We start from the raw sequence: 72,089 nt of genomic DNA, 5'->3' as shown, positions 1-72,089 counted from the left end.
TAGCTGCCTGCTGTGTTAATCCAAAACGTATATGTTCATCATTCAATCATTGTTTTGTGAATACCATTCATAGAAAAAAATTCTGTAATTAAACAAAATTTTGCTAAAATATGTAGGATATGAAAAACATTCATATCTCTTGCTCTTTAAAAGTAATTAGTCATCTATAAAATTACTTCTTACTTTTGAAATATGAAATAAAATAGTTCACATCAGATCACCAAGTAATGGGTTTTCCTCTAGGATATATATGACACCCTTCACATTTCTTGGAGTTTAAAGATGATATAGATACATTTAAATTCAATTATTACAGGCTGCTTCAGCAAAACTTACATTAATTTCCACTTCAAAATGAGGGAATCTGATAAAAGTGTTTTAAAGTTTAGGGGATTTCTAAATCACATTATACTTAACCATTCATACCAGAAATATTCTCACTTCATTTGAAATATTTCTTGAAATAAGCTGTTACACAACTTTCAGATATAATGAAAAAGGCAAGCCAAAATGTGCCCTGTAAGCTTCTAATATAGTTTTGAATCTATGGTAGATATTGTAAGCTACTTAATATATTATTTTAAAATATTTCTTATTTCACTAGTTTCTGAAATATGAACATTTTTCATTTCCACTGAAGTAAGTAGCACTGTTTGGGTACTGGAACTGGATCACCAGAGAAGTGGCCAAGATATCAAGCCTGCTGGAGTTCAGAAAGCATTTGCACAAATGGTTTATTTTTATAGAGTTCAGTATGGAGACAAGAGTTGGACTTCGTGGGGTCTCTTCCAACTCTGAGTCTACAAAAAGCTATTTATTTCCTTACTCAACCTGTTTTTAATCTATTCTGTCTTTTATTGAGAAAGAAATATTGGAAAATATATTCTAGGTTGCCATGAAATTATATGTATGTACCTCATATTTTCAACTCTTCAGTAAAAGCAATTGATAGGAAAACAGTAAGTTCTCCTCAGCTGGGGGCTTGATGTTGTGTGTCTCAAATACAAACATAAAAAGTATCCTGTGAGATAATTTTGTTCATTTTCTGTTTCAGATACTGGTAATCACAAAGCCAAAAAAAAAAAAAAAAAAAAAAAAAAAAGATCTGGAACAAGATTTCTAATTTCCTTGACATTCATTATAAGGCATTAGTGTATTTTTAATTAATGATTCTATTACCATATCTTTCGGTATTATTTCTAACTTATTCTTCTTATGCATGATGACTTTAGCATACCATGAGTGTATTCACAAGCTTGGTCTTCAATTTCTAATTTGAGAAGTAAATTCTGATCTCACCAAAACAATGTTGAATCCAAAGTGATGTAATGATACCATCTAGGGTACAGCAAGAAAGCTTACTGGAGTGCAGATTGGGTCATCTAGATACCATCTGTGTTTAAATCTGGATATCATTTTTCACTCTGCTCTTAGCGCTCTGAAATTAGTATTTCTCATAGACATCTACATTTAATGCAATTTAACACTTGCAAATACTTCTAATGACAATTTTGAAGAAGATTCTTTAAATATTAATCAGGTGACACAAGAAGCAATTACAATTGCTATTAAATTGAAAAGTCAAAAGGGAGGAATTTCTATACAGATTTCTGTAAACAGTTTGCCAGATTATTAATTTACCTGATTTTTCTGAAGTTGAATTTATTGCATTTTTAATTGGCTTAAAGAAACTGAAAATTGACCTATAGGAACCAATTGCAACAGTGAGATCTGGATTGGCTAATTTGATCTTGAGGAGCCCCTTTAATCAATCTTTTCATTTCTTGGTTTGAAAGTACATTAGAAAGTAATGTAAGAGATAAAAAGATTTTGTGAGATTCAGTTTGATACCAGTCCCCACACCCCTTTCACATTTTAGACACTATCTGAAAATCTACCTTCCAAAAAAAATTTAATAATGTTTTATTGCCGTCTTCTAAAGCACACTCTTTACAGAAGTCATCTAAGTACTCTGAGAGATAAGCTTGCGTTTCTATCAAATCAGAGTTGCAGCAAGCTGTTTCACAATAATGAAAACTGTACTGAACAAATTATTTCAATATTTCAAGATGACTTAATTGCCATTTCCCCGTTTGATTTTCTTCACATCAGGAGTCTAGGAAACACAGGATATATTCAGGCTGAGAAAAAAGAAAATAGCAATAACCTCAATATACACTACTTGCAGACTTTTCAAAAGAGTTTCGCTTGTTGTGGTAAGAGAAAAATTGAAGAGCTGTAGTATTACAGAATGATTTCATATCCATCACAGACTAAGTATTCTTTTAGTGAAAGCGGATCCAGACTAAAGTAAAACTCAATGATGTTGGACAAATAAAAGAAAAGGAAACCAACAGAACGTCTTTAAAAGATGAAAACTTGTGGTTATGGCAGCAGGTTTTTCACTTTTCCTTCTACTTAATTCTATAATAAATAGAATAATTAGTTTAAAGCTGTTTCTGAGGTGATACTCCAGGTGATCTTCATTCTTAAGATGATTTTGGTACAAAGGCAATCATGCCAATCTTATGTAATGATTTAATCTTTTATTATATTTTCAACATTACTTGTTTGCTCCGACTATTTTTCATCTTCTTTTCCATCTTTTGATCCTATACTACCTTTTAGGTTCTCATATTTGATAGCATTCTTTGACTCTTTTTCTTTCAGTTGGGACTCTTGACAGAAAATAGTTGTGCTCCAAACTTGAGAATAACAAAAATAAAACAAATACTTGAAAACATTTAGAAATGTGCATCTTACCCTAAGACTGTAATTCAGATATCATAGCTACATCATTTTCTTTCCTCCAGCACTATCCCAGAACATCTTAATTCTGTGTCAGTCCTTGCAGTTTTCTTTTGCAATCATAAGCTTAATAATGTGAATAATCTTTAGTGTAATAATAGTCAAACAGAGACTAATCTTTTAACAGAAAGCAATCAGTTTCTGAAAATACATGGACAGCTGTTTTACCAAGACATTCCAGAAATGGAGTTAAACTTTATCTCAGAGTTCTTAGACAAAAACATAATTGTTAAATATTAGTCCATTAAATATCCACTGAGTATATATCTACAAAAACATACACATCTGAGATTTTTTTACAAGCTTCTGGGATACTGATTTTTTAGAAGTAAGACTTAAAAACTGTTGATTTGGTTTTTTATTACTGGCTTAGAACTGGCTTGTTTCTTTTTGTCTTGTTTCTTTAATTTTATTTTTTGTATTACTTCTTCCCTGTCTCTATACCTTAAGCTCATATAACTAACATTGGTTAGTTATCTAACATCTTAAATTTGCACTTGTAATTAAAAATAACTTTATTTTATTAATCACAAACAGCTTTTGTTTAGTCCATGTACCCTTAGTATAATAAACACATTCTGTTAGGAAACTAAATTTTGAAATAAGGGTCTTTCTAAATCTTGTGATAGATAGATCTGAGGTGTGGGGGGCAGAGTGGTGAGGCCAGTCTCTTTTCAGTGGTGAGTGGAGACAGGACAAGGGGAAACGGCTGGAAACTGCAGCATAGGAAGTTCCGCACAAATGTGCGCAAGAACTTCTTTACAGTGAGGTGACGGAGCACTGGAACAGGCTGCCCAGGGAGGTGGTGGAGTCTCCTTCTCTGGAGATGTTCAAGACCTGCCTGGATGCCTACCTGTGCGACCTGGTGTAGGGAACCTGCTTTGGCAGGGGGGTTGGACTCGATGATCTCTGGAGGTCCCTTCCAACCCCTGCAGTTCTGTGATTCTGTGATTGTGTGAAGTGTAAAGTAGATAAAAGAAACAACAAACATACAAGTAGAGAACTCACAAAGTTAGGTCTTATATAAATTATGTTATCCATTCTATTAATCAATGCAGAATAATTTACAAAGAACAAAATGGGTGAGAATTTATTATGAATTTATTGCATTGTTTTCATTTGGAATGTCCTTGGAATAAGGTGTTATTTTCATAAGAAATTTTTGATCAAAAAGAGATCTTCTTCTCTTAAAGGAACAACCTTAAGTGTTCAGAATCACTTTTACCTAAACAGTATATCTGCAAGCCGAAACAACTTCCTGTCTGAGTATTTTAAGTCTATGTTTTCCTTTCTCATGGCAACTACATTTTCTCAGAAATCTTCTGGTGTTCTTTTGAGACTTAAAAAAAAAAAAAAAAAAAAAAAAGCAATATAAAAATAAAATATTAGTATATTGGTAACATATACATACAGACTTCTCCAAAGGTGATGTGAATATTTTTTGCTTTTACCTTGAAGGCACAAGTATAAATAAATAAAAAATTTTAACAGGAAAAGTGGGTGTGGATTTTTTTCTTTTTATTTTTTACACTTTAATGAATCACTAAGGCTGCAAGAGATGTCTTGTAGAATAGAAATTCAGAAAATATTTTAAAAACAGTGAATGTTTGTAATTTTCTTCCAACAGTAAAAAAAAAAAAAAAAAAAAAAAAGAGTATTTATTTTCCTATTTGTGTTTTTGCCAGCAACAAACAAAAGCCCACATGCCATGCTCAGAAAAAGCTGCTCCAGCAGAGGTGACACATAGTCTCTGCTGTCATTGTCAACGGTACGTCCTGCACTTTGGCCACAATAACCCCATGAAATGCTACAGGCTTGGAGCAGAGTGGCTGGAAGACTGTGTAGAGAAAACAGACTTGAGAGTATTGGTTGATGGTTGGCTGAACATGAGCCAGCAGTGTGCCAGGTGGACAAGAAGGCCAATAGCATCCTGGCTTGTATAGAAGTGAGGAAAATAAGATAGGTTAAAAGTTATGTGCCTTCAGGAAATGCTGAATCAGCAGCTACAGATCTGGCCCTACTAAGCCAGGTTCTTGCTACTGATAACAGATGCTTTTCTATAGACAGTTATTTTACAGACAGCAAGTCTCCTGCTTCTCCAAATGACATTATTAGCTATCCTATCTTCAGAATGCAAGGCAGCAGGCTAGGACAGTGTCACGGAGTTGACTAGATCAATCTACGTCCGTGACAGGGAGCAACAGGCCTCTGCCCTCCCCCTCCACCCCAGTCCCACAAAAATGGGAAGGAAGGGAGGAAAAGAACAGCGGCAAAAATCTATGGAGGAAAACTTATTTCACTGTAATACTGGAATACAAGATAACACAGTATAATACAATTTAATTGAAACTGAGATGAATAAATCAGACAAGATGAGAGAGAGAGTTCCCGGGACTGAGTCAAACCTGACAAGCTTGGAACAGCTAGGAAAGCACCTCCAGTACCCACTGCAAGGCAGCAGGAGAGTGCCCCCCCCCCACCCGGAAGGGCCAGATCCCGTGACTTTTGTAATGCACAGCGATAGGTACCTGGAATTGGGGCATTAACACTTTAATGCCCCGTACACTACATGATGTTTTGATATGGAATACTGAAACCCAAAAAACAAAAAACATAGAACCATGACAGACTAAAACAGAAATTAACAAAGTAGCAGCAGATTGGTGGATGGAATTGTAGCCTATAAGCCAACTGACCAGAGCATGTCAAGTGTCCTCCAACTTGACCCAGGTCAAAGAGTACACAGTGAGAAAGACATATGGCCTTCATCAAAAAGACCACCAGATGACCACAAATTGATGCCATGCATGCGTAAAAGAACTGAGACTCAGGGTGGGGGGAAATGTCAGTCATTCTGGGGACTCGTAATAGTCCAACCTTTTCTTGGAGATCTAAGGCGTCTGTAAGTGGCTTATTTTTTAAATATGCACCTTTCTTGACCTCTGGTATGCTGGCTTGGAGGGGATACCCCCTTGCATCCAGTGTGCTTTTGCAGCACTGAGAAACATACCAGCTTTATGACTACTCTGTAGTTATAGTGTTTGATTCCATACATCAGTACTGGAATTAGTGTTGCCAGCAGGAGCAGGGAAGTGATTGTACCTTTGTACTCAGCACTGGTGAGGCCATACCTCAAATACTGTGCTCAGTTTTGGGTCCCTCACAGCAAGAAAAACATGGATTCCCTGAAGCTTGTCCAGAGAAGGGCAACAAATCTGTTAGGGGTTTGGTTCACAGGCCTTATGAGAGTTGGCTGAAGGAGCCGAGATTGAGCCCTCTATAACTGCCTGAACTGAGGTTGTATCTAATCTGAATTATGTCCTTAGCCTCCTAATGGCATCCTCAGTTGGTATAGAGAGGTTTTTCTGAATAATATTAGATTTTTAATATATGTGGATTAATCATTTACTGATGGTTAGTCTCCAGGAGATCTCTTATCTTGAAGAATCTTCTATGATTATAAAATTCAAAATGCTGGTGATGGCACTAGTCTTGGAACCAGGCATGACATCTTCTTTTTTTTTCCATGTCTCTCTCCATTACTGGGAAGGTTGAGGAAAGCATTACATATTCTCCACTTTGCTCAAGGAAATCCAGAAAATATGACAGAAATAGATTTGTACATGAAACAGAAATAATTAGTTCAACTTTACCAGCAGAAAAAAAAAATCAGGTATTTCTTGGCCTTATTTATGTTAATAAAGAAAGAAAGAAAGAAAAGCTCATATTTTTTCTTCTTTAGTTTGAGCATCACTTATTTACATTCAAATTAATTTGCAGGTTCCCTACTAGCAGATGAAACTAGTTTAAAAATGCAGAAGGAAAATCAGGTTTATAAGTTAAAAGATGGACATATTAAAGGTATTCTCTGTTTTTTTTTTCATTCTTTGTTGTTATATTCCTTTCCTCAAATCAGTTTTCTTTTTGACTTTTTTTTTTTTCTTTTTAGCACAGATATATTAATGTTCACATAACACAATATAAAATTTTGAATTTTCTTCACAATAGGTCTCATGATTCAAACTCTAATGAATTAAATTAGAAAATTCAAAAGGCTTTTTCATCCCCTTAACTCTTTTTGCCAGATATTATTTCAGGAAAATTGTACCATTCACAGCATACTAATCAACAGAAGTCATACTCCTTTAGTTGAATGCCACACCATATTTCAAGATTTCCGCATTTAGCTGTATTCAGAAACTACAAATCTGAGCTAAGAAAAATATATAAATACCCTCCTCATACCCCCCCTTCCAAACACAACACACAAAAAAACCTTAAGAAACACATTGTCTGTTAAACTTTCCATCCTATGACATTTCTCATCCTGTCTTATAATTCTTGTAATTATACTGAATTATTGCTTAATTACAGAATAGATGTTAATTTTCCAGTTAAATGCAACTACTTGATTGCATAGTTCACTTATTTTTGCCAAAAACTTTTTCAAGTTTCTGTCTTATAAATTAAAATATGAGAAAGCCTCACTTTTTTTCCCTTGACTCTTGTTTATATGAGAAATATAAATATAAAATAAAATCTTCCCCTGCCCTCTAATTTTGTGCATTCTACTAAGAATTTGGTAAATATCTCAATGCCTTGTTTTTAAATTACTGAGTATAATGGGAGTGCATACATTAACAAACATTAGACATTTTCTGAAGAATGAATGTTTCAGTTGTAGAAAACTCTTCAGTAAGAGACTACAGACTCCCATCATCACCTGAAAGTCCAACCATGAGTTAACCAGAAAAAGCATAGGTCTGAGAAATAGAAGTTCACTAAATTTCTGTTTACATAGTCTAATTTGCTTCAAATAATAGACATAATTTTGGTAATTTCTCATGAAAATAATTTTTTGTTTGTTTTGTTTTGTTTTTAATTCCTGCAAAGTACTTGAGTTCTGAATATTTACATTCATATAGAAATATTATCTTATTCTATTTTCAGTTTTCTACATACCTTTTAAAACCACACCTAAATGCTTCTTTTAACTTAATTGCTTTCCACGCCCTCCAAAAAAAACCCACTTCTTCTCTAGCAAGTATTATATACTCACAACTGCATTTTCACTGACTACTTATCACCTGTTCTCCGTATCTAAACTTTTACAAACTAATTCTCAATCAAGTCTTTAAGATAAAAATAATAACAATTAAAAGAATAATCACCATTTATCAGTGGGTACCCAAAAATATTTTTTTAACCAAAGTAGAAAAGATATCCCAGAAAAATAATAATAATTTTTAAAAATCTTAAAAGCTGTAGACTGCAGAGATTAATGTAATTCTGTTATTTAATTTGTCATCCAAACATCAACTTCAACTTTTGAAACTGTTTCATTTATTTTTCATAGAATCATGGAATTATAGAAAAACTTGTGTGGAACAGACCTTAAAATCACCTATTCCAACCATTCTGCCTTGGCCAAGGACACTTCCCCACTAGATCAGATTGCACGAATTCCCATCCAGTCTGGCCTTGAACATTTCTAAGGATGGGGTATACACAGCTTCTCTGAGCAACCTGCTCCAGTACCTCAGCACCCTCACATTGGAGAATTTCTTCCCAATATCTGATTTAAGCATATATTCTTTTGGTTTAAAACCATTACTCCTTTCTTTGTCACTGCAATCCTTGATGAAGAGTTTCTCCCCATCTTTCCTTTAGATCCATTTTAAGTACTGGACAGCTATAAGGTCTCCCTGAATCCTTCTCTCTTCTAGGCTAATAACTCCAACTCTTTCAGCCTTTCTTAACAGGAGAGGTGCTCCAGCTCTCTGATTATCTTCATGGCTTTCCTGCAGATGTGCTCTAGTAAGAACATATCTTTCTTTTCTTGGGGTTTCCAGAACTAAATGCAGCATACTAGATGAGGTTTCACAAGGGCAGAGTAGAAAAACACTGTCTTTGACAACTAGCTTCTCTACAGGGCTGCTCCCTATATACTTGTTTCCCAGCTTGTATTCATTTGGGATTTCCATCACCTGTGTACAAGAATTTGCACTTGGCCTCTTGAATTTCATAATGTTTGCACAGGCCCACCTCTCAAGCTTGTCAAGGTACCTCTGGATGGCATCTTTTCTATTCAGCATGTTGACTACACCATTCAGCTTGGTGTCACTCTGTCTTGCTCCAATTTATAGGAAAGAGAGGATAATCTTTTAACATATGTATACCCAACAGTGAGACTAAGACACAATAGGTCAAATTTTATCTTATTGCAAATCCTGGTCATTTAGGGAGATAAGGAAGGCGGGTGATAGAAAAAGATAGGAAATTAAAGCAAGGAGTCTTTGTAGGAAGAGAGAGATAGTCACCATCATGGATTCCAGCTGTTGCTTGTAGTTTAGAAATCGATCTTCAGTAGCAATGGGTCATGAGGCAGTTGTTGTTCCGTTGATAATGACCACTTCCAACAACAGTACAAACTTATCGTTATAAGTCCAGGTGGTCGAGTCAGCTCTCTGTGGAATGACAGCTCAAATCCAAAGTGGTTGAATCATCTCTCCTTAGAGTGGCAGTTCAGGCTTTGGGATCTCAGCAGTCACTCCTTTGTTTCCATCTTTTCTGCCTTGTCAGCGGATAAGAGGGAGCAGGGAGGTGCGCACCTGCATCCTAATTTTCACAGGACATGATGGTATCATTCCCCAGTCTCCCATACCAAGCTGGAATTATTTGATCACAGGCTAGATCTTCCTCCAGTAAACACTCCTGAGCACTCTCTTCTGGAAGTAAACAGCCCTGAAGGAAATGCTTTCAAATGTCCACAAAGTGATGTTGATAGTCACACAGCGACACCCACTTCTCATCTCCTACCTAAGTCAGAGTCTTATCGCAATAAATTCCTTGAAAAGCAAGCTTTGAGATTGTTTGAGAAAAACAAAGAAGGGTTCAGACACATCTGTAAATGTGTTAGGAGAACATTCAATCTCCCTGTCCTTGTCACCAATAAAGATGTTAAGTAATACTGGTCTGAATGCAGACTCTTTAGAAGCACCGTTCATCACCAGCCTCTCCATAAACACTGAGGTGTCACCTACAAATCTTGAGTATAACCATTAAGATAATTCCAGTGGTCCATCTGTCAAATCTGTGCCTCTTTAGCTTGTAGAGAAGAATGTCATGATAGACACTGTCAAATGCTTTGCACAATTTCAGTTGCTGTTCCCTCATCCACAAATGTAACCTCACTGCAGAAGGCCACTAAATTTGTCAGGCCAGCGCCAAGAGGTAACAGGCCCTTCAGATGGTTACACTTGAAAGCTCTAACCTCTGTGGTAAGAATGCAGTTGTTACACCACTGCCCAGAAGAAATCATAATTCCAGATTAAACCTGCCAGCATTCAGCCTAGTCAAGGCGTGCACTTGGAGAGATCTGTGGTGCTGGGTTGTAACCTGCTACTTGAGCCATGCTGATGAAAATACAGCCATTTTCTTCACAGATGGTCTGCAATCTTTTATTTAAAATTGAAACTGTAATGATTGGCTCTTGAACTTTTCAAGTTCACTCCTAAGTGTTATTGCATTTACATGACAAGGTTTTGGTAGCAAGGGGGCAGTAAAAGTGGCTTCTGTGAGAGCTGTCCAGCATCTGTCCCATGTTAGATAAGAGCCAGCTCCAGCTGACTCCAAAAGTAACTTAGAACCTGCCAAAACTGAGCAAGTGATTGACATTTATTATGCTGTATGAGACCAAATTTATAAAGGAAATACTTGCTGTGCAGTAGTAGCTGGGAGAAAGGAGTGAGAAAATGTAGAGCAGAAGAACCTTGCAGACACCAAGGTCAGTGAAGGAGGAGAGGAGGTCCAAGCACTGGAGCAGAAGTTCCCATGAGCCCATGGAAAGGACCATAGTGGAGTAGACTTTTTCCATGGGGTACCATGGTAGAGCAGATTTACACATGTAGCCTATGGAAGATCCCACAGTGAATTCCATGGATGTGTCCTGAAGTAGCTCATGGAAAGCCCCCCCAGGAAATGATTCTGAATGGACATAGAATGGAGACCAGCCCACAGGTGAGCAAGAGATCTAATGGGAGTTGCCATCCATTGGGGACCCATGATAGAGCAGTCCATTTCTGAAAGATGGACTCCATGATATGGACCCACATTCAAGTAGTTCTATGATTCTACAATTTTATAATTCTAAGATTCTTGAAGGACTGCAGTCTGTCAGAAACTCATTCTGAATCAGTTTAGGAAGGACTATATCATGTGGACAGAGTCCTACACTGGGGCAGGATAAGAGCGTGAAGAAGAAGAAGTATCAGATGACTGTTATGAACTGACTACAACTCCCATTCTCTGTTCCCTTTTGGAGAGAAGGATGTAAAAGTTAGTGGATGGAGAGTTGATCTAGTTTGGTCTTAGTTGTTTACTGGTCTTGTCTGTTAGTTTTAGGCAATACATTATATTAATCTCCCCATGCTACATATGTTCTTCCTCTAATGGTAACTGGTGGATGATCTTTCTATTCTTCATCAGCACTCTGCCCTTTATCACCTTGTTTTCTTCCCTATTCCTTTGAGGTAGGGAAATGACAGAGTGGTGTGGTGGAGTTCAACTGCTTGTCTGTGTGTATTACACTGTACCATGTGATTATCTTGTGGACCAGATGTTTTAATGCCACATTTAAAAGAACGGTGGCTAAACATTTATTTTACTCCATAAGGTTCAGTTGAGTTACACATGTGGGAAATACTTCATGTTTCTTTTCTGAGTAAATCTAATTCACCTCGTAAGTAGAAACACAGTTGTAGAAGTAGTTTGAATAGTCTTAATTGCCCTGTAAGTTGTCAATTACCACAAGTAGATTTTAAATGCTGAAATTGTCTTCCTGAGGCATTGCATATTGATTCTTCATTGCTCCTAAATCCTTACTTGCAGGAAAAATCACTGTACTACTCAAATATAACTGCTGCTTCTTTACATGACTATGCTACTTTCTGAGACAGAAAGTAAATCTTTCCACATAAAGTGGAGATAAATTTCCTTACCTCATTTTAAAATTGAATTCAAAACAATAATTTTTGGACAAGTAAACCATTGAATTCACTTTAATATTGAGTCAATTAAAGCATTTAACCTTCTGTAATATATTACTTCCTTACTTTTATTACCATTGCTCTATATCTTGCTCTTTCTTTCTCTATTTAAAATTAAGTAGTCCAAGGTTTTTCTAAGACTGATGGCCCACGTTCTAAATCAGAATTGAAATTTTTATCGTTTAGGTTTCTTTTTAGAAAACAGAACTTTCCATCAGTTGTCCAATCTTTGCTGTTAGTCTTGATGTTTACCTGTGTTTCCATTGATTTAATTCTTTCCTCTGTCAGTGTTTTTTCTCAGACTGATAGTACCTTAACTCAGCATCTTTAACATTGCATTCCTTCAGTACTCACTGAGTTGTCAGATAGGATCATCTTAAGTATTTAGTGTACAAATATTGTGTGCATTTTGCTATGAACTGTGCATATGTATGAAGTAGACCAGAGAAATATGCTTCTGCTGCATGAAAAAGGAGGAGAAATTTGGCAGAAAATAAACACCTTGTGTTCTACCTTGTCCTCAGATTTCAGAGGGACAAGGTATGCTGAGCCTTGAATGATGCTCAATTTAGCGCTGTAAGTACACTCATGCTTACTTTATAAATCATTGTGATTACGGACTTACAAATAACACACCAATAGCTGCATTCGAATGGACATTGATCAGATCTACCCTGAGCTTTCTCTTCTCTAGGCTGAACAGTTTCAGATATCTTGGACTTTCCTCATAAGAGAAATAATTCACCTTAATAATTTTTCTGGCCCTTCATGGCCCTCTTCCTTGATTTTTAACAAATCTTTCCTCATTGGCTGCAGCATTTGATTTATATTCAGTTTCACTTCTGAAGCAGCTTTTCCAGAGATACTATGTACTCTTAACCCATATCATGTGTTTATATTTATATTTTTATTTATATTATGCTATTTGTATATTGCTCTACGTATATATTTTCCTATTCTATTTTTATCATGTTCATTTTTGTTTACTTTCATCATCTCCCACTGCTGTAACTTTCACCATCTACTAAGCTTTATGATTCGGAAGGTAAAGGTTCTGTTGTTCAGAGTGTGTTCCCAAAGCTGCTGTGAAAAACATCACATCATTCAGAAGTTAGAATTACCCCTGAAGGATATTTGTAGTTGTTTTTTTGTTTGTTCTTTTTTTTTTTTTTTTTTTTTTTTTTTTTTTCCAAAACCAGCACAGATGCTTGCAATTGTTTAAGTGTTTTCATTCAGCATCTAGAAGACTCAAGACTATTCAAAGCTATTCTTGAAAGGACAAAAAAGTGAAGGAATAATAATGCAACATAAACATACTGGAGTAGTTTCTACTCTCTGAGTGAAGAAATTACTGCTTTAAGGATGACACTATTCAAATCACTTTCATTCATCTTGAGGAGTTGAGTGCTAGGAAATATTTATATACAGTCATGATAGTTCATCTTTACCTAAATTACCTTGTCTCTACTGTCCCTTTATAGTTCCATATCTCAGATGAATATTCCAGCTCCTACACTGATCAAACTACTGAAACAAGGTGTTTTCTACTGAATCTGAGATTTTTCAAAATCTAAATTTTTTCCTACTTAAAGTCATGGATACAATCTCAAATGAACATTTATTTCAAGTAAGCACTCATATCTGTTGTCATGTATTTCCACTGAAATTTTTGTTGCCAAATCTGGTATGTAGAGATTAGACCCTTGAGCTTTCTTTTCCATTTGACTTGCATGTCCATGTTACATCTGCACACATCTCTATGTTGTTTGTATATTTTAGTAATAAATGGTCTAATTTCTCATATTAATGTATTTTAGTTAAGAGAACCTTCTAACAAGAATTGTGATAAATAAATATATTTTTCAGCTCTGGAATTCTTTATGTTTTATTATCTACGTATTCTGTACTACTGTAGTTTTGGAAGCTTTAAATACTATGGTGCTGGGTTTTTTGTTGTTGTTGTTTGTTTGTTTTGTAACTACTCGCACTTGTAGTTCACTTGAGATATTAAAATCAAATTATTTCTCTTTTTTCCAAGATATTTCATCTACCAATTGACAGTACTCTTATCAATCATATTTAATCTGCAGTACAAGTGTTATTCCACACTATTATGCCAAAACCTATACTTCCTATACTTTTCTGGACAGTTTTTCATTTGATTAATAACATAATGAAATCACTACACTTGGAACTTTGTGTCCAAACAAATCTAGCATAATTTTACCACCTTGTCTAACTTGCTTATAATAATATCTGCCTTCCCTACAGTGAATAATTTATTTATTAAGGGAAAAGAGATCTGGCTCTTAAGTTCAGGCAAATGATTTGTAGTTATACTGTACATCAAATAAAAATAAATTGGTAAATTTGAGTGTTTATTTGGTAAATTTTTATAATGGAGGAATCTACGCTAGAACTGCTTTAATCTGCTTACCTTAGCTTTTTTTTATAATATGAAGAAATACATAATCATTTCTAAATTTCTGACATATTCTACATTCACAACATTTTCCTGCTTTTGCTCTCCCTCTTCATGTCTTAAGTTCCTGTCTTTATTTTTCCCTGTTGATCTTATCTTAGTAGTTTCACTACTAGTATGTTTTCTTTGCCACTTTCTGATTGCTGACACATTAATATTAACTTCTCCAGCTGCCAGTGTTGTGGCCTAGAATATGATTTTGAAACTGTTTTCTATGTTTATGTCCAAAATGATCTTGTTTTTCAGGGGTGAGGTATTTAAAATTCCAAATGTAATAGTTTCCTCTTTAAAATTTTAAACTCACACATTTTATGTCCTTTACTTTTTTACAACTGCATGTATTGGCTCCAAGTGTTGCAAGGACATGGTGAATATTAAGTATTTTTACAATTTCTTTACTGCTTTTACATTTATTTATTTTCTAGTGTACTAAAAGATGCATTGTGTCTGACAAATATATTATACTTTTATTACCTCTTCCCCTACTATTTCATTTTCACTATTATTCACACAGCTTTCCATGTAGATTCTCCTTACTGCAAAAGTTATACAGTTGTATTCATTTTGTCATTATTCAGGTCAACTTAGACTGTGTAGTCTACATGCTTTTTACACAGAATCACAGAATCATAGAATAGTTAAGATTGGAAGGGACCTCTGATGATCCTCTGCTCCAGTCTTCCTGCTCAAGCAGGATAGTTGCCCAGGACTCCATCCAGGAAGTTCTCCAAGGATCCACAAGTACTCTGGGCAGTCCTTGCCAGAGCTCAGTCACCCTTATATTAGTTTTTCCTGATACATAAAGGTATCTTGTGTTCCACTTTGTGCCCATTCTCTCTTGCCCTGTCAATTGGGCACCATTGAAAATAGTCTGGCTTCATCCTCTTTGCACCCTCCCTTAGGGTATTTAAAGACATTGAGGAGGTCTTCCCCTTGTGCTTTCTCAACAGTTGCATCTCTTGCAGATTTTTTTTGTTGCTGTTTGCTTGTTTGTTTTTACAAGAAAGATAATATAGTATCTTACAATGCAGTGGCGAAGATAGTAAACACGATAAGACGCAGTACTGAGAGGAGTTAAAAGGAAAATGTTAGGTTAATACTTGATGAAGATTGCCACCTAACAAGTATGGATGAGAAAAAAGAAAGAGGAATTAAATGTCTTTTCTGCTTCAGTTTTTAATATTAAGGATAGAATTTGGGGTGGCCAGTCCACAGAGTTGGAGGACCATGACTAAAAGAGCAAGTGACTTTCCACTTATAATCACTGAAATGGCAAGAGACATAAGTCCTTGGCGATCAATGGATTCATTCAAGAGTGAACAGATGTTATAAATGGACTGCTCTCAAAAATTTACCGCAGAGTGTAGGAGTATGGGAAGATTCCTGCTGACTGGAAGTTAGCCAGTGTTATACTACTAGTCAGTAAGAGCATGAGATTAGATTTAGTATGCTACTGACCTGTTAGTCTAACCTTAGAACCTGGAAAAGTTATGGTGATTACGGTGCTACTGATAATTGCTACTGAAAGGAATTTAGGGATCAAAGCTATTTTAGTCAACATGATGGGAAAACTGTTTTAATGATCTGATATTCTTCTATGATAAAGTCACAGTGGTGGAAGAAGAGAAGGAAATTGATTTTAGTAAGATCTTTGACAATATCTAATGGCATTCTTCTGGACAAATTATCCAGCTGTGAGATGAGTGAGTTTACACTACCCTCAGTGAAGAACAGACTCAATTATAGAGCTCAAAGTAGTGTAGTGAGTCTGGCTGTTGGCCAATCACTTAAGTGGTGTTCAGTGGTGTTCCTCTCCTGAGGTTTATTTCTAGGGTCAGTTCTGTTCAACATTTCTATCAATGATTTAGAATAGGAGTTGAGTTCATCCTTAACAAGTTTACTGATGACACTGTGCTGGGAAGTTGTGTTCATTCCCTGGAGTGATGAGAGCCCTTGCAAATGGGTTTAGACTGGAACATGATAAAATGCGGGGGAATAGCAAAAAGTTGCACCAAGGAAGACTCAGATTAGACATTAGGAAACAATTGTTTACTGTGGGTGTGGTTAAACACTGGAACACATTTCCTACTGAGGTGGTTGATGCCCCATGTCTTTCTGTGTTTCAGAGACATCTGGATAATGCCCTAAATAATACACATCTTTTCTTTAGATCTGGACTGGTGAGGCAACGACTTGATGGTCTTTGTAGATCTCTTCACACTTAAACTGTTATATTATATATATTATATTATTATATTATCTATTATATTCTATTTGATTCAATCCAATTCTTCCTATTGAATCCTAATTACTGGCCTCCAATTAGACTTTATTCTACTGGTCACTGCTCTCTGGTCCTAAACATATAGCCGATTTTCTCTCTTTTTCATCTTTTGATCACTCTTTTTGTTGTATTTGTTATTAGATTTATTCTTAAAGAGAGGATTCAATCACATAGCACTTTAAGATATTTGCATCTTGGGCTTCTACAGTCTCAGTGGTTTGTATCAATTTGAGAATTCATGAAAATTAATGGATGAATTTTAGGATGCAATCAACATGAAATAATAAAAATAATAAACTTGGGGAAAATTAATATAAAGATATATATTAATACTGTGATGATTTTATTTATATTTATAAAAAAGAAATCTGGATTAATAATTATTCCATGTGTTTTAAGAGGCTTCACCTTTATAGCACTGAATGACTTCCATTTGTAGTTGTCCAAACCTGACTTCCACTGGCTCTGTAAGTCTTCAACTAAGTATTTGCATAGTGCTTTTCCAAAAAAATTCATAGCAGCATTTTTCCATTGGTTTTTTTTTGTTGTTGTTGTTCATACTGTACTTCTCATGCTGTTTCTCTCTTGACTTTGAATGTGCAAGGCCTGATACTGTAATTATATTAGATACGCATAGATATTAGATATCATACACAATATGAGAATTGTGATTAAATGAATCAGTGTTAGATCTGTGTCTTCCTCCCGTCCCCACCCCTCTTTATTTTAACAAAATGAAAAGGATTTCATTTCTCAACAGTATGAGAAGGTGCCTTCACTGTAATATACTGGCCTAGTATATAACAATGTAAGTTTGCAACAATTTTGAAGTGCTTAAAACCATATTTATCTTTCTAATAAAAGTATGTATTTCATTCACATCTGTAGAATTCACACGTCATAAATATTCTGACTTTCCAAAACTGAAAAAGGAAATGAATTTTCTTATTGAATAAATTAATGAGGTTGTGACAATCTCTGTGTTTTATGGATGTGATCCAAACTAGTTAGTAAAAGCTATGCTTAAGTGCTTTGTTGGATCAGGTCCTAGTAACCTATGAGGAGACTTAGAAGTGTTTTCCATAATGGCTAACAGGTTTGCCCCTTAGCCATTTTGATGTTTTTTGCTGAATTAGATATATTGAAGAAGAAAAAAGCAGATAGACAAGTTAGACAAATCATCTTGTGCTTTTGCTCTGAGCATCAAAACAAAGGAATGTTTTATTTCATACAGAACAGAAAAATAAAAACCACAGAATTCAGATTAATCATCATAATATTCAGAATTTTCAGAAATATTTTGAGTAATTGCTAGATGTCTCAAAAATGTAATGACATGGTAATTTAAGGAAATATAGTACCTTGCAGCTTTAGCATTCTATAAAACTCCAAAACAGAATATAAAAATGCACATCATATACAGTGTTCCTCAAAATATCTACAGCTGGATCTCTGTGTTACTAAATTTGAAAAAGATGAGATTGCCTTTTCAAAATTCACTTAATATCTCTGTAGACATATACATGAGTTTCATGGATATATTCAACACTGTTTTTTTTTTGTTTGTTTGTTTGTTTTTTAACAAAAGAAAGAATGATGTGGAAATCTTCCTGTATAAATGTTTAGTATTTTTGATATGATAACATTATGCATATTTTTTCTCACCTCTTTTACATGTTACATATTTCAGTGAAATGAAATGCATGATACATAATTCATCATGATTCAGTAAAATTCCTGACTAATGTGGCCTTCTATGATCAAGTGATGAAGTCAGTGATAAAGGAAAGGCAACTAATCTCACCTACATGGACTTCTGCAAAGCCCTTTACTTGGTCCTACACCATAATCTTACCTCTAAATTGGAGAGATATGGATCTGAAGGATGGACTATTTGGTGGAAAAGTAATTGGTTGGATTGTGGCAAACAGATGATGATCTGTTTCTCTACATCCAGGTGGAGGCTGATGATGAGTGATGTTCCCCAGGGATCAATCTTGGGAGCAGAGATCTTTAACAGCCTTGTGAATGACATATGTAGTGGAATTGAGTGCATCCTCATCAATTTTGCTGGCAAAATCAAGCTCACTGCTGCAGTTGATACAATAAAAGGAAAAGATGCCATCCAGAGGGACCTGAACAAGCTTGAAAAGTGGATCCATGTGGATGTAATGAGATTCAACAAGGCAGCCTCAAATATATATACAGTCTGGGAGAAGAATTCAGCGCAATCCTGCAAAAAAGAACTTAGGAGAAATAGTAGACAAAAAGCTTAACAAGAGACAGATGTGTACACTTGCAGCCCAGAAGGCCAACTGTATCAAAAGAGGGATGGCCAGGAGGGAGAGAGTTGATGCCCCTCTCTGCTCTGCTCTTGTGAGGCCTCAGCTGGAGTACTGCATCCGGGTCCAGAGCCCAAGCACAAGAAAGATGTAGAGTTGTTGAAGCAGGTCCATAGGAGGGTCACAGAGACGATAAGAAGGCTGGAGCACCTATCTTCTTTCTACCCTTCCCACAGGTGAGAACTCATCTGAGCATTTCCTTCTCTAGGCTAAACTGTCCTAGTTCTCTCAACCTTTCATTGCAGGAGAAATGCTATAATCCACTAGAATTCACTTCAAGAGTAATGGAAATTCTTACTTGTGTTTATTTGTATAACTACGACCTCTTATGGGAGAGAAAAGGCCTTAGGTTTTAGCAGTAGAACGTGATCCACCATTAAGATTGACTACAACTTAATCTTAGTTCTTTCAAAGCGCATCTTAAAATGTACAAATGCATTCTTGTCATGGTTTATGTTTTTTTGGTTTTCAGTATTCCACATCATAACATCATGTAGTGCACTGGAAGTTAAAGTGTTAATGCTCCAATTCCAGGTACCTATCCCTATACATTACGGAAGTCATGGAATCTGGCCCTTCCGGGTGGGGCTCTCTCTTACTGCCTTGCAGTGGGTGCTGGAGGGTGCTTTCCTAGCTGTACAAAGCTTTTCAGGTTTGACTTGGTCTCAAGAACTCTCTCTCCTATCTTATTTCATTTATTAGTCTCAATTTCAATTAGGTTGTATTCTATTGTGTTATCTTGCATTCCGATATCATAGTTAATAAAATAAGTTTTCCTCCATAGATCATTACAACTGTTTTTTTCTTCCTTCCTTGAGCCCAGCTCCCAACTCCCTATCCCTTTCCATTTTGTGGGGCGGGGGGCAGGGGCCAACTGCCCCCCTGTCACGGGCACAGATTGATCTAGTTAACTCCGTGAAAATTCTCTTTCTGTTGTCTGTAATAAATTGACTTGAAATATCTTTGTTGCAATATGGAATAGGGAAATCTTTTGCACTTTTCTATTTCAGACTCATAAAGTTTAAAAGAGTCTGGCAAGTTTAAAGTGCTGTTCAGTTTTAATATTTAGTGCTGACCTCAATTTTTGGTTTCTCTTGCAGAAAGATAGTATCAAGTAATAAATCAAACTTAAAGAATAGATATTGTATTCATAGAAAAATGTATTATGCTCAAGTGAAATTTAGCAGAAAGTATAGTTTGATTTATTGCTTTTGTTTAAACAGAAACTCCTGGAGCAAAGCAGCATGATGTTACTAGAACATATGTTCGAGTTTTGGAAGGCTAGGAGTGGCAATGCAGATTTATGCTTCAATGTAGACCAAAATATATATTTTGGATACTACTTTTTCTATTAATAGAGTATTGACAGTCAAAACAAATAGTAAAACAGGATAATCATTTACTGTTACAGTCTGGTGGTGTAACAATCAAATGCATCAATACTATCAGAATCAAAGTATCTCAATGTAGAAAATTCTGATTAAAAGACAAATCATTAGTGATGACAAAAATATTAAAAGATTTACTTTGCTTGAATTCAATTATTTATTTAAAGTTTTGACACAAGTAACTTTCTTTCAATGTGGTTTTATTTTCAATCATTACTGTACAGTTTATGAGCCAGGTGTTAGCAATTAGTCGCTCATCACAACTGCCTTATGAAATATAAAAGAAAATTAACACCAACAATTTAAACAAAGGCAAAAACATCATATTATGAGTAATCAGACAACATCTTTCTACTGTTTGCATAATCAAAAGCAGATGTATAATTCATTTAAGCAATTAAAAGCTCATTCAAAGTGCTTTCAAAATCTCCCAGTAATGTTAGAGACACAGGTAATACTCATAATATAGGAATAAGCAAGGATATATACTACTTGTCATTGAAAGAATGGTAGTAGATGAAGGGCAAACAAATGATTAGTAATAAAAACAACTCTACTGAGAATTTCAGGATAAAGTACAGTGCCATCACACACTCCATGTCTGACAAAATGTGGCTGTTCTAATCACACTCAATTATATACAGTGGCACTATATAACAGTTTACTTTAAAATGTACTGGAAACAAAATGCTTATTTCAAGTAACACAAAATTGATAAAGAGATCCAGAAAAATTCAGAACAGTGGAGGCAGTTTGTAGTCAATTTATGAAATACAGTAATGCATTCATCTATATTTCTCCTAAATATGAAAAAAAGCAGAAGACATTGACATCAAATTTGAAAACATAATAAGAAAACATAATAAAAATATTTATTATTTTTTACTGGAAACATTGAGAGTAACAGTGTTGATTGTGGCACAGTACTGATGAAAATATGTGAATATCTAGATATTTTTACTCATTAGGAAACATTACATAGAAGATTCTGCCTGTATCATATGTTTTATGGACATTTTTTAGTATATAAGTATTGAATAAGAATTTTCATACTCTACACAAAATAGAGATGAATAGAAGAGATATTCACAGGTCAGAATTCTTTTTTCGCTCATGATGGTTTAGTTGAGAATTATTGTTTCAGGTATTTATGAAGATTTTGTAGCAGAGTGACTGAAGAAAATGATTCAGATTTCAGCTTTTTTTTTTTTTTTTCTGTTTTTACATTTATTTATTTTCTTTGTCTCATGTCTTTCTGCTTCCAATTCATGAAATAATCCCTTTTAACTCCACTATGGTCTTGATCAGTTCTCATGTTGTTACTGTCCACTTATTTCCATATATTATTCATCCTTTTTATTTATGATTTATTGATCTAGAATGTATCCTAAGCATTTTGCAGACTTCTCAAATAAATTAAATTATAATATTTCAAAAATACCCTGAAGCAAGAGAACCAGGTCTTTCCGTATGCACTTAATATATTAAAAGACTTTTTGCAAACAAATAATCTAATAGGATATCTTGATAAAATAATGTGTCAGCCAGCACATAAATGGCTAGCAGATTTTATGTAAGATGAACATTCAGATTTAAACATAAAAAAACTTAAACTCAGAAAGATAGATTTCAAGTTATCTATATAGCAATGACATAGAATTACTTGATACAGTCTCAGTCAAATTTTATCAGAATTGCATATTTTATTTCTTCTTGTTCAACTCCTGATCTGGAAACAAAATTACTTTCATACTTTGCTGTCAATGGTCTTTCAAAGGGAATTCAGGAACCCTTCTAGCCTCTTTTTTTCAGGAGAATTGTATTTCAGTTTCTTTGTTTATAAGGTTTGCAAGCAGACTGTATATCTTTATGTAACCTACTGCGGAAGGTCTTGCTTTTCAGTTATACTGTTACTGGATAGCTACTACTGAATAAAGACCTAATACTTTTTACAATAAAATAATGAATTAACCAAAAAATTGGGAAAAAAATATAAATATATTCTGTTTGAAATTAAAGAAAATACATAAGCATAGTAAATTTGATATGAATGCATTCTGTTTTCTCATGCTTTGAAAAATAGATGACTAGATAGCTGTATTTTATAAGGTTATGCTTGTGAATTTTGAACTTATGATCTAAAATATTATGATAATTTTTTTTAAAAAAGATGAAGAAAGTCTGAAGTCATTAGACATCTCCTAATAATTAAAAAATGCAATTAACTTTTGTTATGTGTCATGTAGCCCTACCTCTCTCTGCTGTCTACAGGGCATCCATTATTCTAGATCATTTTTGTTGCAAGATGGTATTTTCTTTCCTAATAAGCTCTTCATACATATTTAATCCTACAGTACTCCTTAGACAAGAACCTCTTTTAAAAATAAATGAGAACAATCTCAAAAGTACTATCTGTTTTTCTAGTTACTGAGTCAGGAACTCATAGGAAGAAAACAATAAGTGATCATGTAAGTAAAAGAATATAATATCATGCTTGTCCACACCTATCTTGTAATATGTTTGTAGAATCTCATGGACATAACTGATAATGCCTTTTCTGGATTTCTTGAGTTGAAGTCTAAGGCCTGACAGGGTTAGATGAGAAGTCTAAAGAGAAAATATATACTGAATTTCATATTTTAAACAAAACAATGTTTTCTCTTACTATAATCAAAACAGTAACTCCATCATTTAAATATATGTGTATATGTGTATCCAAAATTCAGAAAAATCAAGCAAAGTATTATATTTCTGGAAGAATTATTAAGTAATATAAATTATACCTGGAACAGAATGTCCGGAGAGTCTGTGGATGCCTCCTCCGTGAAGGTGATCAAGGTGAGTCTGAACAGGGCTTTGAGTAACTTGCTCTAGTGGGAGGTGTCCCTGCCGATAGCAGGGGAGTTGAACTAGATGATCCTAACCATTCTAAGATTCTACAAAAATCATATTAATCATATCAATATGTTTATATAAAAAAGAAGCATATAAAATATGCTTAGCATTAAATAAAATTAAAATTTTAAAATCTAAGTATATAAGCAGTTTAAGTCAGTTTTGTACTGGGCTATGTATTATTCTCATTGACAAGATTCTTCAGCCTGATATGTCCCTAAAAAGTCACATAATTATAAATTTAGTCAGTGATTTAATATGGAAAATGAGTATATTTTACCCTAAATTGTAAAACAAAATTTTTAAAGGAAATTGTAATAGAAAAAAACAACCATGTATTATTTAAAGTATTGGAAAGGGCTTCCTAGATTCAAGCATTTTCCTAGGATATTTGAGATAATCTATGGATAATATGAATATACTATTGGAATGAAACTTTGAAACAGAAACAAACCTCTTGTACGTTTATTATTTTTCCTGTATACAGATCAGCAACAGTGTTATAATAATGCTGACCACACAGATAAAATTCTAATTTCATTTTTACAATTTGTTTTTGCATATTTGATCTGCTGTCATTATTTATTCAGATATTCATACGTTCTCCTTCAGATTAACAAATAAGTGACTTTATGAAACTGATTTATCATAGTTTCTTAGATTTCAAGCTGCTGATGGTGTTCCAAGGTTTAGCAGAGAGCTTCATTTCAAATAATGTCATAGACAATAGAGTTATTTTTCATTTATTTGATTGAAAATGCAATTGGGTTAATTTCCCCAAACTCATTTTCCTCTTTTCTTTGTTTTGTTTGATTTTGATATTTTCTTTCATTATTTCAGTTTTATACATTTAAAATAGATGTAGGCCATCCTAAAACTTCATAGTGATTTTATTGCTTATTCCACATTTCCACATACATGCTTCAAAAACAATGCCTCCTATTTCACTACATTGGCCCGCCAAGTCAGAGGTGGATATCGGCGGCATGGAATAGGATTTGAACCTTCCCAACTATACTCTGTTACATTGTGTTGCCATGCAACAGATGGCAGCAGAGGGGCACTATGACAAAATGGCATTTGACATTAGACACAGATGAATGTATTAATCAAAGGTGTGTCACTGATTTCTTCCATGGAAAAAAAAAAATGCATCCATTGACATTCACTGATGTTGTTGAATGTTTATGGAAACCAAACAGTGGATGTTAGTACAGTGAGGTGGTGCATACAATGTTTCAACAATGACAGCATCAAAGCAGCAGTGAAAGAGGGGGTCAGCTCTACTGGTTTAGATTTTTATGAGCATGGCATACAGGCTCTTGTTCATTGTTGGCAAAAATACATAGCTAGTATATGTTTAAAATTAGTGTTTTGTAACTACTCTGCCAAATAGTGTTATTGTGCTGTTTGCATCTGTTCCAAGTTCCCAAGGAAATAGATAGGAGGGTTTGCTTTCAAAGCAATCTCCATATTTGCAAATTACAGTGCTAGATATTTTTGATTTCACAATCCTATTGACTCTGTATCCTTATTTTTTATCTGTAGAATTAGAGAGTATTTTATTAAAGGAATGTCACCAGAATGTTTTATTTATTTATTTTCAAAACTACTTGCTTTAGGCCTGCTGTTCTAACCCATGCTTTATTAAAATGGTAAATTACATTTGATTTTCCATATGAGAAAATAATATATTGATATTATTTTTTTTATCTCTTGACATTTTCCTTCTGTTTACTGTTTATTATTACATACCCTCTCTATTTTAACAATTTTAAATATTATTTTTTGGAAATATATCTGCATTTTCCCCTGAGGAGGTATAAGTTTTAAATGTTTAATCATCACGTTTCCACATATTTTTTTTTTAGTGATATTGCAATAATATTTGTCTATCCAGTTAGAAACAGACACTGAAGATAATATTTTAATATTTTATACCTCAGTTTAAATTTTCAGACCTCATGTAGTTTATTAATGTATGCAGTAGAAGAGATGACAAACATTACATAAAATTATATTTTCAAAATAGCTATTTCACTATGACAATAAACATATAATTTAAATATTTGTTTTGCTTTTTATGTAAATGATATGGAATGGGAAAATAAAGCAAAACTTTGTAAGGTGTTACTAAGCAATTTAAGTTACATTTCATTTTTGAAAAGGTATGATTGGATATGTTTCTCTACAGAACATTATGCTAGGAGATAAAAGAATAACAGAATATTAATCAAAGCATTACGGGATTTAGTTGACCTGTAGTAATGGCATCAAAAGAAACAAGGCAAGATAATGTATTCATGGAATCATATAAAGGTTACTCTAAAAGTAATGCCTCCTATTTTCTTATGTTAGTCCATGATGTCAGAAGCGGATCTTGATGGATTTTAAAGTTATCAAATCTAGCAACTTTCTTTTAAAGATCCAACTTCAAGCTGGTAAATTTTATAAACCCAAATATATATGTATATATATATATTTATATATATCAACATTTCGTTCTAGCTTTCTGTCACTTTGAAGAGAGCATTAACAGAATAATGATTCAAATATATCTATGGCATGGGAAGTGTATATTTACATAGAATCATGGAATCATAGAATGGTTCGGGTTGGAAGGGACCTTTAAGATCATCTAGTTCCAACCCCCCTGCTGTCAGCAAGTATACCTCCCACTTGACCAGGTTCTCATAACCCCATCAAGGCTTTGAATGCTTCCAGAGAGGAGACATCCACAATGTCACAACCTGTTCCAGTGTATCACCACCCTCACAGTAAATAATTTATTTCCAGTATCTAGTCTAAATCTATCTTCTTCCCATTCAAAACCATTTCCCCTTGCCCTGTTGCTACCTGCCCTTATGAAAAGTCCCTCCTCAGCTTTCTTGTAGGCCTCCCTCAGATACTGGAAGGCCACTGTATAGTCTTTTTGGAGCCTTCTCTTCATAGGGGAAGTGCTCCAGCTCACTGATAATCTTCGTGACCCTTCTCTGGAACTGCTCCAACAATTCTATGTCCTTCTTATCTCAGAGGGCTCCAGAAATGGACACTATAGGTGAGGTCTCATGAGAGCAGACTAGAAGGACAGAATCATCTCCCTTGACCTGCTGATCACACTTCTCTTCATGCAACCCAGATTACAGTTGGCCTTCTGGGCTGCAAGTGTACATTGCCAGCTCATGTTGAATCTTTCATCAACTGACACTCTCAAACCCTTCTCCTCAGGGTTGCTCTCAAGCCATTCTCTGCCCAATCCGTATCTGTGGTTGGGATTTAATATATAAATATATAAATATAAATATATATATATATATATTTATTTATATATATATTTTTATGTTATTAATATTATTTTTTATTTTCATTTTTTACTTTCTTTCTATACTAACATTTAATATCATGGTGGAGGATTAGATTTTTAACACTTTAGATTTTTAACAATATTCTCAGATAAAAGAAGTAAAAATGTTGAATATACTTAATCATGCACTTAATACAAGTATACCTAATACACAAAGAGACAGCCAGACTCTATTGGTTACAGGTAAAACAAATACATTTGTGACTATGACTAACTTGGCATAGAAAGATTAGCTGACTGAGATGTCAGTTAAGATTCACAATTATAGTAGTTTCAGAACCTTAAAATGTAAGAGTGCATCATAGGAATCTCAAAATATCCTCTGTTTAAAGCTACACTGTTAATTTCCTATCTAGAGGTTCTGCTCAGTGGCCCATATATACACATTATTTCTGCTAATTAAATCTTTAATTAACATCAGTAATATTGGCTTTAAGTAAATAGATATGTTATCATTCTGTAAATACTGACTTTTAATAACATTGTTATTATCTTATTCACTTTCTCTAATTATCTTGCTAAACACCAGCAAAAGGCTTTAGTATCATTTACATTACAGTCTGTTAATAGCAGTTCAATTACTTTTGTATTGCTTGTGTAATTTAAAAGAACTAAACAGCAACAACATTTACATTTAAGCTTCTTACAATCTATTAATGTTCTTATAATTAATATTTAATAGCAAAATAACAATACATTTCTTAGTTTGTGGTATGATCTATTTGTGAAATACCCATTAACAGAAGATAAACATGCAAATGAGAATCTTACTAAAAAAAGTGTAAAGATAAGACCTCTACATTCTGTTATAATCTGTCTCCTGTTCAGAAAGATGTCTTTTTTTCTGAGTATCAAAATCTTTGTAATAGAATAGTAAATAATAAAATGAGCAATATATATTCGAAGAATGTATTGCATCAGAAGTTTCATTTCTACAGTCCAAAACATTCCTTTCTCGTGGAAGGTTAAATCTCTAGGCCAAGAAGCATCATGCTAAAGGAAATATTTACTTCCAATAAATATTGGAAAAATATAAAAAAAATACAAAAAATAAAGAAACGAGAATACTCTCTTATACCTACTGAAAAAAAAAAAAAAAAAAAAAAAACCAAACATAAAATTCTACCTCTTTCTCTTTTCTTTCACCCTTTACCCTTGATATCTTTTTTACCAATTTATGATTTTTTCTCTCATTTGTTTGCTTACAAATTGATGCCTTAGAACTTAAAGTAATGATGTCATTCAATAAAATGTATTCCTATAAAAATAATATTTCTATTTTTGATTGTATTATTATTTATAGTGTTTTGAAGCTTCATTAATTATTATATAATTTTCCTCTTTCATAAATTGACTGGCCTACCTTACAGAAGTCTTTAATGTGGTCAGGTTAAAAATATGTTACTGTTCACATATATACTGCTATTTTAGGAAACTTTAAGTGGAACTACTTACAAATTTCATCTGCTTGAGCACCAAGTGATATCAAATCACAAGTGATATTGAAGAAATGACACCAGAAATATCTTTTTTATCCATATTCAGTTCATGTTATGTCACAAAATTAAGTTATATTAATGGGCATAACTTAATCAGACACAGAATTCAGAAGCCTGTTCACACTCCAAAATGTAGGAGGCAGTTCATCCAAATATGACATGATATTCAGCGCTGTAGGACTACCAGCAGGTTTGACTTTGAAAGAATTATTTAAAGGTAATGCAAAGCCAGATCATATAAAGGTATGATTGGATATTGGATATAAAGGTATGTTGTGGATATGTATGTAGGTATGTTGGATATGCCAGATCATATAAAAGTATATTGAACTGGACTTCAGTTTCTGTTGCAGTTGCACACAACTGTAGATTTATACACTATATTTTTGTTTCATTTTGTTTTACTCTCTCAGGTTAGTATGAAGGCACCTATGCCATTTTCCACCACTGGAAAGATGGCAGATTATATCACTATGGAGCATTCAAGGAATTAAGCTCATGTATCAAGTGTTCCTTTGTACTAATTTAAAGATAGTCAATTTAACTGTAACAAACAATCAAAAGCAGGCAAAGCTGATTGATTTTTTTTTTTTTTTTTTAATCGATTGATTGCTGCAGTGCTAAATGAGTTTTAGCCTTTTTCGGTGAAAAAAAATACAGCTGCATTTTGCTGATTTTTCAGACATACCAGTTTCCATCTGGCCATAGGTCTCACTATGGAGATACTTACATCTGAGAATCATCTCAGTCTACATACCTAAACAGAAGAATTTTATAGGGAATGATCATTTTCTCACTTTAAGATAGACACTTAAAACAAAACAGATGAATTTCATCCTAGGCACATATATATTTCTTCTCTCTCTTGTACATAGAAAAGATTTTGATAGCTATTTCAAACACAGAAATCTGTTTAAAAGTGACAAATTTTAAATTTTAATCTCAAAGTTAAAAGTTTTTTTTAAGCTTGGTTTTGTGTAAGTGCATAAAATAATCAAATAAACATTATTATAATAAATAGTTTTACAGAAAGTTACTGCATTGCATTTGATGAGTTACTTGCTTTTCTGCTGTAAACCAATTTGCATGTGCATATATATTGTGCATTATTCCAAAATTAAACTATATGCAATCAAAACTGAACAACAAAAGCCTATTAAGCAATATGACTGATTTGGAGATACATATAAAATATTTCTGACATTAACTATACCCGGTAGAAACATTCAAGATAAGCACATATTGATATTCACAGGATACATTCACTGCAGTCACATAGTCTTCACGGAAGCTCATCTAGGAGAAGAAATAGAAGTGGATAATTATGACCTCTTTGAATTAACAAGAGAATATCTGTGGAATTGTTATTTTTCCTACGTCAACATAGTAACACATATTTACATATGATGATCCATCTCACTCTCTAAAATGACTTCCTACTGGTAGAAAAGTTATAGAAACAATTAATGCTTTTTTCTTTGGAGAAGTTCAAATATCAAGACAATAGTATTTCCTGTATTAGTATAGATTGTAATTTTTTTACAAGGTTTCAGAAAAAACAAAATGCACTTAATATTTTGCTTCACTTGAATATCTAAACATGACTGAAACTGCCTGTGAGTAATGCATTTTTAAGCTGTAAGACTACTCAGTGAGGAAAAGTATACATTGCTAACATATTCCTTCGACTAATTTTATATTAAAATAACACACATTGACCTTGCTTTATGTTTTTGAAGACAAGGCACAATAGAAGCCTAAAGACCCTTGCTTGGCTCTCTACAAAAGTGTACTGAAACTCCCCAGGAGAACACGATAATTTGTAAAGAACAGTACAATAATTTTTAGAAAATTTACTCAGTAATAAGGTAAGAAGAATGTTAGGATTAAAAATAAAGCTAAAGTGAGATAATGCATTGATTTTTATTCCAGTCAGAGCAGAAGTTTTATTCAGATTTTTATTTAAATAAACTTAATCTTAAAAAAGCTAAACAAAGAAACAAAAAAAAAAAATCACATTGATCTATACACACTTTTCATCTGAAGTTCGACACTTTGCGTCATATTTCTCAAAAATATATGTATATAAATGTGGATGATAAAACAAAAAAACAAGTTTTACAAATGAAAACTGTCTTACGTGGTTGAAGTTATATTTTCAATAATCTACTTTTCACTTTTATGCATTTATTATTTATACTTATATTAAATATAAATGTTGAGAATCAGGATTTGAAAGGTTTTAAGGAAATAAAATCTACATATTTCATATTAGATTGAGACAATGTAAAATATTCGTATTTAATTTATAAATGTAATGTTTCCTAATACTAAAGGCTAGGAAGGAGACGGGCTCTTCAGATTGGTGCACGGTGGGAAAATGAGAGACAAGAGTTATAAGTAGAAAAAAAAAAAGTGATTCTGACTAGGTATAAGAAATTTTTTCTCTCTTGAATGTAGTCAAGAGGTAGAGCAGGCTCTCAAAAGAAATTTTGAAAATCTGACTTTTGAAAAAGTTGGGCAAAACTCTGATCAACTTGGTCTGAACTCAGAGCTGCCTCTGCTTTGAGCAGGAGGTTGGACTAGAAACATACTGTCATGGTTCTATGTTTTTTTTTTGCTTTTGTTTTTTGTTTTTGGGTTTCAGTATTCCACATCAAAACATCATGTAGTGTATGGGGCATTAAAGTGTCACTGCCCCAATTCCAAGTACCTATCCCTGTACATTACAGCAGTCACGGGATCTGGCCGTGGGTGGGGGGGGCGCTCTCTTGCTGCCTTGCAGTGGGTGCTGGAGGGTGCTTTCCTAGCCGTTCCAAGCTTTTCAGGTTTGACTTGGTCCCGGGAACTCTCTCTCTTATCTTGTCTGATTTATTCATCTCAATTTCAATTAAATTGTATATATTGTGTTATCTTGTGTTCCATTATAGTAAAATAAGTTCTCCTCCATAGATTGTTGCCGCTGTTCTTTTCCTCCCTTCCTTCCTTCCCATTTTTGTGGGACTGGGGTGGGGGGGGGGAGGGCAGAGGCCTGTCACCCCTGTCACGGACATAGATTGATCTAGTCAACTCCGTGACACATACTGAGGTACTTTTCCACATTAATTATTCCGTGAATTTACAGTGTTAAGGAAAAAAAACATTGATTAATTTTCTAACTCAAAATCTGTTGATAGGGATTGTTACTGAGGAATTTCTGGCTTGCTTTCATTGAATTACCACAACCAGCTTGTCTGTATACTCAAGGAATATATGTGAAATTATTCCATCTTCAAGGATTTTCTGAAGTCTAAATACTCCTAAATTTCTGTTTTGAAGACTTGATGGGATAATATTTTTCATAAATTTTCTACTAGTTCCTTATTCATATTGAATATTGGTCCTCATATTATTTCCAAAAGTGAAAGTCTGGATATATTCCTCAAAATAATTCTTCAGAAATAATGTCAGCTTTTTATGTTTTTATGTTTCTTTGTTTGTTTGAAATATATACATAAGAAATTTTATTTTTAAAAAATTATTATTAAGTCTGCTATTATTAGACTTGAACTAAAGGATGGTTCTGAAAGCTCAAAACTGCAGGGGAGGTATATCTGTTAACGTAATTAGAAAAAAGTAATTTCAAAAAACCATTTTTTTTTCCTAAAAAGGATAATACTGCCACATTTCCACGGACCTTTTTCTGTCTTCTTAAAAATTATTTCAATTAAGTGTTCTTACAAGTTTAAAATTGTCTTTATTGCCAGAAATCAAAAGAAAATAGGACATTACTTTCCATTACCTCACTATGTAAATGTTATACAGAATTTTGATGTTTTCCAAATTAAAAATTTTCTATAATTTGAAGGAATACCTTAAGTTTCAATAAATATGGCACTAGTTATCTTGAAATAAATGGGATTGTATTTTCACAAATAAAAGGACTGTTCTACAAGGGAAATTGAATGCTTATCTTCTCTTGGATTGAGGGACAAAAAGGCAAAGAATCATTTGTATATTTTTGTTTGAGCTGACATTTTTTTTCTTTCAACTTCATTTTAGTTCATAGGTTGAAATTCACAATTTCAGGAGGCTAGGCTGAAGAGCTCAAATGGAACTAGGAATGCATTTGAGTTTTAAATTGAGATTTAAATATGATAATGAAGAGGTTGCTTCAGTGTGTGTGAAAATTACAAAATTACTTAATATTAACTGATATGCTAAGACTTGGAAAGGCTCTCGGAAAAAGATTCACCTTGAAAAAATCTCTCCTTCAAAAGGAGGTCTAGAATGACAGCACAAGTAGTGACATAGCAGTAGTAGGTCAAGTAGTGTCTCATTTCTTCTGACTCAGTTTTCAATATCTTAGATTAAATTATGATGTGATTAATACTTCAAGCGTATATTTTGAATTTTCTGTGGTAATAAACATTTTAAATTATTTTAGTAAACAAAGTTTGCATTTTAAAAAAATTATAAAATGCAGATTGATTGCAAATACGTCAATGATTGTGCAAGCATATATTTAATGAAAGCATATATTTGGATACTTATTCAAGTACTGTAACATATTTAATTAGAATGTGACTAAAATATGTTACTTTTTGTTATTATTAAAATATATAAAACTCTAATTTAAGATACTGTTCTTGACTTGCCTATTTTTGATGTCTAGAGTATAGAAGAAATTAGTGTTATTTCTTCAAAAAACACATCATAAATAAAAAATGTTATAGAATGAAAACAAAAGGAATATTTAAAAAAATTCAAAATTGTTTTTCCAGAGAGTAATATGTCTATTTTATTTTAGCACATTTATCTTTAAATTAAATGTTTTACTAAACATGTTCTGAAAAAAGTTTAAGCTACCTAATTTAAGAACTTAGTATGGATAACTGTTACTATATGTCCCATTTAGTTTCAGATACAGTTAGTGGCAGACATTGTTTTCACTAGAAATCATATTCTACCAGCAGCTAAATTAGGTGCTTTATCTCAGAAATGTTTTTTCAAAAAAAAATCTTTTGATTAATTATATTAATAATGTTTGTCTCCTATCTTATGTATCTATAAAAGATGCTTAAAATTGTTTTATGAATATAAGATTCATCTTTTTCATTACAGTCTAGTATACACCAGACAGGATAAATTGTATCAGGTTATGCCTTCAAAATTACCTGTACCTTTCTAAGTCCATTTTACATACATAATAGTGCTCATACTTCTCTCTTTGAAGTATGTTAAATGCTTTGACAAGGCAGAAAGACATCTCAATATCTTGGCATGTTTATGAACAATACTATTTTATGACAAGTTACTAAAATAGGAGTAAAAATTTTAATAGAGTAAATGTTATAGAACAGAATATGTATGTACGATTAAAAAACAAGGAAAAAAGAAAAAAAAAGTAAAAAGTAAACCAGAAAAAATAATTCTGTATCTATTATCAAAAGTTGTGTGATGAAAACACCTGTTGTATTAAAGATGTGAAAAAAAAAAAGATGAAGGCTGTGAAGAATACTAGAACAACATAAGCCATACAACAAAAATAAAGAAATAACTACTATTCATCCCATTCTCTCCTTCCTTTACCATTCTCAACAAACAAACAAAAAAACAAACAAAAAAAAAAAAAAAAACAACCAACAACAGCATAACTTAAGCATGCAGTCTTGCTAATGTTATCAAAATCCAGATTGTAAGAACAAGATATGCTTGAACATTAATGGCAGATTAAAAAAAACAATCTCAGGTAACACTTAGCTGTGATGGTTAGGTGTAATATAAGGTGTTTTGTATCTTTAGAATTTTTGAACATTTTTATATATTAAACATGTATGTAACAGTAACACATACTGAAAACATATTTTCTGTAGATATTAGTAGATTGTCCTTCAAGTTCTTAAGGCTAAGATTTTTTCCATCTATTTAAAATCATTACAGGGGGGAAAAAAAAGAAAGGGAAGGAGGGAAGGAGGGAAGGAGGGAAGGAGGGAAGGAGGGAAGGAGGGAAGGAGGGAAGGAGGGAAGGAGGGAAGGAGGGAAGGAGGGAAGGTCCACTGATCCACTGGGATTTGTTGTCAAATTGCAAGATTGTTTAAAATGATCCAGTTCAGTTTCCTATAATCTGTTGCAGTCTTTAATTTTATCACACCTCCATTATCTAATATAGCAGTTCATAAAAAGTCTGACTGTGTTATCACAGTCTCAGGTGAACATTGCTTGCTGGTGTTCTGATAATATATTGATTTTAAAATTATGCTACTCAATTTTGACTGGTTTTAGTCAAACAAAACATCTCCATAACAGATTTAATTTTCCTCTGGTCATCTTTCTAAAACTAATTGACTGCTGTTAAACAAAGCTATCCATTTCTGATGGCACATTATTTTATTTTATTTTATTTTATTTGTGTTTCTACATCAGGGAAAAGTTGTTTCCTATATCCTGAAAATAATACATCTTGCTCATGACTTTTGCCTTTTCAAAGACTACTAGAAAATAACCCTGAAATGCACTATCGTACACTTGTTTATTTCTATGATACATGCTTATATTTACATATTCTTAAATCTGTTCATATAAGATATTAAAGAAAAAATGTTGTATTAATTTACTATATCCACTGGGCATATAACTTTTTATTATTATTTGGGCAAATTTCTTTGCTCTTTCAGTCCCTTCAGTAACTGACTTGCAAAAACTTTACCTGATTACTGAGATGAGGGAATTTATACTCTAATCTCATAGAAGCAAAGCACAAAAGATCATGCCTAACATTAACCTTGTGATCAGTTCAGTACACCTCAACAATGTGTTATTCAGAGATAATTCATATCTCATCATATTCTATGATTCTGTGTTTCTGTGCTTTTCCAGCCATTCTGCCCCAAGCCTGTAGCACTGCATGAGGTTATTGTGGCTGAAATACAGTGTATTAATATCAACAAAGATCTTAAACAGGACCAGACTCTTTGTCAAACCCTAGGAAGCACCACTCATGACCAATCACCAGCTGAATGGTGGAATTGCTCCCTTTACCACCACTCTCTTGGCCCAGTCATCCAGTCAGTATTTTACTCAGAGAAGAGTACACTGTCCAAGCCACGGGATGCCAGATTTTCCAGGAGAATACTGTAGGAGACAGAGTTAAAGGCTTTACAAAAGTCTAGGCAGATTACATCTTCAGCCTTTCCCTCATCCACTAGGTGGGTTACTTGCTCATAGAAGGAGATGAGGTTGGTCAGACTTACATTATATGAATGAATGCTGACTTGGCCTGATGCCTTGGTTGTCCCATATATGCCATGTGATCTCAGACAAGATGGTCTGCTTCATGACCTGCCTTGATACCAACGTCAGGCTGACAGGGCCTGTAGCTCCCCAGATCCTCTTTCTAAACTTTCTTTTAGATAGATGTACCATTAGCAAGTCTCCAGTCATCAATAAACCTCCCTGGTTGACTAGAAATGCTGATAAATGATGGAAAGGAGGTGGCAATTTCTTAAAACATTTCCTTCAGTATCCTTGGGTAGATGCTATCCAACCCCATGTGACAACCCACTTGTGACAATCAACACAGAGTAGCAGGTTGCTTGCTGTTTTCTCCTGAACTGTGGGGAGTTTATTTTGGTCCTTATCCCTATCTTACAGCTCAAGGAATTGAGTACCCTGAAGATAACTGGTCTGACTTAAAGATAAAATAAAGAAAGCATTGAGAACCTCAACCTTTTCCTCAACCTCTGTGGTAATATTCTCTGTTGCATTCCAAAAAGGACAGAGATTTCAGAATGTTCTGCATATAATCTAAAACTTGCTGAAAGACTAATCAAAAGTCTAAGAAATAAAGCAGAGAAGGGCAGAACCAGCAAAAAATCTGTATCACTGTTTGCTACCATTCGATTAAATTGAATAGGTATAAGTCTATGGAGACTGATAACGTGCATCTCAGGATCCCGAGAATTCCCAGTGACTAGAAGAAAGGGAAAAATTACTCCCATTTTTACGAAAAGGAAAAAGGAAGACCTGGGAAATGATAGGCCAGTGAGTCTCGTGTCTGTGCCTGAGAAGATCACGGAGTGAATTGTCCTTAGAACTATGCTAAGGCTGTCATGGTTTTGTGTTTTTTGATTTTCAGTATTCCACATCATAACATCATATACTGCACTGGGAGTTAAAGTGTTAATGCTCCAATTCCAGGTACCTATCCGTATACATCACAGAAGTCATGGGATCTGGCCCTTCTGGGTGGGGAGATCTCTTACTGCCTGGCAGTGGGTGTAAACAGCCTCCTTTCAGTTAGGAAACACATGTGCCAGCTAGATATTTACACAGAAGTAAAACAGTTATGAAAGTTTTTTAACTTCATAACAAAACTTTCAACTTCAACCAAAAACTATATTATGAAAGATTCTGAAAGACACCACGTTAAAAATAAACAAACAAACAAAAAAATGCCTATGTATATTTGACTTCTTTTACTCAGCAAAAATTTGGGATAGTAAATTAACAAAGCATCACAGTAACATCGAGACAGAAATGAATCACAAGAAAGTTTATGAATGCAAAATAGTTCAGAAAAACAAACAAACAAACCAAAACAAAAAAAAACAAAAAAAAACAAACAAACAAAAAAAAACACAGAAAACCAGGTATTTGAGAAACATGCATAGTAGGAACCAGTTATCACTAACAGAACACAATATGTTTAAGCCATCAGATGTGAAATATATACTAACCAATAAGTGTCTCTAAGATATGCACTGAAGACAAACACCACACTGTGAGATACTGTTTCATGTGATATCCACATATTCATGAATGGAAGAAGCCAGCTAATCAATTATAAAAAAAACACTCTAGAAAATTTAAACACAGCAGGAGGTTCAAAATAAATTTGGAAGACCAAACTGAAACAGCAGGAGGCCATAAGAATACTTGATAACCAAAGCAGCAAATAGTACCAAACAATAAAACTTAAATAAGGCTTATAAAAATTGTAATAAAACATATGTAAACAGCTATTCAGAAAAACTATGAAGAATTAAAAAAGGAAAAGGAGAAAAACAAAACCAACAACAGCAAATGGAAATGTTAGCATTAAAATCCTAGCCATCAGGATCAGATAATGAACAGGAATTCCTTTTACATAGGAAATGCAAATAGAAATCATATTTAAAGGAATTCCAGTTTAAAATAAAATAAAATAAAATAAAATAAAATAAAATAAAATGACTATATTTGTAGTAGCTAGTAAGGAAATAAAAAGATCTTTAAAGATTTTTTTTTTTCTTTCAAAGAATTCTTAAAAATATTATTAATATCTTTAATACTCCTCAAGGTACCGAAAATAAGCTAATACAAATTCACACTGGTGAAAAGAGTTGTTATAATAGACTCATTTATATTTACATGTCTGAATATCTATCATATCTAGATAAACTTATCCTCTCTGTTATGTCTATGATTGCATAGTGAACATACTCAATAATGCATTTCTGAAAATTAAATTAAGAGAAATAGAGTAACTGAATCATTAAATATTTGTTTGGGATACTGTTTGTATCTTGCACTCTCACACACAGAAGACATATATTTCACCAAAGCTCATAAAAATTTTATGCCAGTTGTCTCTTTCTAAAATTGTATATTGAAAAATATGAGTGTTTTCATAAATCTTTAATTGGTGTTTGGCCTGCACAGACTACCTACTTAAATATAGTATATTTTTTAATTATTTTCAGTTTGGTTTTGGACATATAACTGTCATGGTTTTATGATTTTTGGTTATCAGTATTCCACACCACAACATCATGTAATGCACTGGGGGTTTGACTGCTGATGCTCAAGTTCTGAGTGCCTGTCCAAAGGAGAACTACATTTCCTCAGGAGGCTTTGCGGTCAGCAAGGAGTTGCTGCCGTTTTCAATTATTTTGGGGTCCCCTGTTTCCCTTTTCTGGAGGCGTGGATCCGTGGATCCCTCCACCCCGCTGGTCACGGAACCGGGCCGAACCAGCCTGTAAACCATTGACAATAACAAAAATAAAACTTTTGGAGTGTGATTTTATAATCAATGCCATTTTCCTCCCTCAGAAAATCTTTGCATTTTCTCTTTCCCATCATCAGTGGGAAGCTGGGAAAATGTGATGAGCTTTAAAGTCAAGATGTGAATAAATAGGATTTAATTTCTAGCAACTTTAAAGGTCCTGCAAATTCCAAGCAGATTCTGAATAATTCCATCTCAATGGTATTTCCACTCCTCTGAGTTTCTGTAATGTTATGTTAATGTACAGGGATAGGGAATAAATGTAGGAAACAGATATTTTGACTGTTATTATAGAGTGTCACAGAATATGCTGAATTTGAAGCAATCCACAAGGATCACTGTGTCCAAATCCCAGTTCCACACAGGACCTACTGAAATTCAACCAATATTTCTAAGAGTGTAGTCCAAATGCTAACTGAACTCAAGCAGTCCTGCTGCCATGAGCCATGTTCTGCTTCTGGAGCCTGTTCTAGAGCCCAACAACCTTCATAAGAACCTTTTCATAATGTCTAAACAGACCCTTCTCTGATGCAGCTCCATGCCATTCCCTCTGGTCCTACAAACAGATCAACACCCACCCCTATATTTCTCCTAGTTTACAAGCTCTGGCCTGCCCTGTGGTCATCCCAATGAGGTCACCACTCAGCCTGAGTACAAAATGCCTATATGTTATGTTTTTCTCTTATCCATTCTCTTTCTCCCTCTAGTTCCTCATATGCATGTACTATCAGTCATAAATATCTATCGCTTGACTATTGATGGTAAAGTTGATTTCATGATTTTCAAACCTTTATAAGTTTTAGGGATGCCCTGAAATTACAGAAGCTAGAAGTCAGTTTTCACACTGACCATCATAGTTATATTCCCCTTGACACAGACTGGCTTCCTGAAAACAAAGAAAGCTCATGGCAGTAGGTTATACATAGTATTTAGACAAAAGTTGATTGTTTCCTTAAAAAAAAAAACAAAAAAGGCATTGAGAAAATGAGCATAGTTTACATATTTAGGATTCCACAAAAAGAAGACAGTATCAGGAAATCTCTGGAAGGATCTTATGACCACTTACTAAAGTCGACAAGAATGACATGGCAGTAGGATACATAGGAGTGCTTAAAGCTTAAGAATTTTCAGCTGATATACATGATAAATTGATGTTTGAAGTGCTCCTACGCTTTTGGCATCTGTAAAGCTCAACTTATTCAATAAAATCACTTAAAAAATACCGCTACAAGGACATATTTCAAGTACAATAAAATGAAAGGAAATATGAAGTTCTCTGAAAATTCTTTCTAACTGAACAGGTATTTTCTCCTCCTGATAAGCAACAGACTATCTGCATTACAGAAAACCAAAAAAAAAGTGTTGAATAGCAGCTGGCATGTAAAGAAAATAAAGTAATAAGGAAGTATGAGACAGTTCTTTCAGAATTTACATTCAAATAAACATAAAATAATAAGAGCAGATAAGTCAAATCTTTTTTTCAGGAATGGCAAGGTAAATCAAAATCTCATCCAAGATTCTTGACTACAAATATGTAGTCAGGAATGTATCATGATTAAATAACTTATGATGTCAAAATTAGCACACGCCATTTGAATTCAAGGAGTAGAAAAGTATTATTCAGACATGGCTTCTATATTGTTACATTCAGAAAAAGGAATTGGATTCTCTTTCGGTTGTAAGTTGTTTTTTCCTGTTTTGTGTTTTTTTGTTTGATTGTTTTTGATACAGATAAGTAGTTGGAAAAGTTAAGCAATTTGAAAAGTTAGAAAAGTTGTATCTTTGATTTCTATGTCTACTACTTAAATATTTTTTGAGATTCAATGTAGTATATTTAAGAAAAGTAAAAAGACAAAGATAATTCATCAAGTTCTACATAAATATATGTAAAATATATATATTAAAGCCCAACATGACATTCAAGAAAAGGAAAATCAAAGTCAAATCATGAGTAATTTCTGATGGCTTTGCTTACATTTGATCAGGTACAGTACCAAGGATAATTTATTTATTGTTTTAAAAAAGAAAATTGTGTTTTCACTGAGTGACACAAATTTAATTTAATTTAATTTTCAGCTATGTCCATCAACAGGACAAGGGGTAGTGGACACAAAATGGAGCATAGGAGGTTCTATACAAATATGAAGGAAAACTGTTTGAGAGTGAGCAGTGAAACAAACTGTTCAAAGAGGGTGTGGAATTGTCTTCTCTGGAAATACTTAAGACAGTACTGGACACTCTCCTGTGTAACCTACTCTGGAGAACTTGTTTTAGCAAGACTAGATGATCTCCAGAGGTTCCTTCCAGCACCTATGTTTCTGTGATTCTTAAAATTCTTTTATCTGGAAGCTTATTATCATCTTAACTTCACACTATTCTAAGGAGTTTCTAATTTTTAGATCAAATCCACATCATAACCCATAAATAGAGGGCTGTTGGATAACTAAAAAATAGTCACAATCATTTGTAATTTTTAGATATACTTTGTGTCTTTCCTTCTCCTTCTCCTTCCCCTTCCCCATTTGCCTCTCCTCTCCTTTTCACAGATCTTTCATTGTCTGTTATCACTAGAACCAGTTCAAGAAAGCACTAAAATGACAGTTACTGCGGTTTAAAACAAGGAATTGCAATTCAAGACACTAAGAGAAAATGAGTTCTACTCTAAGAAATAAATGTGAAAGAGATCTGAGTGAGATCATGCTAACAGTGTTAGAGAAGGTCAATATAACATTGAGTCTAGAAACTCACTGTATATCAAACCTACAATTTTGAAAAATTGAGGGACTAAAAGGAAGATGTTGACTTTTCAACCTCTCCAAAGCAAGTATCAGAACAGTGATGAGAGCATTGATTACCTAATTTAAAACATTCTGCTCTAGCCATTAAGCTGTTTTAAGAGCATTATTTCAATTAATGGAATACTATTAACTTTTCAGCATGTCATTTAATATTAGAATAGCTGACTGCTACAGAGCAATTGAGTTCCACCAGCATATTTTTTATGGCTCTTAATTAAGGATATGCTCTCGAATAAACTTATAGAACCTATGTCTCTCCTGCTTTAAGTTCCTTAGGTCACAAATTCTTAAAGTGCTAATATATATTTCTGCTGCTTGATACGATATTGCAAATTCATTGACCTTACAGTGCTGAAAAGCATAGGGTTTCCAATGATGAAATATAGTACTATATCAATTGCACTTCCAAATAAAGATCAGAATGGTGGCATGTGGAATAATATTAAATAAATAAATAAAATTTACACATCTTTTCATTTTCAGTAATCACACTTTTAAAGTATTACTTTAAGATATCTTATGAGTGATTCACGCCTCTGCCCCCTTCTGAAACAAATAACAAATCTAAATTAAGTTTTCTCTTGGAATAATTAGATTATGAATAGTGTATGTGAATACAAAAAACTATGGCTTCCAAAGAGGAATTTGCTATCACTAGTTTTTCCCTTGTCATTGTTTGTTTTATTAAAGAATCTAATTTATCTCAGAGTTAGAAACTTGTTGATAATAAAAAAGTAGAACAGCACTGTAGGAAAACTGGAGATACACTTAAGAATGTATGTATTCAGTATATGCTCTAAAGAAATAAACATATTTAATACATAATCAAGGTTTTAAACTATAAATTAAAAAAAAAGAGAGAGAGACAGAGAGAGAGAGAGAGAGAGAGTGGGAGAGAGAGAGGAAGAAGGAGAGGGATCAATAAGCAGATCACTGGAAAATAGATTCTTCCTATTAACATCTTAGACCCAAGTAACTTTCACACTACCAATTATGTCAATTTTATGCAGTTTAGGTGCTGACAGCAAAAGTGATTACAATAATTTCTCTTATTGTAATAAGACTCAGAAGAAAAAGCAGAATAACCTTTCTATGGGTGGGATGCTACATTCTTGTTTGGAATTCCATTTGATGTTTCATGAGTTAGTGTTCCTAGATTCTAAAGAGGTAATATTATCCATACTATCTCATCTTTTCTTATAGCGTTAGCACCAGTAAACAATATTTTCAGTTGTATTTTAGACTTACTGGCACCAAACTAGCACCTCTGTATAAAATACAGGCCAGAAGTACAGTATACAACTAACACCGTGAACAAGAATAAAATAAAAATTACTGTAATGTGATCATCCTCAGGAAAAAGGTCAGGAAGAAATGGGAATTTTGTATACCTCTTTCTTATAAAGATGTTCTTGATGGACAATGGAGAATTTATGACAGAGTGGAATGGGAGGTAGTTTACAGAGTTCACACTTGCAATTAAGGAACTGCAAATACAGGGGAGACATTGGTACTCAGTTTCAAATTGCTGTCTCCTTCCCAAGTGTTGTAGGGCCATATGCTGTTCTGACAGCTAATTTGGACAGATAGCATTAGAGTGTGTGGAGGAGGGTGGGAGTGGGGGGAAAATACTCCCTTGGCAGGAAATGTAGTAAAAGGTATCCAGGCAATGTTTTGTCTCAGCAACATCATCTCCTAGTAGATATCATCTAATGCATTTTTTGGCCTTGTTATGTAGAAGCCACAGAGGAAGAATATTAAATGACTTCTCTTGGAGTAGTGGCAAGAGCCACTTGGAACCTTCTCCTTTTCCCTAATCCTTTAAGACAGTCTGGTTTAAAGATAATCTTTCCTCAGACATTTATATCTGTCATCCTTCTGTATACATTAAGTAAAATCCTCTACCAGTCAAATTAAGGATAAATCCCCCATTCACATTAATTAGTATAGAACTTTTCCTATTAAAATGGAATACCTAATAGCTCTTCCATGTAACAGTTGTTTTTTAAAGTATTCTTTAAGAATGCAATGCACCATCTAAGAATACTATTAATTTTAATAAGAAATAAGTTAATTTATATTTCAAAGGGAATGTCTAATTACATATTTTAACAGCTGCAAATACAGAAATTGAAAGAAAATCTTTACTTTGACTATTTTAACAGTCAAAAGCATGAAAATACTACTTTGTCTTCACTTCCTCTTTTGCATGCTTCTAAATATGATATATGAAAGAAAGTATAAAAAAAACTTTGAAAGAGAAGAAGAAAAAAGCAAAACTTTTTTGACACAAGCTGAGAAAAAATGATCATACTTATATTCATGTTGACTCAGCTTGAGAAAAACTGATCTCATTGCAAAAAATGTGAGAACAATAAAAAAAGTATAAAGCAATTAATTCTATACAGGAAAATAGCAATGTATCTATTATATTTGGACTCAGCTGCTAAAAACAAATTTCTTGTTTCAGTAAATCTCCAGGGAGGTCTGGTCTTCAAGTTATAAAACAAATTAAAAGCACAGTTGTTCTTGTAATCACATTGGAGAGTCATTCTTATCATTCCTCTCATTGAAACATGCCTTGTCAGAGAAGGTCTAATTGATGATTTTCTTACTTAAATAACATTTTAGGTAAAGTTGGGTATTGATTGGAGACTTGTCTAGGGGTTTGTCATTGTGTTAAGAGTTTGTGGAGTGCTCTTCTGGACAAAAGGCAGGATTCCTTAGTGTCACACAAGCAAAGTGCCATTTGAAGTCCAAAAGAAAGAAGCAATTGTATCTAACTATATTGGAAGATAGATTTTAAAATACTTGTGTTTCTGTAAGATCATATTCCTGCAAGCTTTACTATGGTGCTTCCTAATGCAAGAAAAGAAATATAAATATATATATACATATATAAATATATAATAAATATAGAATAATAGAATAATAGAATAGTAGAATAATAAAATAATAGAATAAATACATGTATATATTTGCATTGTGAAGAACCATATTGTATAACCAAGATGTTGTAATCGCAATATAATCAAAAGAGTAAGGCAAAAGCAAACAAGGATCACAAAAGAGAATAAGTAGAAGAGCTTACCCTTGGGTTGAGCTCACTAGAAGATACCAAAAGAGGAGGATCTCCAGAAGAGATCCTTCCCCTCTGGTAGCCAGCTCTTAAATAGGTCCAGGAGGGGTGGAGCCAGGCTCCACCCCTTCCGGCAGCACAGGTGAATTGCCTTCACCTGTGCTCCTCTGGCTGACTCAAGGCTCACCTCAGGTGATTAATCAGAGGTTCAGGCCGTGACTCAGCAGTTCCCATACACTCCACCCCTTCACGACGTGAACCAATGATCAGGTTAACAAAAGGGTAAGCTTTCCCTAATACAGAGATCCAGTATATCGCGACGCTTATACAATTTTATCGTGATGTATGTTGGTACAGTTCAAGACAAGTGATGATTAGTGGATGTCCATACTCTTCCATGGGCCAGTGCTCGATGATGTGCCTGGAGGCATGAGGTCCTGAGGTGTAAGTCCATTCTATGTTCCATCAGTCCCATGCAGACCATCACCGGGTGTTGTACGTGATCTGACAGCAACACTGGAACGTTTGATGGCATTTTGTTCCTTCCGGTGGTCCTGAAGGCTCACAGACTCACGGGGAGTAATACAGATGTTTTACAGGTACCAGGAGGGGAAGGTCTGCTCTCCAGGGCAAGATACAGGCCGTATTTCTGTCTTGGGTCAACACTTCCGCTTGTACTGGGGCACGTCCTGGCCGCCTGTACCACACCTTTTGGCCGGATATCTGCGGCTGCATAACGATATCAGGCACCAAAGGAGGTGTCCTGATCTGCCATAGGGACATGATGGGGGTCCCTTTAGCAATAAAGATCGGAGTGTTGACCACAATATCAGTAGGCCATGTACCTATTACTGGAGGGACTACTGAGCCTCCCACCTCCAATAGTCTCCCCCAAGGTGCAAGTAGGCCACACCAGTTGGGTCCTACCTGCACCTTCCAGGGCCATTTTATTTTATGGGTACCTGGCTCTAAGTTTTCAGGGGCAGGGAGCAGAAGATTATTTTCATTACCAATCTGGGGTCTTACCTGATGATCAGTGCCCGTAATTTGAATCCTAAGCGGGGTGGCCCATGTCGTCTGCAACATTCTCAGGGCACTGGGTCTGCCATCTCAAGGTCTTTCATTCAGGTCCCGCAGGGTTTCATACAGTCTTTTTGTCCACCCCTGCAAGGACTGGGAGTCTGTCTTTAGGGCAGCCTTAAGAATACCATTATAATGTTCAATGAGGCCTGCCCCCGTTGGATTATATGGCAGGTGGAATCGAGCAGTGTTTCAACAGAACAGTTGTGTATAACCAAGATGTTGTAATCGCAATATAATCAAAAGAGTAAGGCAAAAGCAAACAAGGATCACAAAAGAGAATAAGTAAAAGAGCTTACCCTTGGGTTGAGCTCACTAGAAGATACCAAAAGAGAAGGATCTCCAGAAGAGATCCTTCCCCTCTGGTAGCCAGCTCTTAAATAGGTCCAGGAGGGGTGGAGCCTGGCTCCACCCCTTCCGGCAGCACAGGTGAATTGCCTTCACCTGTGCTCCTCTGGCTGACTCAAGGCTCACCTCAGGTGATTAATCAGAGGTTCAGGCCGTGACTCAGCAGTTCCCATACACATATATATATACACAGAGAGAGAATAAATAAGATTGAAAGGAACCTCAGAATATACAAAGCAAGAAAAACTCTGAGATGAGAATAGGTCCAATCAGGTCTTAAAATAATTCCATTAATTGAATGACACAATCTCTCTGAGCATCCTTTTTGCTATTTGACTCCCCTCATGGGTAAAAAGCTTGTCCTTATATACCGTCTGAAACTCTCTTCTTTTAATTTTGTTTTTACTGTTTCTCATTTTCTTGCTATTATTCTCATTCATTATTCTCATCTCCTTGCCAAATACTCCACAGACTGGTAGCTGAAGTTATGTCCTCTCATAGACCACCTTTTCTTCAAGATGGACAAGACTCCTGCCTTCTCCTACCAGCCTTGACCATTCTAATGGTACTCCTCTATACAAGCGTATGTTCCTGTCACTGAAGGAGAAAGGTGGGGAGATGTTCTTCCCATGGGCAGGACTGTGCATTTTTCCTTTTTGCATTTAATGAGGTTCCAGCTGGAGTACTAAACAGCATTCCTGCCCTCCAGACTATTGAACTCATTCCCCAGTTTGGTGCCATCAGATATCCTGACGAGAATAAACGGTATCTTCTCTTTCAGATCATACACAAAGCTGTTAAACAGGATGTGAAAGACATCAAATGTAGTACATTATATATATCCACATGACATATATGCATTATATGCATGCATCACACATACATGTGCTATCTATATGCAAGGTCACCCATTTACTTGACAAAGAGAAGCCAGCTGATGCTATCTTTTAGGGTTTCAGTAAAGCTTTCAACACCGCTTCCCAAAGTACCTTCTGGACAAAATATCCAGCATAAAGAAAAACAAAAACATAATGAAATGAGTGAGCAACTGGCTTACAAGGTGGACCCAAAAGGTTACAGAAAATGAGGTTACATCAGGTTTTCAGCCTGTAACTAACGGGATTCCTCAGGGCTCTATTTAAGACCAGATCTTTTTTATGTTTTCATAGATGACTTGGAGGTAGGACTAGAATGTATTTTGAACAAGTTTGTTGATGATACTAAACTGGGAGGACCTGTTGATGCCATGAGATTGGAGAGGCCATGCAGAGAGATCTAGACAAATTAGAGAGCCAAGCAATCACGAACCTCATTAAGTTTAAGAAGAGTAAGTGCTGAATTCTGCACCTGTGAAGGTGCAACCCTGGTTATATATACAGACTGGGAGAAGAGATGCTCTAGAGCAGTCCCACAAAGAGAAATCTGGGGTACGAACAGCATGCCCAGTTAACCTGGAAGGCCAACTTGGGGTCTATCAAGCATGGCATTGCTAGCCAGTTGGGGGAAGATCTTGTTCCAAACTACACTGCAGCCTCACCTTGAACACTATGTGGCAACATAGCACAAAAAGGACATAAAATAATTAGAGATTATCCAAAGGAGAGATATGAAGATTGTGAAGGGTCTAGTGGGAAAGACATATGAAGAGCAGATGAAGTTACTTGGTATGTTCTGTCTAGAGAGGAGAAGACTGAGGGGAGATCTCATGGCAGCCTCTGACTTCCTCATTAGGAACAGGGAAAGGGGCAGCGCCAATCTCTGTTCTCTGGTGACAGTGATAGAACCTAAGGGAACAGCATGGGGATGTAACAGAGAAAGTTCTGGTTAGATATTAGGAGAAGGTTCTTCAACAGGAGGGTGTTCGGGCACTGGAACATGCTCCACAGGGCCAGAATTCAAGAATGTTTCAACAAATCTCTCAGGCATATGGTCTGATTTTTTGGGTTTTCCTGGGTGGAGCCAGGACTTTAACTCATTTATCTTATAGATACCTTCCAACTCAGGATTTTCTGTAAATATGATTTATATAAACCATCTATAAAATAAAATATATTTGTATCAATTGAAAATTGAAAAAAGAAAAGGCTAAACGGTGCCACTGTTTTAATTAACTTTCCTAAACTGTATTTCCTTTATCAAAACTTGTCATAGGTGGTGCTCTGATAGGTAGCATTTCTAGTTTTATTTTAATTAACATGAAGAATTCCTAAAGGCATGCAGTTGGCTTAAATTGCTTTGCATATTTCTATTTCTTTCTCCAGCTATTTCACTGAATTCTGCTAAATATAGTAATGTAAACTTACATGAAATATAAAAAAAATCAATTACATTTCCTAGCAGAAGATTAATTAAAATCAGCTTTCTCTGAGTAATACAATAGAAGGGAGGTCTACATATTGATTTCACTGACACTATTTTCTTCATCGGTGAAGTGGAATTGAAGATATTGTAGCATCTCAAAAAATATAGCATCTATCTGTACACATCTCTATATCTATATCTATATATCATCTGTTTCACCTATAATTTATGCATTATTTATGTCTATTTAATTTTCATTATTTTCAGAGTTTATGCAGTTGAATTATGTTTTATTTTAAATAATACCTTTAAACAGAAAACACAAAAAATAGTATATATAATATAAATATTGAGAGAACAAATTTCTGTGTACAAAAGACAAGTATGACTTTATAAATCCACTCTTTCTACATCAGTCCATTCAGCTGTGTGCTATTTATTCATGTTCAACTACTCAATCACATTTCCTTACATACTGAGCCAAGAAGAAAATGAATAATTAAAGAGATGTATGAGCTTTGGCATCTGTTCAGGATTAGATGCAGTTACCAAAAGCTGTTAAATCCGGTGATATTTTGAAGTAGAAGGAGGTGAGAAAAAGGAGGAAAGAGTGATGTTGCTTTTCTTCCCCTGGCAATTACTGAGATCAGGTAGTCCAATCTCCTCACCACAACAAAGTCAACCTACAACAGTGACCTAATTCTGTGTCCAGTTGTTTTTTTTTCAGTGTCTGCACAGGTGGAGACTCCATAACCTCTGGGCAATGTCCTTCAGTGCTTGATCACTCTCCAAGGAAAAGAGTGTTTGTTAGTGGTTTATGGGCTGGTTTGGCCCAGTTCTGTGACAAGCAGGGCAGAGGGATTCACGAATCCACACCCCCAGAAAGGGGAAACAGAGGATCCCAAAATAATTAAAAACAGCAGCACCAATCTGAGGAGAAACAAACTAATTTACTAAATACGGTATCAGAATGCAAGATAACACACTATAATACAATATAATTAGAAGTGAAGCTAATAAATCAAATATAATGAGAGAAGGAGTGTCTGAAAAAGCTGAAGCCCTTACACTGATGGTGTGTGGTTGAGATGTGCAGCACTGAGAGTGTCTGACAATTGAAAAGGGAGAGGTCAGGTGACCTACCGAGGCCTTATATGTGTTCCCCCAAGCAGGAATGATAACAGAACAGCAAACAGTCTTCTGGGGAATGTAGTTTTTCTCTTCTGGACAGGTGCCCAGAACTGGAGCATTAACTCTTTAACTCCCAGTGTACAACATAATGTTATAATGGGGAATACCAAACTTCCAATAACCAAAAATCATAAGATCATGACAGTATTGTACTAAGGTGAAATTTATTTTTCTTTAATTTGTGTTCATTGCTTCTTTTCCTGTCAGTGTAAACTACTGAGAATAATCTGTAAAGAATTTTTTCTTTGATATACTTTATACATTCCACTGCTTGCTCAGGTACTTTTAGGACATGATTCATCTGACATGTGAATAGACATGAGATGAATCACTGAAGGGAGTTTGGGTTACCTCAGATTTACATGTCCATGTAAACAGCTTTATGTGGTTAAATAAATCTCATCTGTATGGCATGCTGAGTTTTGTTTCATTTACCATTGGGATCATTTTAGATTACAGTAGCTGTTTAAACAGTTGAAATGCATTGGCTTAATGGGCACTTTGGGGAAAATACTGGAAGTAGATAAATGTGTTAACATGAAGACCCAAGCTAGGGAGCAGAATAGAAAACAGAGAGAGAGAGCAGAAGCAGAAATGCATAAAGAAGGGAGTATTACCAAGAAGATAAAAGTGTTAAACATTCTTTCTGCAGTTCATTGTCATACATTTTCCAGAAGGAGCAGTGAGTTGATATGGGAAAAGAACAAAACACTGAATATTATGTAAGTTTCAAGATTTCTTGGACTGAATAATATGTCAGGCCACCACAATGTAACATTTTATTTTAAAGCAGATGACTTAAAATGGTAAGAAGACCTCTTTTGGGTCAGGACAACCCTGCATCTTTCATATATCATCAAAACCCTGCAGTTATACTGTTATGCAGTTAAATCTTTATTGTGTTACTTGTTTCCTCTGAAATACAGTCAAGCTTTTAATCTAATCAATCGAACTCGACGAGTTTACAGAGGGAATGTGATTATTAATATATTAACTTCTCAATAGACTTGAAATTTTTAGCTAAAATCACTTCAGATTTCTATATGCCTGCACATTCTTGTGGTGCAAAAAATTATTTCAGGGAAAAGCAAAAATTTAGCAATTCTGAATAATACCAACTGACTCAATCATGTAAACTTCCATGGACCCTGTACTGTAAGCATGCTAATACCACTGACATCCATTTTATGTTTAATGGAACTGGAAATTGCTTCACTATTTTGCCCTAGTGTTCACTCTGCCTCCAATTCCATCTTGTCAGTACTGTGTATGCCTAGCTTCTCAGGAAATGTGTCTAATCCAGCTTTCTGCCTTTACAGATCATCTTTTGCACAAGGCTTTAAGGAAAAGACACACAAATTAATAGCCATAAGGCAGATATAAACATAATAAGTGGCTGTATCTATTTGTAAGCAAAGGAGATTAGAAACATTGCTTATATACACTGGAAAACTTTAGCTAATCCTGACAGAACTGTGTGCTATCTTACTGGATATCTCTTTCTCATTTTATTTGACCAATATGGAATAAACACTGAGAAACATAACAATACTTGAAGAAACAAAGACTTCTCTATGGGTCCCTCTAGGGCCAATTAATTACCTCTGAGATAGTAAGCGGAAGAATACAAGATGTAAGGGGTCCATAACATCTCTTAGTTTTGATAACTCAAAAGGAATTCACAAATAGCATCCTTTAGCTTAACTTCTTGCTAACTCAAGACAAACTTATTGCTTAGTTTAACGTTTTGCTACCCAAGTACATTCTCAAAAGGAAGCCTTCTCAAGGCAGTAGAAAGGGGCCTCTAAGAAAGCAATGGAAAGGGAAGATAAGCAGGATAAGAAATTGCTGAGGCATGCAGAGAGGAAGAAGAGCTCAGAACTGGGACAAAGGTTGGAAGGACATGGTGAGGAAGACGTCTGATTTCATCCTGGAATGACCACCAAACAGAGAGGAAGACGTCAGGCCTTCATCCAATGGAAGCTACTGCACATGCACTGGGGAGGGGGACGATATGTAAATGAATTCACGAAAAAGTAATGAATATGTCAATGGGTCTTGGACAATACTGCTGAATATGTATGGCTTGGCTTATAAATGTATCGAGATACCACTCTCTGGTGTGCAAGCTAGGAGGAGTGATCCCCCTTGCACCTGGCATGTGGCGCAGCACTGAAATAAATATGTGCCTTACATGGGCTAGAGTTTGATTCCGCAAATCAATTTGGCACCCCAGATAGGACACTCTCTGTTCAGCTGCAGGACCAGTTGAGGAGGGGGACACCTTTGGTGAGCCCCGAGAATTCTTGGAAGGACTCCCCCTTCTCATCCAATCACTGCAGAGACAGACAAGGACCATCTGGAAGCAGACCAGGTACATTTAAAAAGAAGGCTCTGTAAGGCGTACGCTCGAGTGGTGGAGGAACCAATAAGGGGAGAGGTGTTGCTGGACCTTGTTCTCACTAATAAGGAACTGTTTGTCAAGGAACTAAAGGTCAGGGGCAGCTTGGGTCGTAGTGACCATGACATGGCGGAGTTCAAGATCTTGAGTGGAAGAAGCAAAGCAAAAAGTAGGATTGCTACCCTGGACTTTAGGAAAGCCAACTTTGATCTCTCCTGGAACCTACTTGGAGCTATCCCGTGGGCTAGGGTGTTAGAAAGTAAGGGACCCTGTGAGAGCTGGTCGACATTTAAACAGCTCTTCTTACAGGCTCAGGATCAGTGCATCCCTGTGAGCAAGAAATCGGGAAAGGGTGGCAGGAGACCTGTGTGGATGAGCAAGGAGCTCGTGCACAAACTCAAAGGAAAGAAGAAGGTCCATGAAATGTGGAAAAAGGGTCTGACTACTTGGGAAGAATATAGGGATGTTGTCAGGGCCTGCAGGGATGCAACAAAGAAGGCTGAAACTAGCCAGAATTGAATCTGGCAAAGGTGATAAAAGATAAAAAAAAGGATTTTTACTTATGTTAACAGTAAAAGGAAGACTAGGGAGAATGTGGCTCCCCTACTAAATGAGGGGGGTGTTCTGGTAGCGGGGGATGCTGAGAAGGCGGAGATACTGAATGCCTTCTTTGCTTTTGTCTTCAGTGAAAAAGTTCTCCCTCGGGAATCCAAGACCCTGGAGGTTAGTGAGAGGGTCTGGGAAACGGAAAACTTCCCTTTAGTCAGGGAAGAGGCGGTTCAAGAGCTCCTAGGCAACACCAATGTTCATAAATCCTTGGGACCTGATGGCATGCATCCACGGGAGCTGAGGGAGCTGGCGGAGGTGATTGCTGAACTCCGGTCTTCAAAAAGGGCAAGAAGGAAGATCCAGGTGATTATAGGCCAGTCAGCCTCACCTCTGTCCCTGGAAAGGTGATGGAACAGCTTGTGCTGGATGGCATCTCCAGACAACTGGAAGAAGAGGAGGTTATCAAGAGTAGTCAGCATGGGTTCACCAGGGGGAGGTCATGCTTGACCAATCTGGTAGCCTTCTATGATGTTGTCACTGGCTGGGGGGATGAGGGGAGAGCAGTGAATGTAGTCTACCTTGATTTCAGCAAGGCATTTGATACTGTCTCCCATGACATCCTTATAACAAAGCTGAGGAAGTGTGGGATAGACAAGTAGACAGTGAGGTGGGTTGAGAACTGGCTGACTGGCAGAGCACAGAGGGTCATCGTTGGCAGTGCAGAGTCTGGTTGGAGGCCTGTAACCAGTGGTGTAACCAGAAGGCCAACTGTGTTCTGGGCTGCATTAAAAAAGGGGTGGCCAGCAGGGAGAAGGAAGTGATTGTCCCCCTCTACTCCGCTCTTGTGAGGACCCATCTGGAGTACTGCATCCAGGCCTGGGGCCCCCACTAGAGGAAGGACATGGAGCTCTTGGAGTGGGTCCAGAGGAAGGCTACTAAGATGATCAGAGCGCTGGGGCACCTCTCCTATGAGGAAAGGTTGAGGGAACTGAGATTATTTAGCTTGGAAAAAGAGAAGACTCTGGGGAGACCTCATTGCGGCCTTCCAGTACTTGAAGGGAGCATATAAACAGGAAGGGAACAGCTGTTTACAAGGGTGGCTAGTGATAGAACAAGGAGGAATGGTCTTAAACTGAGACAAGGGAGGTTTAGGTTAGATATTAGGTGAAAGTTTTTTCACTCAGAGGGTGGTGACACCAGGGAGGTTGTGGATGTCCCATCCCTGCAGGCATTCAAGGCCAGGCTGGATATGGCTCTGGGCAGCCCGGTCTAGTGTTTGGAGACCCTGTACATAGCAGGGGGTTGAAACTCGATGATCATTGTGGTCCTTTTCAACTCAGCCCATTCTAAGATTCTGCTTAGTCTTGAACACAGGAATTGGTATCTGTGTCTCCATCATTTAGTTCAGGAGATGCAAATGCCATGTCCAGTTAAATAGTGTTCTTTGCTATGCTGAAACTGTTTGTAAGAAGTGAAATTTCGGGCATAGAGAACGCCCATGAAGTTGAAAATAATAAAAGACGGTATAGATAAAAAAGAAGTGCTTTTATGACAAAGGCAGGATAATAGGAAATTTCCAGACGCAGAACTACTCTGAGATGTCAAAACCATTCTTGAAATAATTATGTTAAGACTCAAACTGCCTGTAGCTCTTACCTTAGGCTTTCCTATAAAGAAGAAAGAAATGAGACTGTAAGGTGCTTAGTTTTAAAGCAAAATCTTTATGTGGTATTATTGATAGAAGATCTCTGTGGAAGATGACTTTCTCCAATTCCTGCATTTCACTCTTACTGTGACAATGCATGTGTGTTGTGCTTACAATTTTAACTCAATAGCAATCTCACTACCTGTTATTAATGATGTGAAACATTGAAACATCTGTCAGCTGTAGCATTGTCCTGGAAAATAAATAAAATGTTAAGAGATACTGAAAAACAGATAATTATTTATGAATTATCTGATCCAGGAAAAAAATAAAAACTGCAATGGCAGAGATGATGACTGAGTGATCTGTAGACCATTGTATGTAAATTTTGCATGGAGTACATTAAATAAAGTTGGAAGGCATTAATTTTAGATTCATCTTATTTCAACTATCATGCTTTTATAGTAAATGTTTTTATTTGTGGTTATCATTCTAAATTGCAATTATACGCAAATAAGCTCTTTTTGGAAATAAATCATTCAATCACCTTAAGAAAATATTTAATACAAGATGAATTTCTGCCTAAATTTGAGTAATCTTTATTACTTTCCCCTGATAATAAAGGGACGTGAGAATAACTAGTTTAAGTGTAAACAAGTGAGTAATAACCTGCGTGGATATTAATTAATTAATGTTTGGGAAAGAGATACAAACAAGGTAAGAAACCAGGGAAAGAGATACAAACAAGGTAAGAAACCAAATAATTTAGGCAAGCAAACAAAAAAACAAAAAACCCAAAACAACAAACTTATAAAGAGATGTTTCTAGAGAATTTACATTTCATGAAAGCTCATTCTGAATTCAAACTTCCATAATCTCTAAAAAATCATAAATCCTTACATACCTCTATGAGCTCCACAGTATTTTCAGCACTTTCCTACAGTACAGCATAGGGGAACTGTTACATCGCAGCCTGAACTGACTACTGAGCTCCTGGTGAAGGGCTCATTTAGCCCAGCGGCAAAATAATTTGTCCATTCTTCCCGTGTGACTGGAAGAGATGGATACAGAGCCTGTGCCTCTAGGGCTCACTTAAGGGCTATCTTCCAAAGGGAGAATGTCTGCTGGATGGAGACCGCTTCCTGAGAAGAAATATTCTAGAGTTAGAGATCCTCAACACCAGTTGCCTGGTCAGCTTTTTCTTATATGTGATTATTACTGTATGGGAACTGTTGAATCATGGCCTGAACCTCTGATTGATCACCTGAGGCAAACAATGAGTCAGCCGCGGGAGCACAGGTGAAGGCAGTTCAGCTGTGTGACCAGAAGGGGTGGAGCCTGGCTGCACCTCTCCTAGACCCCATTTAAAGGCTGACTGCAATTGTTGGAGGTTCTTTTTCTAGAGATTGCTTCCTATGACATCTTCCTCCAAGCCTAGCATATAGGTGAGGGTTTTCAATTATTCTTTTTTTACCATGATAATCTTTCTAGTTATATGAGCTGTAGATACCAGTCTAGCAGCACTACTTTGAGTATTTGTTGATTATGTAATTAGTACTTCTAATGATATTTTGTCAGGTATCACAAATAACTTGTTAGAAGGTCTGTTTTCTTTAGGAATTTATGGAAAGCTAAATTAAACGCAGGGGAATTTCACCAGTATGGAGAAGAGCAGAAAAACATCTGTGGGGGAAGTTAAGTTTTTGCATATTAATTCATGACCTTTAAAAAGCAAGGTGTAGTTCACTTTGCATATATTATCAGTTACACTAGAAAGCTGAAGATGTAGTAGAACACCATGCAGTGTGTTTCCTTATTATTTTTGTTTAGCTTATAAAACAGTTGTTACTTCCGATTATGATATAATGGTGAAGTTGTGATGTTTTATTACACGCCACAAACATGGTTTTATGTTACTATATTAGTTTTCTTATAACTGATAGGATGCTTAGTGTTTTCTACATAGAAAACATGTAATGAGTAATCTAATTAAACAAGTACTTATAACATTAAAAACTTAAAACACTAAAACTTACATTTTCTGAAAAAAATAGCTTTGTGGATTTAATATTTTTTATTAGTTAGATAGATGAGACATCCCTTTTAAAGCCTGACGAGAAGTCACAGGCTTCCAAACATCTTACTTCTACTTTGCTTTTGTCTCTGTGTGTGTCCTATGATTAGTGCCAAAAGGAGTATATGATAGGTAGCACTTAACTGGGGCTCAGTTTCTTTTTTCTGAAAAATGAATTGCATTAAGTCTAATCACAGATATTTACAGTGTGATTAGTATCACCTTCAGTAGCATTTTCAAGGTCAGAATGCACCAAGTTTCTTTTACCATTAAAAAAGTCTATTTTAAATCATATTTTGAAAACTATCTTTTGCTGTTTTCCAATTTCATTGAGTTAAAGGAGTATAGATCAAATATCCCTTTATAGTGGTGCCAGGATTGGTAAGCACGAGTTAAAAGCAACAACAACAAAAAACTGTGCTTAGACACAATCAAAATGCGCTTTATGTTGGAGTGAATGAGACAAGAGGGAATCTGCAAATATAATTAGCAAAAGATGGAAAAGATTTATTTTATCTTACGTAACAATGATAATTGACTACTGCATGTTGTTACCTAGTGGGGAAGCTTTCTGTTGTATTAAAATTCAGTATGGTTGAAAGGTTTTTCCATTTGTCTTTGTTTTGCTTTTTTAATGCGGTTTGAATATATAAGCAATATATATCTAGAATCTAGTATCTCCAAGTTAAATTCCATGCCCTAGGTCCAGATTTTTTAATCTGTAACTAAGTTACTTAAAATATGAGAAGTTAATCAGCTGATTACAGATTTGACTTTTACTAATTCTATTTTTACAAGTAAAACTGTCATCTGGCTGAAAGGGTAATGATTTTACTTATGTTGAATACTATGGGAATTCTTCAGCTAGGAAATGATCTGCTACAGAGAGTTATGTTATCTACAGTTTATGTTAACTTTTTTTGGAAATATATATAGTTATAATGATTCTGAATAATGGAACAAATTAAGGAATTATTGAAGTATCATGTTTCCTTTAATGGGCCATTTTGACAATGGAAATCATTGTTACCATATTATATTCAACCTTAATGATCTTAATTCTGCAGCATATTGACCTTAGCAAAGTAAAATTTTTTGACAGTGGATGTGGTGCTTCTGAAATTGTTTCAATTCATATTAAAGTAAATCAAACTCTGCAATTAAAGCATGAGTTTTGCAGCTTATGAACCTACTCTTTGGGTTAGCGTGACAGAAATACAGTGGAAGTTCATCCAGTAGGGCCACTGAACAAATAGTCAATATACCATGTGTGCACTATGTAGTCAATTTTGAGTTTTACATGAAAAAAAAAAAAAAATTCAGGTTTTTTGAATTAACAATACTACTTTGTAACTGTTTTCTTGTTTTACTGCATAGTGAGGCGCAAAGCTGCGAGAATACCAAGGAATTAAGATGTTTAAAAGTACAGCATGGCCTTAGATTTCTGTGATTCGGTGCAATTATCTTGCATGGATTAACATTTCAGAGTCACTAGATAGCACCTTGGAAGTTTAACTTTTGCTTTTAAATATTCTTTGTAACTACCTAAAAGGAAGTCTCACCTTTCAGTAGCAAAGTGGAGATCAGCCTCTTCTTCCAGATGACAGGAGATAAATTGTCTCAAGTTGTATTTGAGGAGGTTCTGTTCAGATGTTAGGAAAAAATTCCCAGAATGAGTGTTGAAGTGTTGGAATAGGCTGCCCAAGGAAGTCAACATTCTTGGAGGAATTTAAGAAGATAGTAAATTTGGCACTAAGGAACATAACATAGTAGCCAGAGAGGTAGTAGGCCAATGGTTAGGCTAGATGAATTTAGTGGTCTTTTCCAACCATAATGACTATATGAAATAAACAATGAAATAATTAGTTTTCAATTTCCTTTGAGACATGAAAAAGTTCTCTAGTGATAGAATCCTGGGCATATTGCTCTAAAACTATTTTTCCACCTGAAGATATTAGTATTTTTTTTCTCCTTCTCTTGACTCTGTGGGCAACTGTGAAATAAAGATGAATAGGAGCTGTGGTCATTATATGTTCTCTTCAATATTGTTTTCTGTTCTATAGCATAGAATTCTATGTGAACACTTAAATCTAATGTTCACCTGCAGACTTCAGTGACATTTGTCCTATCTAAAAAATTCAATCACAGTTTTCATAAACAGCATGCTCAAAAACTTCATTTCTTCGCTTGTGCTCATCTGCAAGAGCTAAATTTACGTTGTGTCTGTGAAGCTGTTTCTCAAAATGAGATGAGTGAAGACATTTGTAAATGAAAATCAAGATGATCATGCCAGAGTTTTTTCAAATTTTATAAGAAAGCAGTAGGCACCCAAGGTTCTTCAAAGAGTAATTAAATAGTATATAAAATAATAAAAAAAATCAATAAATCAGTGTTCAGATACCCATGCTCAAATATGTGTATTTATGTAGATTTAAGATTTTGGAAACTATATATTATTGATATGCTTTTACATGTATTCCGATTAGCTCCCATTAATCTTAAAAAAAAAAAAAAAAAAAAAGAGAAAAACAGAACAAACACGACGAGAAACCAAAAAATCCACACTAGTTAGAGTGATTACTAGTGATCCATCACTAGTAATAGTGATGTTGATTGTTCTGTGGAAAGATATTAGGAATAAGTGAAATGATTACGTAATAGTAGTAATAGCAATATTACTTGTTCATTTCTTCTTTGGATGTTATCTAGACAAACTCAATGGAGGTCATGGGTAGAAAAGGTATTTTATTCCTCAATTAAGTAATCACATATGCTGAAGGTACAGCAGTCTGTGGAATCCATTGTATAAATGGATTTTTATAAGTATATGAAGAAAGGAAATGAGCTAGTAGTAAAGAGCATTCATCTATGATTTCTTTTTTTCTTCTCACTTTGTAATGAGGACTCCAGCTCAGTAAATGTGTTTATTTTTTCATATATTGTAAGTACATATTTTCTTTATCTCTACACTAAATTACATTTAGTAGGAGATATACTAGAAATTTCTGCATAACTGGCATGTAAGATAAATTATTGAAATATCTCTATGTTGATTTGACAAGTATAAAATCAGTGAAGACAATTTCTTTTTTCATTTTTTTTTTTTTAAACCAAGCAGGTTTGCATAGCTCTTAAAAACACAACATTTAGAGGTTTTTGTGTAGTTGCAACTTCAGTGAGGTGTCTTTCCTTCAAAACTTCATTGACAGAATCTTTAAGACAGTGCTATTGTACTCTTTACAGCATCCCATTTTACATATTCCTGCTCTTCCTCTCTCTCCTTGCACAAGAATGAAGAAAATGAATTTCTTTATTGCTTCTGTCTCCTACACAGTATCAATTTCTGAGTGTATAGTTGTATTAAAAATTTGCTACTAATAAAACTGAAATTGAATAGAGTTGTTCTATCAAATAGTTTGCTGAAAATAACTAGCAGGCATTTTAATTAAGAATTGAGTTCAGACTTGAATATGTATCACAGAATTGTAGAGGTTGAAGGGGACCTTGAGATCACTGAGTCCAACCCTCCACATGTAGACACCATTACAAATCTATTTATCAGAAGTCTTTGGTGAAGAGCATATGGTTTTTTTCATGCAAAGCGTGTGAAGCAAAAAAGCAAGGAACTGAAATACAGCAACAACAAAGCAACAAAAGAGGAAAAAAAAATGAAGATTTCAACTGAAGTCTCTGAAAATATTTGTCTATTGAACTGTATATGATGGAAAGTATTTAAATTTATTCAAAACAATATTTTCTTTCTGAAATAAAACTAAAAGCAAAATGAAATATTTAAATAAGATTCCATGTTGAATTTTGATAGTGTCTCATAACATTCTCATGAAAAAGCTCAAGTGTGGGATAGTCAGTTCTCAATCCAACTCATGGCCTACTGACTGAGTTTGGAATGTTATGATCAGCAGCACAAAGTCTATGTGGAGGCCTTTATCTAGTGATGTTCCCAGCTGTTGGTACTGAGTTCAGTCCAAGTATTCATCAGTGAGCTTCATCAAGAAATAGGATACTGCCCTCAGCAAGTCAGCTGATGATACAAAAATAGGAGGAATCAGTGGTTACCTGTTAGCTGTGCTACCATTCAGCAAGTCCTTGACAGGCTGAAGTGTTGGGCAGTGAGGAACCTTATGAAGTTCAACAAGGGCAGGTACAGACCCCTATGCCTGGGAAGGAATAATCACATGAGCTGCTGGGAAGGAGCTCTGCAGAGGGGAGCCTGGGTATTCTGAGGGTCAGCTGGTTGACTGTGAGCCAACAGTGTGGGCTCTTGGCCAAGGAGACCAATGGAATCCTAGAGTGCATTAACAAGAAAGTGGCCAGCAGGTTTAGGGAGGTTCTCCTCCTAATTGGTCTGTCCTGGTGGAAAAAACAACCTGACTTCTGGGTCCAGCTCTGGGCTCTGCAGTTCAACAGTTTAAGGGCTGGTTCAGCCCAGTTCTGTGACCACTGGGGCGGAGGGATTTCACAGAATTTGTGCCTCCAGAAAAAGGGAAATGGGACCCCAAAATAATTAAAAACAGCAGCAAAGATTTGAGGAGGAACAAACTAATTTACTAAATATAGTATTGGAATGCAAGATAACACACCATAATACAATATAATCAGAATTGAAGCTAATAAATAAAATATAATGAGAGAATGTCCGAAAGGTGGATAGGCCTCACCATAAAGCTGAGGTGAGATGCACAGTCTAGTTGAGCAGCAGGGAGATGGGAGAAGAGCCCACGAAGAAGAGCAGATGAAAAAGAGCGCATCAGGTGACCTTGCCAGGAGTTATATCTCCTCTCTGTGACCGCAAAGTCCCCTGGGGAATGTAGTTGTTCTTCTCTTCTGTGCAGGTACCCAGGACTTGAGCATTAACAGTTAAACTTCCAGTGTCCCACATGATGTTATGATGTGGAATACCAAAATCCAAAAATCACAAAGCCGTGACAGTGGTTCAACTTCTAGAGACAGTCCAGTAGAGGGTTACAAAGATTACTAGGCCTTTTGGTGACATTCTATAAAGAGTACAGTATGACTATGTGAAGAGTTGTAAAACTGTTGCTTAAAGACTCTTCTTTAAGGTCATAGTTTAATAAATATTCCACATTTAGGAAATGAAAGTATTTCATTACCTTTGCCTGTATAAAACAGGCATGTCCAGTACCAGGGACACTGCCATGCCTGTTAGTTGTCATAGTATCAATTTGGTCTTAAACTGCTATAAATCCTCACATGTAGAAAGTTGAGCACAGGCAGCAGGAGTCCAATGTTACTGAACAGTGAACTCTTGACTAACATGCGGAAATGTGGATTACAAAGTGTTAAAGAAGAGTCAAGTGACCTGGAAGGAATATGGAGACACTAAGCATGGAGGGACTGCATTATATAAAGCTAATTACCAGCTGGATCTGAGGAATCTTTGAAAAAATATGTTGATAACAACAAAAATGTGACCTGTAAATATGTCAGTAGTAAAGGGAAAACAAGGTAAAATAAAATCTAGTTGCCAAATTAGGCAGAGAAACTGGTGTTAATGAACATGAACAACGTTGAGTTACCTAGTATCCCCTTTGCCTAATTTTCAATATTGTCTAGTAAAAATTTCTTCAGGAATACTAGATCCTTGAGATATGTGGGAAAGACTGGATGGAGGATATTTTCTCCATGGTAGAGGACAGATATTACAGAACATTTAAATGCATATGATGCGAACAAGAAAAAAGATTTCATAGAATGAGATCTATGTAAGTGGCAAGTGTCATTGCAAGATCGCTCTTGATTTATTTCTAGACATATGAAAGAGCAGGTGATTGAATGCTGTCAGCAGGACTTTGTGAAGGACAAAACATGCTTAACCAACAACATGTTCTTCTAAAATGAGATGAGTGGCTTGGAGGGAGAGCAGTGCTTGTAATTTATTTTTACCAAGGCTTTCAGAGCTGTTTCCAATAATATCGTCGTTAAAAAACTGAAGTGTTAACTAGAGCAGTGGACAATGAGTTAGCCTGCGAAGTGGCTGTACATCAGGAATCAATACTAAGGCCAATGCTACTTGAATGAAAGATAAAAAATGTGTATCTTGTCCTGATGGCTGTTTATACATTTTGCATTACTAGGACAGTGTTTAAAAGCAAATATTTACATATATATGACTACATCTATCTAAAAAAAAGGAAAGATTTATCACAGTTGAGTTTATAAATGTAGTGTTTTGCTTGTTTTGTTTTTTTTCAATAGTGTAAAACATTAATCTCCTGGTTTTCACCTTTTTCACTTTTGATGGCAGTACCTCATATTGCTGAAGGAAAGATTCAAATGAAAAATAGAAAAAAAAATGACATTAGAAGTTCAACTTTGAAGTTTTAGTTTTTGCCAGTTTTCATTCTATTTTTTAAAAGTATATACATATAAAAGTTTCTTTTATTTATAATATGGACTGATGAATGTGGAATATATTCAGACTAACAAATACACTAATGAATAGTGAAAAGATTAAGCCAAAATTTTTGATATGAAAAGGAGTTTTTAAACTATTTGATTCTAGCAAAAAGCCTCATATATATATGCATTCTCTTATAGATTTAAACATATGGGACTTTTCAGAAGCATTTTAAATTTTATTTCAGTTCATCAGCATCAAAGAAACTTTTTTTTTTAATGCAAGGGGACATTCTATTAGTACAATAAATATTTTTGAAGGTGTGATGACTAGTTTTATGATTCAGACTTTTGAAACAAATATAAAGAAACTTAAAAAAAAATCTTGAAATTTTCATTAGAATTGCATTGAATCTTTGAAATGTGTTTTACAGCTAGGAACCAAAATTACTTCAAAAGTTGTTTGTTATTAATCCAGAAATGCAACAGGATTAATGTGTCAGTCAGTAACAGAAAAAAAAAATAAATAAAAAGTGAAAAATGAGATACAGTGTCTAGGTACTGAAATAGAGGAGCAGAAGAACAGAAAGAAGATGTGTGTGAAAGAATAGATGTATAAATATGCATGTTTTTTCATAATAGGTAGATAAAATATTTTGTCTTAAGATGTCTTACATACTGACAGCACCTGTGGGAAGCAATAGATGATTCTTTGGAAAGTATATATTTTTGTATCTTTGGTATCTGGATTAAAACTATCATTTACAATTCTCTTGCCTCTTTTCTGCTGTCTTTAATAAACCTGTGATGTATGAAGATTCATTCAGAAATCAGGTTTATGAACAGTCATGATGGAATCTTAACTAAGCTTAACATTAAGTACCATATTTTTATGATTTCTAGCCTCTCCAATCCCACAACTTCTGAAATATGTAAGGATTCCATTGTCTTCAAAACATTGATCCTTAAAAATGTAGAGTTTGAAGTTATATGGAAACTTACATAAACAAGGAGAATCTCCATTCTTTACTGGATGTGTCGGGGAACTGTGAAAAACATGCTCAAAATCAAAAACAATTCTTATCAGGCAAAGATTTTTCTGAACAGCAGTTTATTCATTATTGCAATTAAGGGCACACACTCCCTACTGACAAGGGAGAAATTACACAGAATCACAGAATGGCCAGGGTTGGAAGGGTCCTCAAGGATCATGAATCTCCAACCCCCCTGCCACATGCAGGGCCACCAACCTCCAATATTTAATGCCAGACCAGGCTGCCCAGGGCCCCATACAATCTGGCCTTGAACACCTCCAGGGACGGGGCATCCATAACCTCTCTGGGCAGCCTCTTTCAGTATCTCACCACTCTCTGTAAAGAATTTCCCCGACATCCAAATTGCATGCTTATGAGGAGTGGCTGAAGGAGCAGGGGTTGTTCACTCTGAAGAAGAGGAGGCTCAGGGGAGACCTTATTGCCCTCTTGTTGTATTAGGCGCTTGCGCCATCTTCGGGTTGTAACGCGTTAGGCCCTCCCCTTTCCATATATAAGCACGTGTTAGTTCCATTAAAGCGCCATTTTGCTGTTCACCATATTGGTGTCACCTCGGTAATTGGCCAAGCTGCGGTCTCCCAGGGAAAACAAACGGGTGAAGGTTACAACACCCTCTATAACTACCTGAAGAGTGGTTGTAGTGAGCTGGAAATCAGCCTCTTGCGTACCTAGTGATAGGACTAGAGGGAATGATCTCAAGTTGCACTAGGGGAGATTCAGGGTGTATGTTAGGAAATGCTGCTTTTCCAAAAGAGTGGTCAGGTGTGGGAATGGGCTGCCCAGAGAGGTGATGGAGTCACTGACCCTGAAAGTGTTCAAGGAACGTTTGTATTTTGTGTTTAATGAGAACAATTGGTGATAGGAGGATGTTTGGACTGGATTATCTTGTAAGTCTTTTCTGACCTTGGTGATTCTATTGATTCTATTATACTAGCGTGTAGAGTATATTATCCAATTAATATAGAAAAACATTGATACAAGTAACTTTGTCACACACAACGTCCTAGTAACTACCATTGTTACTGTCAGGTTTATGCTTGTAGGACTCCTCTGGATACAAAGGCATATGACACCAATTCTTAAGCAGATAGGAGGAAATTATTACAATAAATCAGCAGGATGCATGTGGCATAATCAGAGAGAGGAGCTGTCTGGAGCCCTCAGCTCTCCTGAGGATGAGGATGAGTGAGAGGGCCTAGAGCTGCTGAGGCCAACCTCTATGAAGGAATAAGATCCAAAGGAAGTCCCAGGAATGACAGCAACAAGAGCATGGTCATGCATGTGAGTGGGAGGTATCCCACTTTTTCACTTCTTTAAGCAGAAAGTAGCAGTTTTCTATTGGAACGAGTGTGGTGACTACCTGTGGGATTGGCTGGGATAGGATCAAAACCCAGATGGAGTTGGGTCATAATCTTCCAGAGCAAACAAATGCAACCAGACAGTTCTTCAGATGATTAAATGAGCCTCTCAGACTTCTGTTTGTCCCCTAAGGGCCTGAAAGCAGAAGTGGTTGTCATCAGTGCAAATGTGCCCAGCTTAACAAACTATTTGAGCAAATGGCCAGAATATGAGACAAAATTATCAAGCAGCAGAGTATCCAGGAATTTGAGTGACAAGTTGATGGGTGCTATCATGAGGTGATGTGGGCAGACTGATAGCTGTATTTTGAGTCCCTGCGAGGGAAAGGAACTAACCTAGTTAATCAACGATGGGGATCCAGACAGCAACAATACAACATGAGGGAGATTGTATGATCATCTCTGCTCAAAGCTGAAGCAGAGCTCTTGTCCCCAAGGTGACCCTAAACAACAGATATATGAGGCACCGAGGCTGGAAAAAGAAGAGTATCTGAATAACAGTTGAGACTAGAAAGTGGCAACTCATTAAGTTTGTCTAACCAAGGACCTGTCTTAGAAACAGTGCTACCAAAATGAACTAAGGATGTTAGTAATTGAGTACTACTCACTGAGAGGTATTGGAGCATGCATTTGCTGCCTGGACAATCTCTCTGGAGACACTGGCTGGGGGCTAAGATTTGCAATATTGATAAGAGGCTACTGTGCCTAGTAAAGCTGGAGAACTGTTAATCATAGTAGCAACCATAGCCAGAGAGTTGCACTCAATGGCTCTATGTCCAGGTGGAGGCCATTAATAAGTGACATTCCTCAGAGGTCTGTCTTGGCATCCTTTAATATAGATAGAATCATAGAATCATCAGGGTTGGAAAAGACCTCTAGTCCAGCCATCCACTTACCACCAATATTCCTCACTAAACCATGTCCCTTTGCATGACATCTCAATGTTTCTTGAACAACCCCAGGGACAGTGACTCTACCACCTCCCTGGGCAGACATCTTTATTAATGACCTGGATAGTTGGATGGAGTGCATTCTCAGCAATTTTGTGGACCACACCAAGCTGAGTGTTGCAGCCGATAAAACAAAAAGAAGGGATGCCAACCAAAGGGACCTGAATAAGCTTGAGAAGAGGGCCTACGTGAACCTAATGAAGTTCAACAAAGCCAAGCACAAAGTATTTTAGTTGGGTCACAGCAATTCCAAATGTGTACAGATTAAGCAACAATTGAATTGAGAGCCATCCTGCAGAGAAGGATTTGGGAATTCTTGTGGATGAAAAGCTAGACAGGATCTAGTAGTGTGTCCCTGCAGCCTGGAAGGTCATCTGTATCCTAGGCTGAGTCAAAAGAATTATGGCAAGCAAGGTGAGGGAGCACCTTTCCTATAAAGAAAGGTTGAGGGAGCTGTTTAGCCTAAAGAAGAGAAGGCTCCAGCGGACCTCATTGTGGCCTTCTGTCAATGGTTTATGGGCTGGTTCAGCCCAGCTCCAGACCCATGCCCCAGGAAAGGGGAAAAGATAAGGAGATGGGCCTAAAAAAAAACAAGGGCAATAATCTGAGGAGAAACAAACTATTTTACTAAATAAGATATTGAAATATGATGAAACACGATATGACACAAATTGAAGATAGTAAGTCAAATAAAATGAGAGAGAGAGTCTGAGAAACTGAAGGCATTACTCTAAGTAAGCTGAAATGACACAGCTGGGAGCAGAGATGAACCAGACAATCAAAAAGGGGTAGGGAATGTTATTTGTGGGTTGTTTTTTATCTTTTCCCTATGAACAGAAAACAGAAACACAAGTAATGCAGAGTCTTCTGGAGTACGTAGTATGTAGTTTTTCATCTCTTCTGAGAACCAGGTACCTGGAACTATCAATGATCCATGGAACTGCAGCATTGACTCTTTAACTACCAGTGCATTACATGATGCTATGATGTGGAATACTGATAACCAAAAATCATAAAACCATGACACTTTCCAGGACTTAGAAGTAGCTTATAAACAAGGAGGGAGATCAACTTTTAACATAGGATGGCAGTGATTGGAACAAGGATAGTGAACTAAAAGAGCGAAGATATAGGTTAGATGTTAGGTGGAAAATTTTCACTCAGATGGTGGTAAGGCACTGGAACAGGCTGCCCAGATAAGCTGTTAATGTTCTGTCCCTGGAGGTGTTCAAAGCCAGGTTGGATGGTTCCTTGGGACACCTGATCTAGCGACCACCCATCTAGGGTGGTTCCATCCCAAATGCAAGACTCCACACTTCTTCTTGTTGAACTTGTGAGGTCCTTCTGGATGACAGCACAAGTCTGTGAAATATCAGCCACTCCTCACAGTTTTCTATCATTAATATATGTGCAGACAGTCCGTGGAGCAGAGCAATATTAATTGGTTTACGTATTTTCTTCAAATGACTGCTTAGTTTCTTAGCCACATTTTATTAAAAATCTGGCTCTCCAATGGGACTTTAAGACTAATGGGTCTTAAGAGCATCAACAGTAGAGTTGGAATACCCTCAGATGAACACACTGATTAAGTTTGTATCAGTATGTATACATTAATTCATATTAACCCAGGGGGAATGAGAACATCTGTGTCACCCACACTGCTTTCACTAGTCTTTTGCTAACACTGATGGGAAACTTGGGAATTTCTTTTTTTTTAGCTGCTCACTACATCAGTTTACATAAGAATAATGCTGGAACTGTGGAGCAGCACATATAAAAATCATCATGAAATCATCATATAAAAATCATCATATTAGCTACTTCACAGTAGCTAATAAATAATTCATTTTGAAAGTTTCATTTAACATTTTTTGACTGAAATAGCAATACTTTTATTTTGAATGTGCAGATTTGGAATACTAATGTTGTGATTTAATTATACAATTTGTAAAATGCAACTACTTGATTTAAAGTAATGTAATTTGTGGCAAACAGTGTAAAGAACTAGTGTTATCTCTGCTCAAAATTTCTGTTCAATGTTTAAAATTACCAGTGTTATGCTTCAACACAATTCCACCGTGATTAAACCTTTTCTGGCTTTAGCCACAATGCTTATATTAGTATTCCTAGTACTCCTATTCTAGTCATACAAGGGAAATATTCACTTTATATATATATATATAATGTTACTTATTTTCTTCATTTCTGTGATACAAAGGTGGAAGTTAACTGAAAATCTGGATAATTAATTGTATTTCATTTCATTCTGTGACAATCTCTCCAAAAATATGTGATTAGGTCTGCTTGTACATAGCAGATTGATGGAATTTGACCCAGTTTGGTACTGCGTATTGCAGTACCAATTTTAACCATGAAATGCATGATTTGAGAATAGAGCCAATTTTGAATTAAAACAATATTTGTATTCTTTTAACTTCTTTCATAAGGTTCTTCCACCCATATTTGGTTCACATTCCTACTTTTATATGAAAAATAAATTTTTAATTAAAAATGTTTTCATTTGTCATGGCAAGAGACATAAAATACATAAGTTTTATGTATTTATTTGTTTTTATCTATTTATTCTCTGTTTCCTATATATCTATACATCCTTTTCATGCCAGGATCTCCAGATCAAAAGTCATTTTAGATTTGTTTTTTTTTTTTTTTTTCCTTTCCCTGCTGTTTTAGCCACAGACCTTCTTTTTTTCACCTTTTCTCTTATTTATGTACCAGAATTATTTTGCAATGAAACGTACTGTAATGAATATAAGCAGATGTTTATTTACCTCCTAAAATTTATAATTATATATTATATATATTATAATATATGTATTACATATATATATATAATATATAAAATATTACTTTTATATATTATATATAATTACATTGCAAGAAATATTTTGTGTGATGATGAATTAATGCCTTCAACATTCCGGGTGAAGAGTAGTTTGCATAATTCTGTGTTCTGTTAAGTGAATAACTGTTAACTGTTAATGGTTTCAATTTAAGATTATTAACTGTTCTCATTTCAGTGAAACTGCACTTATATTGTGGACTTCAATGTTTTAACTGAAATCTATTTGTTCTATAGGCATCCAATAAAAATGCTGACTTTTCATATTACTCACTACATTTTCATCAGATGGATAACACATCCTTAATCTAAAAATCTGGGGAAGAGGCTTTGGAAACATAAGGAAAGACAGCAGGGAACAAACTAAAAGCTTTACTGTTGCAAGCGGAGGTCAGATAAAGAAGAACAAGAGACAGCTGCACATATGCTGACATTCAGTAGGAAGATTGCAAACAATACAAAATTTTCCAGTGTGCATGAAGAACCATATGAAAAAAAATCAAAAAGGAGCTGAAGTGTTCATTAGAGAACACAGACTGTAGGCAAATGCCTAAGAGAAAACAAAAGCAACAAATAGAAAACAAAAATAGAAAACGAAGCTGAGAGGGAGAAAACAAAGAAAAAGCAAGAAAAAAACTAGAAAAGGAGGAGAAAGTTTAAAAAATCCTAGTTGTTGATATGTAGTATTTTCAGTGTTTTGATGAATGTCTTATCTTCCAAGTAGTATTTAAAACTTATTTCTATTTTAGATTTCAGGATGAAGATGAGACTTTTCCATCTCAATCTTATTCCATCAAACAGAAAAAAAGTAAACACCAGGTTCATATGAAAAATTCCAAATTTACTATTTGCACCTGCATCTAAAACAGACAAAGAAAAAACAGCTATAAACAAGTTTGATACAGAAACTGATTTTATCTGAATTTTCATGTAGAATACTGCATATAATTAATTCATTGAGTCACATATTTAGGATGGAAGGGACTCTGGTCCAACCTTCCTGATGAACCAAACATACCCAGAGCTCCTTGTCCAGGACTATGTCCAGATGGCTTTTGAAGATCTCCAATAAGAGAGATTCCACAATCTCTCTAATAAATCTGTTTCTGTGCTTTGTCATTCACATATTAATAGATAGATAGATAGATAGATAGATAGATAGATAGATGAATGGATAAATTTCTAATGTTCAGAATAAATGTTTTCAAATGTCGTGTTTCTACCTGTTATGGCTTGTTCTGTCACTGGACGTTACAGAAAAGACGAAGAGAGATATCTCACATCGATGGTAAGTGTGAGCACATTCTACAAAATATAACAATTTCTGTTCCTAGACAAAATGAAACTAAAGATATTTTGGTATTTTAAAGAAGCCCTTGCTTATTCGTAAGTATAGTTCATATTTTCTTCAGGTCTCTATTTAGGTGAATAGCCTGATATTGTAACATAGTTACAATTTGTACAGGTTTCCTTTTCTTCATGTCTGGCTTAACTGTAGAGAATAAATTTGCTCCAAAAACAAGTCATTGATAGCTTGATGAAAACTTAAAAGATTTCTGATATGACATCTATTAAATTATATACTCTACAGAACATTGGGTAAAAATGAAGGTAAGAAAAATGTCTATTACAGATTAGAAAAGTAAACTTGTATCTCATACCAGAATCTCCTGAGTTCTTTAGCAAAGGGAAGCAGTCAATAACCCTTTATGATTAACTTCAAATATTCAAGCCTTTTTATTCTGCTTTTGAGGTTTGGGTGTCCATTTTTTTTTTTTTTTTTTTTTTTTTTCATTTAGTTAAAATATGTGGGCTCATCTTCTGGTTCTGCAATTTTTGGAGACTGTGACAAAATAAATAAATTAATTAAAACAAAAACAAACAGAAACAAACAAACAAACAAAAACAACTACACAAATAAAGTCAGCATGTCCTAATGCAGAACTGTGTGAAGTATACAATATATAATTCCAGAAGTTGAGTATGTACTTAGCCATTGTCAAAACCTGAAATCTTCAGCAAATTCAACACTTGGTCAGCCTTACAACAAATACCACTCTACAGAAATGAACTAATCTCTTTTCATTACTCTAATGATGAAATAGCTATTCAACTTTAACACTGTTAATATTCTGAGAAGAAGATAACTTTGCTGAGTGATTTAGAAACAATCTGTCAGTTGGAAAATGTAACAGTTTTGATGCATACACTCAATATTAGTTATGCCCATGAAACTGCTGATTTTAACTCTTGTGAAAGTTAATGCTGAGGCATGATTTTGACCACTTAGAAGACAAATAGCTTGGTATTTCATAGCTGATCACCTAGTTTATAGTGGATTCATTATGTAACGATGAATGCAATCAATATTTCCCTCCCTAGGCTATTTTAGCCATTTCTGTACATGCAAGTGCAGTGTGGAAAATCTATGACAAATATCAGAATCACAGAATGATTTGGAATGGAAGGGACTTTTAAGATCATCTAGTTTCAACCCCCTACTATAGACAGGGACAACTCCCTTGAGACCAGGCTGCTTAGAATCTCAAACAAGTTGGCCTTAAATGCTTCATGGGATGGGGCAACTTGTTCCAGGGTCTCACCACTCTCACAGTAAAGACTTTCTTCCTAATACCTAACTTAAATCTACCCTCTTCCAGTTTAAAACCATTTCCCCTTGTCCTGTTGATTCATGCCCTTCAGGCAGAACTGAACTTGGCGAAGGATGTGAAAAACAATAGGAAGACTTTCTACAGGTACATTGGTCAGAAGAGACGGGCCAAAGCAAGTCTACTTCCTTTGGTAAAGGTAAAAGGAGAATTGACTTCAGTGGACAAAGAGAAGGCTGAGGTACTGAATGAGTTCTTTGCCTCAGTGTTCACTGGAGGCCAGGATTCTAGTATTTCTCATGTCCCTGAGTCTTGCATCCCTAAACCTCTAGGTGGGGACCAGCACGATAAATCTCCCCCCACTGTAAGGGCAGAGCAAGTCCAAGACTACCTCATGAGACAGAATGCGCACACAAGTGGGTTGAATGGAGTGCATCCCAGAGTTCTGAAGGAGCTGACTGAGGTAGTTGCCAAGCCACTCTCCATCATATTTGAAAACTCGTGGCTGTCAGGTAAGATCCCAGTTGAGGTTACGTCACTATAAAGGACAGAGCAAGTCTGAGACTGCCTCATGACACTGAACGCATACAAGTCTATGGGCCTGGATGGCGTTCTGAAGAAGCTAGCTGAGGTGATTGCCAAGCAGGGACAGGGAGGTGATTGTCTCCCTCTACTTTGCTTTTGTGAGAGTCCGATCTGGATTATTGTGCCCAAGGTTGGAGCCCCCAGTACAGGAAAGACAGAGCTGTTGGAGAGGGTCCAGAGGAGAGCCATGAAGATGATCAGGGGACTGGAGCACCTCCCCTACGAAGACAGGCTGAGGAAGCTGGGCTTGTTCTGCCTGGAGAAAAGAAGCCTACAAACAGGAGGTGAGTCAACTCTTTGAAAGGGTAGATAACGGCAGGACTAGGGGAAATGGTTTTGAGGGAAGGAAGATTTAGGTTGGATGTCAGGGGGAAGTTCTTTAGAGAGAGAGTGGTGAGGTGCTGGAACAGGCTGCCCAGAGTGGTTGTGGATGCCCCATCCCTGGGGGTGTTCAAGGCCACACTGGATGGGGCCCTGGGTAGCCTGGTCTAGTGTTAAATGTGGAGGTTGGTGGCCCTGCATGTGGCAGGGGGGTTGGAGATTCATGATCCTTGAGGTCCCTTCCACCCCTGGCCATTCTGTGATTCTGTGAAGTTTTAAAAAGAACTATTTTCAGTAATACAAAAGATACTTAATATTACTCAGGTGTAGAAAATGCAACTAGAGTGATACTGTCTATGTTGTTTAATTCATTTTAA

The sequence above is a fragment of the Lagopus leucura genome, unplaced genomic scaffold (genome assembly GCF_019238085.1).
Source record: "Lagopus leucura isolate 7727_CA_CO unplaced genomic scaffold, USGS_WTPT01 Super-Scaffold_100001, whole genome shotgun sequence".
In the NCBI taxonomy this organism is placed as follows: domain Eukaryota; kingdom Metazoa; phylum Chordata; class Aves; order Galliformes; family Phasianidae; genus Lagopus; species Lagopus leucura.
The sequence above is the reverse complement of the archived record's forward strand: the minus strand, read 5'-3'. Positions refer to the sequence as shown.